The sequence below is a fragment of the Podarcis erhardii genome (assembly GCF_964252035.2).
Source record: "Podarcis erhardii genome assembly, chromosome: 6".
Taxonomy (NCBI): Eukaryota; Metazoa; Chordata; class Lepidosauria; order Squamata; family Lacertidae; genus Podarcis; species Podarcis erhardii.
The window spans coordinates 69493335-69565423 of NC_138510.1; the positions used below are offsets into that span (position 1 = coordinate 69493335).

The 72089-nt window shown below is 42.1% G+C and overlaps 1 long non-coding RNA gene across 2 annotated transcripts; it reads right to left on the minus strand.

Annotated features, from left to right (window-relative positions):
• Positions 1-22198: 22198 nt before the first annotated feature.
• On the minus strand, positions 22199-43205 carry LOC309343964. 2 transcript variants are annotated; one of them, XR_014157447.1, is made up of 6 exons: positions 42888-43205; positions 41959-42097; positions 40891-41013; positions 38183-38323; positions 23596-23660; positions 22199-22330 (listed from the first exon to the last, which is right to left on the minus strand). It is a non-coding gene; the product is annotated as an uncharacterized lncRNA (long non-coding RNA). The 2 variants fall into 2 exon arrangements; XR_014157448.1 differs by lacking the exons at positions 38183-38323; positions 40891-41013; positions 41959-42097; positions 42888-43205 and adding an exon at positions 34814-34887.
• Positions 43206-72089: the final 28884 nt, after the last annotated feature.

Here is a 72089-nt window from a genome sequence, read left to right on the forward strand (position 1 = left end):
TGGGATATAGTTGCTGTTTAGTGATCCCAATGCAGGATCAGTTGTCCTGCCTGCTGTAGTAAATGCTTACTTGCATCCTCTGTGCTCTGCTTGTATATATGTAAATAGAAGAGGTATTACAAAAAAAAAACCCTACTAGACCCTAGCCCTCTCTATTTTTTCTCATTTAAAGGAACTGAACCCTATTGCTCAGGCTTCCTCAAACTCGGCCCTCCAGATGTTTTTGGCCTACAACTCCCATGATCCCTAACTAAGTGGTCAGGGATGATGGGGATTGCAGTCCCAAAACATCAGGAGGGCCGAGTTTGCCTATGCCTGCTATATCTGCTAGGCTACACTTTTCACTGTTCAAGGAAGTGGAAAGCTGTTGCATTTGTACACGAAAGTCATGTTTTCTAGCCCTCTTTAAAAATAAAAAATCATCATTCAATCAACCCCCCTCTATTAGTTCTTTGCCTTTTGGGACTGGTCACATGTCATCAGCTTTTAGATAAAGAGCTCATAATTATAGATTTATCTCCAAGACAAAAAATAATAATAATAGCACTATCTGTTGTTTTTTTTACTCACAGATTCTTCAAGCAGTTTCACTTTATAGCCTGACTCAACGCAGACTGGAGCGGGGAGGTTTTGGGGAATAAGCTGAACGCTGTGTCTGAATGCTTTTGTTAAGTGAAAAGACTTCAGCACAAAGTGGACTATTCACCAATAGCCACTTAAAATAGCGGGAGGAAAGATAAAATTATGCATCTTGTAATTAATATTTTAATTTGGCGAGGAAGGAGCTACATAGTGATTAAGCCTGTCTCTCCCTCTCTGATAATAATGAAGCCAGACAATCTCAAGAGAAGCTCTGTGGCGGAGAATGTAATGCCATTGATTAAGACCATGTTTCCAGGGTGGGTACTTCTTTTAAAACGAAAACCAAGCCAATTTGCTTGTGCTTTGGGATGGAAGGGGTGGCATGCTTTCCCCCAAAACTGTGAAAGCACTGAAGCGTCATTAAAGGCAATTAGATTAATCAAGCCTTTTTTTGTGTGGTCCAGCTTTGCTTCACACCCACAATAGCTGCTAATTGCTGCTTTATCAGCCGAAAGTTGTTGTTGTGCTTTTCAACAAAATACACAATTTTTTGGTCAATGTTGGGGAAGTAGTTAGAAGGATTCTACAGTTCTACGAACAGTTGCTTTTCAGCAGAGGCATCCTTGAGTTCAGTGTAACTTGGGGCATTATCTATACATGCTCAGAAACAGCCATGCACAATGGCTGGTCTGGTACCAAGCTAAATCAAATGAAATCTACCCTTTCCTGTCTTTTTGTAAGCAAGTGTGTGCACTCACTCACTCACTCTCACAGACAATACCCTCCAACATTTCTCCAATGCAAATAGGGACGTCCTATTCCATAATACCCCACCCACCTGAATGGGTTGACCCAGCCACTCTGGGAAGCTACCAACATATATAAAAACATAATAAAACATTAAACATTTTTTTAAAAAAACTTCCCTATACAGGGCTGCCTCCTGATGTCTCCTAAAGTTACTTATCTCCTTGGCTCAGGGGTCACATAACTCCATACCCTCCAACATTTCTCCAATGAAAATAGGGATGACCTAAGGGAAAGCAGGATATCCCGTGATCAAATCAGAAACCGGGACGGCTTCTGTAAATCCAGAACTGTCCCTGGAAAACAGAGACACTTGGAGGGTCTGCACACACAGTCCAAGGTCTTAAACTGCTTGCCAAGCCTGGTGCCCAAGAGAGTTGAGTGAATGTAAGATACCACTGAATTAAGTCAAAGCCCATTTAATCTAGCATTCTGTTCCCACAATGGTCAAAACAAAATAAAAAAATTCCTTCCAGTAGCACCTTAAAGACCAACTGAGTTAGTTCTAGGTATGAGCTTTCGTGTGCATGCACACTTCTTCAGATACAAGAAGTATCTGCATGCACACGAAAGCTCATACCTAGAACTAACTCAGTTGGTCTTTAAGGTGCTACTGGAAGGATTTTTTTTATTTTGTTTTGACCATGGCAGACCAACACGGCTACCTATCTGTAACTGTTCCCACAATGGTTGATCATATGCCTATGGGAAGCCCATAAAAAGAACCCAAGTCCAATTATCATTAAGTGCAATGGTTCAAAGACATTAAATAGAGCAGAGGACAAAATGGATGCTCTACAGCCCAAAAACCATGGAGGCAAGCAACAGTCTCCTAGTACTACCGTTTGGTAGTGATCCTGCAAGTAGGAGATCTCCATGTCATCTCCTTTCTGGCCTCAGGGTAGGAGAGGCAGATACGCTCCCCCTTAACTGCAGGGACTGGCAGTGATCTAAAAGGGGAAAATCTATACTCCCGAGATATGAAAATCCACATAGCCCCAGAAATTAATTTCAACATATTTTTTACTCTTCCCTCTTTTGATATAACTCCACAAGTATTCAACTTATATGGATTCCCTTTCCAATTACAGCTTCTGAAATTCTCTAGCTATGCAGTATAAAGCTCTCCTCCTAGCTTTGCCCTTCAACAGCAAGGAGGAAAAGATAAAGTTGAAAACAGGTAAAGAAGGGGAACTGTTGAAAAGAGTGATAAGAAATATTTTGCCATTATTCAGCAGAGTGTTTCTGCTGAGTAGAACAAATGCCTGGAAATGCTAAGAGGAACATAAGAGCCCCTAATGATAATTCATTGGGGGATAGAATATCGGAGATATAAACAGCTATTTCCACAGTGGTAGCACAATGGCACGTGGATTAGTCATGCTGGTCACTCGTGCACTGGTGTCAGAAAATCTATTACTTTAGAAACAAAGCAAGAAAGATAGGAAATTAACAAACTCATTGAAATAGGTTGTATTTAAGGTCTTTTCCTCCTTCATGAGTTGGCTTAATAAACTGGTGTGTTTTTTTCTTGTCAGTACCCTATAAACTGCAGGAGTTGTCTTCAGAGGTCACTGTGACTAGAGATTCTTTTGGGCAGAGGTGCTAAACTCCAACTTTAAGGTCTAAGTAGCTCCGCCAGGCCTCCCTGCTTGTACTGAGCAGTCATTTTAAGGTAAAGGTAAAGGGACCCCTGACCATTAGGTCCAGTCGTGACTGACTCTGGAGTTGCGGCACTCATTGGCTGAGGGAGCCGGTGTACAGCTTCCAGGTCATGTGGCCAGCATGATTTAGCCACTTCTGGCAAACCAGAGCAGCGCACGGAAATGCCGTTTACCTTCCCGCCAGAGCGGTACCTATTTATCTACTTGCACTTTGATGTGCTTTTGAACTGCTAGGTTGGCAGAAGCTAGGACCGGAAAACAGAAGCTCACCCCATCGCGGGGATTCGAACCGCCGACCTTCTGATTGGCAAGTCCTAGGCTCTGTGGTTTAACCCACAGCGCCACCAAGTGCTAATCACATAGGGAGAGCCTGTTGGATCAAGCCAGTGGCTCATCATCCTGTTCTCAGAGTGAGATAACCATGGGAATACATGAATGACATGAATTCAAAATTCATAAGTTCAAAAACTTACCGTATGTCATAGTGTGGTTTAATTTCTAAATAAGAAGCATGGAGCCAATCTTTTCTGAAAATGGTACTTGGTTCCGCTTACACAGAAGCTCTTCCCCTTTCCATAGTTGTGCGATTTTTTTGTGTGAGAAGACAATGGCGCTCTGCACATGTGTAATGACACACTTCCTTAAATAAGTGCTGCACAAGTCCTATTGTGATGAAAACAGCCAGCTTGAACGTTCTTTTGTAATTCAAGAAAATCTTTAATACAAATTGTTGTTGTTGTTGTTTTTTAGAAAATGCAGTCCTCCCAAGTCAAAATGTTACCAGCCACTGCTGATCAGTAGTGTGATGGGGTCTGAATTAACCAACCTTTTTCCAGCGTGCATTTGTTTTTAAATTGCCAAATACAATTCTGAATCAAAACTGGGGGAGGATATGGCATAAACCCATCAGTATTCACAATGGAACTGAACATTCTGGCCCAGCCAAGTTTGTACACCAAACCAGGTAATTTACAGATCATTGCAACATCACTTCTGCACGTTGCTGTTCTCAGCTGCCAATGAAAATTCACAGAGGATCAACTGAATTTGAAAGTATTGTTCATTGGAATCAATGGGACGTCTAAGCAGACGTGTTCAGTATCAGAGTGGAGAAATTAAGTAGCTTCGCTTGTTGTTCTTATTGTTTGGCAAAGCTCAGCCCAAGTTATGGCAGGCAGCTGCTCCTGTGTGGTTTTCACATTCTTCCAATGAAAGCTAGGAAGTGATGACTGATGTCTCATTTGGCTTTTATCTTTTGGAAGGAGATGATCAAAAGCTCTGCAGATTGGAATGATTTGATTTGAGGTGATAATATTTACTGCCCTTGCTACCATCTAGCATTTGTTTCTCTTTCTCTGCAGTCAATGTGAATTTGCAATGACTCAATCTGAGTTCGTACAGCGCAATGCCAGGCATATTTTACGGGCCTGCTGACATGCACCATGCTGGGTGCTCACCAATTTTTCCCCCCTGATCCAAACTTGGCAACAGAAGATACCGTTGACAGATTTCAGGTTAGCTATTCCAGAGTGGGAGTCATACATAGTTACTATTGCCAACAAGAAAACAGATAAAATGCAATAAGACCCAACTGCAAATTCAGCAGTTGAATAGTCTTATTAATGTGTGTATATATAGAACTGCTTCTTCATTTAGAAAATATAGGTAAATTGGCTGGATCCAGACTTGCCATTCAGCGAACAGAAAGGCTCCTTTTTAGAACAGAAGAGACAGAGATCTAACAGAGGCTCCTGTTGAAGGAAGAGTGGAGGTGATTTTTCTTTTCTTTTTAAATTTCCACTTTCTCCTACAGACCCCAGTGCCATTGCTCGCTGTGTTCCAGATGGTCTTTCAACTCTTCTTACAAGTAGCCTCTGTCCACTGAGCTATCCAAGCTAGAAGCAATCAAAGCAGAACAACAAGGTTGAAGCCAGTCATCCATTAACAAGTGCAGAGAACAACATTATCTTCATGGGCACCACAACATTCATAAAGTATGTGCCAGTTGAGCATCTCTTGAGCAGTCGCAAAGCTGCTACCACAAAGGTTCCCTTTCCAGTTCTTACCTGGTTCGCCTTTGAATATGGTAGTACCTGCAGCACAGATTCTGATTACAGTCCCAAGGGAGTGGGCAGGTTCATATGGGAGCTGGTAGTTCTTCAGATCAAAATAGGGTTGGTCATTTGTCTTAACAATTAAGCAGTATAGTGAAAAGTGGGCAAGCATAATGTAAAATAGCAGAAGTACTGGTTGAGTACTATGACCTTGGCTTGTTAGTGCCAATAAATTCACAAGATTCTGCTTGCAGTGGATTAACATCAGCTTACTTGCCAGATCTCAGTGGGTGGTAGCACATGGCATAGAGCAATTAACTTGCTATCCAAGTATTTTTGTTTAGTTTCCAAACTGAGGATAACATTCAGAAGCTTTAAGTGTTTGGCCCACTTGATTTAAAGTTACTCACTCTTCATAAGAAGACACCATCTTACTCCACACTGTGTTCCCAAGGGGTTCCAATTGAGATGTCATAGAAGTTCCTGAGACCCAAGGCAAGTGTTTTGATGCTTGGGACTCCTGAACCAGAGAAGAGTCACCCCACTTGACTTTTCCTTTCCATTTCCTCTTACATGGCGGAGGCAAATGTAGTGCTACAGAGGGAGAGGTATGTTAGGTCTCTCCTGCTACTTCTAACACCTGACTTGCTGTCAGCTCTGCCACTGCCAAGCCCTCATCACAGCTATTGCAGATAGATAATGGGAGGAAGAGTAAAACAGCTGCATCTGCCTCCACCACTGTCACTGGAACTAAAGCCATTTGCCAAATAAGGAGGCTGCACTCAGAACTGCATGGAGGGATAGCTGCTCATAAGGTTCGGAAGAGGGATTTGGACCTGACTCTGTGTCCAATGATTCTTTTTTTATTTGACTTATATACCGCCCTTCATCCTAAGATCTCAGGGTGGTTCACAAGATAAAATACAAGGTAAAAGCACAAATAGTTAAATTAAAAACAACAAAACAGTAACACCTCCCATCCCACAAACACATTTCAAAGGCTGTAAAATATTAACTAGCCAAAGTCCTGCTTGAAGAGGAAAGTTTTCACCAGGCTCCTAAAGATATATAGTGAAGACACCAGACAAACCTTCCTGGGGAGAACATTCCACAAATGGGGAGCTGCTACGGAGAAGGTCCATTCTCGTGTTGCCACCCTCTGGACCTCTTGTGGAAGAGACACATGAAGAAAGGTCTCAGATTATATATGATCACAGAGGTGGTCCTTGAGGTATTGTGGCCCTGAGCCAATGATATCGTTATGAGTGATGGAAACGGCTTGGAAATACCAAAACATTTGCCAATGTTTTCATAAAGATAGTTCAGAGGTGCACTTAGATGACTCTGGATTAATGGTCTTCACAGTGGTGTCTCCTTAGATGGCTAATGTGTATTATTTCCCTTCAAATGATCTTAGAGGGTCCCCTCTCTTCTAGATGTAGGGTAGGTGGGCAAAATAGCCTTAAGGGCCAAATTGGGAGATCTGGTGGGTGAAATGAGGCTCACAAGGTCCCGTATCTCTGCTTTGCTTGCTTCAACATGTGGGTGACCTAGGCCTGCTGCTCTGGGTGACCTTCAGAGTGGCTCAGAGTGGGACCCTGGAAGTCTGTCCCCAAAGTCCTTCCCAAATGGCACCACTCAGTTAAACCCCAAATTGTGTATGTTTGTGTGCCCATTTATGACCATGTGGATTCATCTGAGAAACTCATATCAGATGCCTGCATAAGGTTAATTACCATGACTAATAGCTGTTGATAAATTTCTTTTTGTTCCATATGCTTGCCACGGAATACCCCAGCACTCTGGGACCCTACTGAGATTTAGGATCCCACAGTTACCTATTTTGGAGTCTTTCGGTCAATGCTGCCATCTGCTTTACAAGACCAAGAAGTGATTTTGAAAAGAAAATCCTACAAATGGGATTTGGTTGTGTGTTTTCACATATGTCCTGGAATCACACTTAATATGTCCAGACTTCATAAATCTCCTCATTAACAACTGATTAAATGACAGACTTGTCCTGTGCTAAATAATTTCATTTCACAAGACTCTTGTAAATCTCTACCCCCACAGGACCTGAATGAATGAATGTTCAGATACATATCTTATCTTGCCAGCAGATGCGTTCATTCATAGTTCTGTTCACTTTTCAAAAACCTTTCTGTCAATGGGCCTCTTGAAAGATCTGTGGAGTCACGTATATTGCCAAGGAACAGAGCTTGCAAAAAATTCTCATTTTCTCTTTTCTGGTGGTCTGAGTCGCTTCGGCGATAACAACATTTCTACTTCTTATTGTCTTCCAGTTCATTGTTCGCATCTCTCATAAGTGCTACCATGTACCCTAAATACAAATAATACTAGCGATGGGAATCCGTTTTAAACACTTCTTATGCTGCTCTCTGGTTATCTATTTTATGGATTTCTCCAAGGAGCTAGAAAAAGTCATCACTGCAATTGGATTTATCTCAAATATAATGTTTTGAAAAAGTCCTGTCCAAGACCTCTGCTACTGTAATGGGGATGGAGAACAGGTAGCCTTTCAGATGTTACCAAACTCAAACTCCTGTTAGCCCCAGCCAGCATGGCCAATGGTTAGAGATGAGAGGAGCAACATATCAAGGACCACAGGTTCTCCATTCCCAAAGTATTCAGACATTAAATTAGCTCTTTAAAAAGAAGAAGAAGTAATGTAATGTATTGAACTGGACCATGGCAGAACATATTACATGAGTTTAACTGAAATGTGGACCACTTAAAAAATTTTACCCTTTCGATGGGAATGTGGACTAATATTTTTGGCATGTTATATAACTTGGCTGTGTGGTATGGGGTGAAAGGTATCCAGAAGGATACAGGGGCAGTAAAATGTCTTTTAATGCTAGTGATGGAGTGAAAGGAAAAGATATGAGAATAATTTTGGAGACCTTTGCACATAGAGTAAATTCACATTGAAAAAAGAAGATCATGGGACGCCCTTTCATGTAGAGTGAAGTAGGGGACACAATGCCAAGAATCCCCTGGAATTGCTTTGTTCTCTGAGGGCATGGGGCCCCATGGACAGTATCTTGCCTAAGGGCCCACCAAAGCCAAGAGCTGACGCTGTTCCACAGGCAGTGTACATAGACTAGAAACCTTGTTTACAGGCATAGGATACAGGGGTAGATTGTAAAGGATACAGAATCTGTGGAATCTGTTAAACTAAGTTGACAGAAAGGGCTGACAATCTGGTCCACAGATTGCTCAAGAATGATGCCCCTGGGTTATAGAATGGTGGAAAAAATGCAAGATCTTTCATATCGAGCAGGTTGTATTGCTGTTCAGCCGGGCTGCTTTAAATGTCTGAGAGGCTGCTTGCTGAAGCCAGGCAAGATTTTCTCATTTTGAATAATATCTGTTTCATTTCCTGCTTCTTTTGTACTTCTTCCAGCATCCCATGGCTCTTGTCTGTCGTCTTTTCACCTGATCCTTTGACCCTTTCTTAAGAGTTCCCCTACAGTTGCTCTGCGTCTAGCTAATGTCTTCCTGACACGTCGGATGGCTTCTCTAGCCATACATGGGGACTCTCTGACCTCAGCTCTCCTAGGCTTTGTGTGATGCATTGCTCCCCGAAGCCATCTCTAGCGCTTCTCATTTTCAACATTTCTCAGGCAGCTTCTTCTTGACATCTGCTCCAGCATATCTCCAAAGGGGTCTTACGCAGTTGAGCTGTAAATAGCTGACTTTTGTGTAGAAGACGGAGTGCCTCTGTAGCTTTATAAATAACACGCCGTGCATCCCAAAACTACCCCACTGCGGTCAATCCAAACAAGCCAGAAAGGGCATCTGTTTAGATCATCAGCTTTTCCTTAGTTGACTGACGAAGGAATGGATTTGGCACCCCTTTTTCAAATGGCAATTCCATCACCTGTAAAGCAGTAACGTCTCAGATCTGGACTGTTCCTATGAATTTGATTCCATAAGTATTCTCAGTAATGGAAGGACAGTGGATCCTTCGCTGTTCTTTTATTTATACAGACTGAAGGTGTTTGCTTACTGGCAAGAATACAGTGCATAAAAGGGTAAGGTAATACAGGAAGCTTGGCACATGCTTCCTGAGCCCAGATGGATGCTGAGATAAACAAATATGTACTGCATTTGTTTCCCCAATCTTTTCTTTCCTAACTACTTCTTCATTTTTCAAAATTATATCTCCCAACTTTACAAATGTACAAAACACAGACCAAACACTGGCCCAATGGCCTCTAGCTGCCAATTCATTTCTGGGCTCAATTCAAAGTTCTTTGTTTTGACTTATAAAGCCTTATGCGGCTCAGAACCCCAGTATCTCAAGGGCTACCTCTCCCCACACAAACTGACCATGGAGCCTGTCGTTGTCATCTGAGGCCCTTCTCCATGTTCCCTCCTCTGTTGGAGGTTCAGAGGTTGGCAACACAAGAAAGGGACTTTATAGTGGTGGCTCCCTGCTTATGGGATGCTCTTTCCCCAGGGAGGCTTGCCTGCCACCATCTTTATCCATTTTTAGGTACCAGGCAAAAACTTTTTCATCAGAGCCCCTTTTCTGCATGCCTCTTCAGGGGTCAGCGACACAAGATTGTGGCCCATTTCAGTGTCCCACCCTCACCCTGCTTGTGGAATGGCCTCTCTGGGGAAACGTGGTTAGACATTGTCACTGTCAGTTTAAGCACCAGGCTAAGACATTTTTATTTACCCATGCCTTTATTACTTAAGCCTACCTCTGCAAGGGTAGAATAAGCTCAGTTTCTATACTTAAAGCAAACCACTCAAACCATATTAAAACACCTTCTTATTTGGGACTAGAACCTCTTCTTCACCTTTGTCTTTCGGCAGGTAACACTTCACCTCATCCTTGTAAATAGCCTTAAAATACTCATTTTTGTGTGTGCCTGTTAGTTACGGTACTAAGGAAGATGCGTAAATGATTCACCACTGTATATGGGATAAGAACTACTTATTCCTGTGGAGAAGCCATCATTGATAAAGGATGTAAGCAAGGAGCAAAGCACGCTTTGTGTTCGTTTGGGTTTCTGTTTTATTAGGATTCAAGCTCAGTTTATTGGCCTTCGTCCAGCCTACCACTGTGCCTGGGCTCCAGTCCAGTTCCTGCACAGCTACAACTGGTTCAGATGTTATGGAGAAACAGAATCGGGCGTCACCAGCATATTGATGACATCATGTTCCAAATCCCCAAATGACTGCCCCCAGCAACTTCATATGAGGTTAAATAGCATTGGCAGCAGGATCATCCCTGCGTAACTCCAAAGCATAACTGAAGAGAGATCCCTCAAGGCTACTTTCTATGGAATGGATGTTCCTGATACCTATTTTACAGAGCTGGTCCAGGTGGATTCCATGGTTGATGGCATCAAAAGGCACAGTGAGATCTAGGAGGAAAAGCACACTCCTCAATACAGTGGTACCTCGGGTTAAGTACTTAATTTGTTCCGGAGTTCTGTTCTTAACCTGAAACTGTTCTTAACCTGAAGCACCACTTTGGCTAATGGGGCCTCCTGCTGCCACCGTGCCACTGGAGCACGATTTCTGTTCTCATCCTGAAGCAAAGTTCTTAACCTGAAGCACTATTTCTGGGTTAGTGGAGTCTGTAACCTGAAGCGTATGTAACCTGAAGCGTATGTAACCTGAGGTACCACTGTAAAGGCAATCCCACAGGGCCACCAAGGCTGATTTGATCCTGCAATTTCCCTGACACCACCCTCTCAGTCACTTTCCTTGAAACTAGGATATTTACAGCTGTCACAAACTATTTAACTCAGGGTGGGTTCCTTTAGCAATGTCCATGCCACAGTTATCATTACTTGTCATTTTCCTGCTGCTGGTGGTGGTCCAAACAAGGGCATGATAGGAGATATTGGGGGCAGGATCTTAAGTCTCCATGTTCCACTAATAATGTCCAAACAACAACCTTCAACTACACCAGGCCAGGAACTGGCAAAGTAAATGGCATCCCATGGACCTTCTAGAAATAATGGAATGAAAAGGTAGGAAAATTGTGTTTCTCTTCCCTTTCCCCCCATTTCCTGCTTTGCAAATCAGTTGGAGGTTAGAAGGTGGTGGTGGCTCCAACACAGAATTCCCCCCCCCCCATCTCTCTAAAGCACTCTTGTTTTTGATAAGATGTCAGTTTAACCAGTGATAACAAATCCCAAACCTTATTCGCCTAGCCTCATTTGATTCCAGCTGCAAACAGTCAATACATAATTGGCACATAGATAGTTGGGAGGTTTATAATAAGTTTAACAAACTTTAACAGGCAAAGTTTTGGTACTGATGTTCATTTGATTTTAGACGTGTCCTTTATTATACCTGTAGCCATTTCTCAAAGTTTCTTGATTGTTTTACATAACCACTGGGTGTGAATAAAATCCCCCCTTGTTTTCAGACTTAGGACTCTACACTAAAAGGGTTTGCCTTGTTGATTTATCTTGCCCCTTTATTATACCAACAAAGTGCTATAGAGAGAGTCCTGCCAATGAACTCTAACAGCATTAGAATTACCAACACTCGCCTTTGTGAGCTCCCAATCACATGGGGCACTGGAGCTAGTGACACGTTGGTGCTTGTTAACTCGAAATCTTCTTTGTTTTACATTTTTTTGTGTGATACATTTTCCAGAAAACTCCCATAGGAGCAATGGGTCAGTTGCTTCCGTATTGCATTTTAGGAGACTCACATTATTAGCGTTCCAGTCTATATATTATGAAATTAAGTAGATACCCTGGAGGTTAATTTCTTATTGTAAATGTAATGAAAGGAAACACTTTCCTGCCCTTGATATAAAATCTATAGCTCTTAAATTCTACAAGTCTTCATGATTCTTGAGCAGGAGGAGTATTCTTGGAGGGTATACATTTCTACAGTGTCCAGAATCAGTAGAATTCTTTTTATTTTAAAAAAGGAGAAATTACAAGTGCCAGCTTCTCAAAAACATTGTGGAGTTCCGACACGACATCCTGGTGTCACAGGCAGGGCTTCACATGACTTTATGTGGAGTCATGGGGCAGAGTTGAACACAGTGGCAGCACGGCCCTAGCGGCCAGTGGACCCCATCCTCCTCTCCCCCTGCCACACATTGGAAAGTTGGGGGAAACCGCCTCCAGCCAGTGGCAGCAGCAACAACAGGACCCACTGAGCCACACTCTGCATTTGTCCTCTGAACAATGGGGGTCCTGACCCCCTAAGAAAACATTGGGGGGAGGCCAAAGTGCCTCAGCCCCTAGGAGTTGGCACCTATGCTTACAAGTCAGAGTTAACCAGAACTGTACTCCTTGGCTTCTTGAAATTCTCTATTTGTGAGCAGAGAAACTAGGGAACCATTTCACAAAATTTATCTGCGCTGAGGAGAAATTCTCTAATGGTTTCACAGGGATGTGATTCACCATGAGCAGAGTCAGGAGCACAGCTTTTTTTCTCTTTTCCCTCTTAAGGTTTTTTTTGTTGTTGTTGTTGTTGTTTTGGTGCACTGCTGCTGCCTGACAACCTGTTGCCAGCCTGGCCACCATTTTGCCTCCTCCACTGTGCCCCGGATCTAGGCTCATTCTGCATGGGGGAAAGGGTGGCAGCCAAAATAAATGGTGGATAATGTGATAATTGGAGAAAACTCTGCAAAGCAACCTCTTTTAACAGGATGGGGAGAATGGGGGGGGGTCCACCTCAGGAATTTTCTCAACAAATGTTTTCTGAGAAATTTCAGCTCAGCTCTACAGTTATCCAATGACGTTCACTCAGATCCTCCTCCTCCTGACCATGGGGTGCTTTTAAGTAGTTGGACGTATATCTTGTTACAGGCCACCCCAATCTCTGCCGAGTGGTAGCAAGGGTCCAGGGGGCATGACACTTAACCATGTCCTTTGGACTGAGGCACAGCAGAAACGAGTGCCTTTGAGGAATATGGTTTATTTTACACATATTTTCAACCTGCGTTTTGATGGAGGGAATGCAGAACGTTACACCCCAAGAGTGTTTCTTGCTGCTCCTCTCGTAGCTTCATCAAGCAGCAGCCACTCATGCTTCCCCCAATCTTTTGGTGCAGCCTCTCCTAGCTAGCTGACCTTTCCTTTTATCCTTCCCCCAAACCCTCGATCAAAAACCTCAGTTTGAAAGGACACAGTTATTTTTGTGGCGGCATCGCACCCCCTGTTACCCTGGCAACCTCCCCCTCCCAACTCTGCTCTTGTCTTTTGCTAATTCACACACACATACACACACAGCTGAGGGAGGAACCTTCTTGTCTGACGCCAAATGTCTCACCTTTTGTCAGGGTAATGACTCTGCCATCACCTGCCTTTGTTCTTTGGCACCACCACTCCAAGACAAGCTCTTGAGGAAGCTGGCTTGACTTACTTTTCTTCTTCTTCTTTAAGGCTTTGCTAAACCCCTTGATCAAACCCCACATTTACTAATTTGAGAAACTACAAGGAGAACCAATCACCCAGGAATTTTCAGAGGATCCTTTCCCGCCCTCAGACCCATAGCACTATGGACACGCCTGGATGTAGCCCCAAAGTGTCTGGGATTGCTCACTTGGGAGATGTACAGCTTCCATCTGTTGCATGCTGACTGACACCAGGTCTCCAGGATTCAAAATGGGGAACATTTCCAGCTGTGTCCAGACATGCTGGTGATTAATCTGGAGAGCTTTTTATATATATAAAGCAGGTCCCATGTAACCCTTCCCCCTCCTTTTTAAGGAGCCATGGTTGCATGTCACCTTAACTCCACATCAATCAGACATTTTTCTAGGGTAGTTGCATTAGAAATATGCTGAAGGGTCCCTGTAGGTGTGGCCCCTCCTGCAGGAGGTACCCACGTGTGCTCCCACAACTCTGATCCTCCTCTTCTGCCTCATGTTAAGTGGCAACATCTTCACTGATGGGGAGGCCAGGTGAACGGCACTGTCCATCCCTACCAGTCGTTACTGGCATTGCAAAATCAGCACTATGAAATTCTACACAGTGCGGTGAGATTTTGGGGGCTGTAGTCTAGGATTGGGTGCGTACCTTGAAAAAGGAGTGGTATACAACCTGCGAAGGTGGGTGTGGGTGGGAGAGCTTTCAGCATCAAATTTTAACATTTGACATTGTGTTTTGTATTGTTATCATCCCTGACATTTGCTGCTTTGTGAAGAGATTCTCCTGAAAAGTAGGACAAGAAACGACAGCTATTAAATGAATTATACAATAAAATATAGCCAGCGAGAAAATATACTTTAATGCATCTATCCATTTTCAGTAAACAATTTCCCCTCCCAGTGTAAAGTTTTCTGTTTGCTTCAACTAACTTTTAGCTCTAAGGGCGGGGGGGACTTCGTTTATATAAAAGGATAGAATCCATTTAAAACTCACTATTTGATATGAGAATCCTTTAGCTGCTGTTGTTCCTAGTAGCACCTCAGATGACTTCAATAGAGCAAGTTGAGAAAACAAAACAAGACTTTTCTCTATTTTCAGGGTCTTTACTATGTGTCTCTGACAGCATTTTATATCTACTCGGTTTCAACAATCCTTCTGTAATAGGCAGTTTCCTTCTTCTGCCATAACAAGTGGCGGGGGGGGGGGGGAGGAGAAGCATTTCTATACAGGGAAGGTTAGGGAAAATGTAACCGTGAAGGCAATAAGACCACAATTCTCCATACTTATCCCAATGATAATCACAGCTGCTACTCTAGAGCAAGTTGCGCGAAAGTTACAATGTTAGGCCATGACCTGCCATTTTGGGATTAGCCTTGGAAGAGTTCATTTGACTTTAGAGGGGTTCAGATGGGAATATTTGGAAGCAAGCCAGGAGAGCTTTACTGTCTAAATATGTCAGTGAGGCTCATAGGTATAAGTGGCCCAGACCTAAGGCTTAGTGACTCAGTAAGCAAATGGTTGATTAAAATAGGTCTTCTAATTGCCTCAGAAACATGTTACAGAAACGTTGCAGAGATACGATGACAGTTTCGTGCATCCTGACATGCTGATGCCAGAAATTTGGATCAAGGGACCAAATTATTGAAATCACTTTTGGCAAGCATATGCTCACTCATTTGGCAAGTATCGTATGCTTACACTACTGACAGTCCAAAAAAAGCAATAGGAAGTAAAAGAGGGCATCAAAATGGAGGCAACCAGAAAGTGAAATCTCAGTATATGTTATGAAACAGTTTATTGAAGAAATACTCTAGAGACAACTGAAGCACAATTGGTTTTGAGTTTTATTACTCTCCTTTTCAGATGATGATTATTATTATTTTTTGTAGAACTGCAGTTGATTTCTGAATAGAAGTGACACTACCCAAAATACACTGAATATCAGGCCCCAATTTGCACTACACAATCAAAGCTGCCTCATACTGTTTTATCATGGTCCCCCCCCCAAAAAAATCCTGGGAACCGCAGTATCTTAAAGGGGTTGAGACTTGTTAGGAGACCTCTATTCCCTTCACATAACTACAATTCCCAGAGTCCTCTAGGAAGAAGGATTAATTGTTAAACTACTCAAGAGAATTGCCGCTTTTATCAATACATAATCAGTACTGCTGTAAGGGAGTACTTTTCATGGCATGTGAATGTTTGTGGAATTGCCCTAACCCTTTTGATTCAAATCTACATGGCACTACTGAATATCTCTGTAAAAGATAATGAGTATCAAGATTATTGTATAAAACATAAATTTAAATGGTTGAACCCCATGGATCCACAGGCCCTTCTTCTTTCTCATTGCAAAGGCTTGTCTCTTTTTTTCAGTGCCTGTGTGTGCAAATAAATGAATCGGGAATCCTGCGGAAGTGAGAGGTTGAAATAAGCATCAAACACACACAAGGCTCTGGGTCCTGGAGAAGTATTTCATTTAAATTTAGAGGCATTAGCCTGGTAAAGCCGGGACAGTTTTGTATGAACCAACTTTGTGATTCTACAAAACAACTGATAATCTTGTTTAATTTCATTGGTTGTGTAGGCAAACAAACCAAAAATATGAATGAGATTGGTTACTGAACAGAATTGCTTTAAGTGACATTTGAAACATAAAGTAAAGGTAAAGGGACCCCTGACCATTAGGGGTTGCGGCACTCATCTCGCTTTATTGGCCGAGGGAGCCGGCATACAGCTTCCGGGTGTCATGTGGCCAGCATGACTAAGACGCTTCTAGTGAACCAGAGCAGCGCACAGAAATGCCGTTTACCTTCCCGCCGGAGCGGTACCTATTTATCTACTTGCACTTTGCCGTGCTTTCAAACTGCTAGGTGGGCAGGAGCAGGGAGCGAGCAACGGGAGCTCACCCCGTCGGGGGGATTCAAACCATCGACCTTCTGATCGGCAAGTCCTAGGCTCGGTGGTTTAACCCACAGCACCACTCGCGTCCCTATTTGAAACATAGTGCCACTTTATTTCTCTCCTGGAGACGCCACGTTACATGACTAAACCAAGGTATTAACAAGAAAGCAAGTGAGTCACAGAGTTCTAATGATTAGTTGTGCTTACTGTTTAGTCAGTGTCCAGGCCCTGTAACTTTGTTTACATATATGATGGAAAAGGTTTCATTTATCACAGCTGCTTATAAGTTGCCCCAAATCAAATTGGGATTAGATGACGACTGATGAGCTCTGGAACTAGAAAATTAGAGCAAAAAATTGGAAATCATTGAACAATAAAATGGCAAGCAGCACTTTGCTTTCCACCATTTTCACTGTGACTTTTGCTAATCAATGTGTAGTACAGTGGTACCTCGGGTTACAGATACTTCAGGTTACAGACGCTTCAGGTTACAGACTCCACTAACCCAGAAATAGTACCTCAGGTGCTTCAGGATGAGAACAGAAATCACGTGGCAGCGGGATACCCCATTGGCTAAAGTGGTACCTCAGGTTAAGAACAGTTTCAGGTTAAGAGCAGACCTCCAGAACGAATTAAGTTCTTAACCTGAGGTACCACTGTAGAACAATCATGTTATTGATGGAAATGGAAATGCACTGTGGACAGATCCCCACAAGGGCTTTAGCTGTAGCAATATCCTGTAGAAGACAAGAGGGGGCCACTATTTAAAAAGGAGGGGAGAGTATTTAAGAGAAAAAAGTGGCATTACACAGCAGGACAAGAAACCCGGAAAGATGAATTCAGGATAAAAATTAACTGTGTTGTAGTATTTGTCCTATGTAAGCATTGAGAGTCATTGTGATCTAGTGGCTAGAGGGGTTAGTGGATAGATGGGCAGGAGTGGGTTTGGTCAGTTCAAACACAACACACAAATGCACACAGACCCCCTCCTCAACTTATCCCTACTGATCATCTGAGAAGGGAGTTGCCACTCCCTGCCCACTAATGCAATGTTCAAGAGGATGAGGAGGGGCAATTTGCACCCCTGTCAGGATGCTCCACAGGTGTTTTTTCCTGGGAGGCAAATACACACCAGGGGAAAAGGATTAACTGATGCCCCAAAGGACCCCGTTGCAGGGATTCCAAAGAAAGATGCACAAAATGCCAGAACGATCAGTTCTGGTGCTTGATTACAGAGATCTATCAAGATACTTCCATAAAGCAATGTCATGTGGGATTCCTTGCTGCCACACCTCAGGATGGATGCTGAAATGACAAGCACCATGGTTTTTCCCATTAGGGGCTAATATGTTAGCCATTACTTATACAAACGGCAAGCTATGTAAGTTGGCAACAATGGTCCAATAACCCCTGGCTTGGAGGCTCCTTCCAGGGAGCTCTTTAGGATTGTGTTTGTGTGAGAGTGACCTGCAGACCCCTGGATCAGCAGAAGAAGCAGATACCTGGTCTGACTGGACTTTGGACCTGTTAGCTTATGAGCTAGCATTTGCGTGGAATCGTGTACACCAGTGGGACTTGCAGACAGATGTGGTTCAGGACAGGTGATGACCTTAGGCTTCTTGTAGATATTAATATTGTGCCTCTTGAAGTGACTGGATGCACTTCAGTTATTTTGATGAAACAAAAGTTGTTTTTTAATATAAAAAAACCAAGCATCACTTGAACTTTAAATGAAAAATTAGCTGAAACACTGCATCCCCACCACCCCCTCATTTGAAGCTTGAAGTTAGATGCCCAAACTGAAGGCATGGGCATTAACTTTCCAAATTATATGCATGGAGTAAAGAAAAAGAAATGGAAAAAGCAAAATCTAAGGGTGAAATATATTTGCTATAATGATTATTTTGTTTTTGTTTTTTAAAAACCTCTGAATAATAATAGGATAATAAATTTATGTAATTATCAATACTGTGTTTTTAATGAACAGCAAGCGGGAAGGAGAAGTTCAAAGTAAAGGCCAATGCTTGAGTGTTCATGGAGAGGGCAGGCATTATGGCATTTATCATGTTTCCTGTGTAAGGTTCAGGAGCTAATAACCACAAGCCGACATTTGCTTGATAGTGGGGACGTAAGACACCAAATAAAACATTCTGCTTCAATTAAACCATCATTGACTTCCTCCCCCCAAGTAAATATACAGCCTTGCTCTGCAGTTTTCTTATGAACCTTCATTTGTTGTTCCAACAATTTGTAAAGTTTTAAGAGTTGTAAAGTTGTAAAATTGTAAAGACCTTGCAATTGAGCAATGGAACTTACTTCTGGGTAGTCAGGCATAGAATTGCAGCCTAAAAATCCCATTGTCACTTTGATTCCGAAACCATTTACCATTATTCAAAATTGTCCACTATGTATGGATGTATAATGAGTGTATGTTTAATGAAAATTAATAAAAAATTATTGTAAAAAAACAAAACAAAAACAAAATTGTCCACTATGTATCCCAATGACTTAGGGGGTTAGGGTGCCAGTACTGTGCAAGACATGGCTTGAAAAGGAGCTTTGTTTGGTAATGGATTACAGACCAAATTTAAAATAAAATGCCCACAACACAAAAACCTAAACTTATGTGAAGCTGCAAAGAATGTCATCTTAATGTTCAGTACCAGAACTATCATATCTAACAGCCTCATTCTAAAAATATTTACTTGGAAGTAAGTAGGGTGCCAGATGGTTCATTTCCTTCATCAGAGTGGGTGAGATGGGGATTGTTTTCATGGTACAGACAAAACTCTCTAATAGCATGCATGTTTATTTTGAGATCAAGAACATAAGAAGAGCCCTGCTGGTGCAAGGCCTATGTGGGACAGCAGCATGCTCCACAGTGGCCGGCCAGATGTAACTGAAAAGCCCACAAGCACTCTCCTACTGCTTGTTCCACAGTAACTGGTATTCAGAGAATACTGTCTCTGATTCTGGGGGGAGTAAACAGTGATCCTGTCGAGTGGCTGTCCTGCAGCAGCAAATTACATAGTTTAACTATGCCTTGAGCGAAGATGTACTTTTTTCTGGTCTGCCCTGATGCTACTGCCACGGAGCTTCATTAGATGACCTCCAAGTTCAAATATTATGAGAGAGGCCATTACCATATATGATTATGGCTGCGAGACTTTTATATACACAGTGATGGAAGGACCCATTATTACCAACCATGAAGAATGGCTGTTAAAACCAACACTTAGCCAAGATGGTGAAATTGGCATGTTTAATCAGAGAAAAGTGCTTGTTAATAATTTATTAAAGATTGGAAACCTCTCATGTCGACTTTTTATGTGAAAAAGAAAATGAAACAATGATACTTGGATTTGAATACTGAACATAATGTTTGTTTATAGAAAGTGGCTTTGTTGGGTATTATACTGGAGTGGATGAAGTAAATATTGTTTATATATGGTGGACAGATGAAGAATCAAGTCCCTTATCTCCTGAATTTTATTCCCCCCCCCCTCTCTTTTAACCTCTTTTCTATTTATTTTTCTTAATTTTTCTCTTTCTTTTTCTTTATTCCTTTCTCTTCCCTTCTCTTTATGTTTTCAATGTATTTAGATCAAAGTTTTCATTTGGGCAAAAAAGAGGAAAATATATTTGATATTAAGTTGTGTATTTTTCTCTATAAACCCTAATAAAATCTATTCCACCCCAAACAAATATTATGAGAGAGGCTGAAAAACATCTACTTATCCAATTTTTCCACATCACATTTTTTTGTACGTGTCTACCATCCAGGTACCCCCCTACCCATCCTTTCCCCCTACACTAAAACCTATCCTTATAGTGAAGGGTCCTTCACATTAAGTAATCAAGGCAGGGGTGGGATCACCCCTTTATGATAGAGCTTTTGCAGAAGGACACAAATTCCAGCCCCATCATCTCCAGTTAAAATGGCCTTCACCAACAGAGCTGACAGAGGCCTTTGCCTGAAGCCTTGGAGAACATCTGCTAGCTGAAGTGGGCAATACTTGACTAATGGACCACTTACCTGACTCAGGCAGCTTTGTGTAAGTTTAATGTAGGCTTTGATTCTGTTCATACTTTTAAAAAACATGCATAAGCATATCACCGTACGCCCTAAATGGCAGAAAATAGAACTTTAATGCTAATGGATGGACTCCAGGGCAGCAAAACAAAGCACTCTTACTAAGGGGGTAATAAGCTTCACTGAGCACAGTGAGACTTGCTTCTGAGTAGACATGTATACAGATGCAGAGTCAATCTCTGAAGGTCAGTGGGACTTGTTGCCTGTGTCCTATTGAAGTGGCCTACTGCAATGTGCTGGCTTAGTGCCTGGTACATTCATATTATGTCATGGTTAATCGCCGCTGTGCAACTGCCTCAGAAATGTTCTGGGGGGGAAATTGCAGGAAATTATTGCCACATGAGAAGTGGCCTCGGGTTGCTATGGGAACTGTCCTTGTAGAATTAGTATCAGAATGAGGTTAACCGCCCACAGGGTTGCATCAATGAGTCTTGATAGTTAAGTTTTCAAATTAACAAAGGGTTGGAGAAAGTTTTTCCCCTACTGTTTGGCACGCAGCATCAGGGTCCTAAACAAATAAATTCATTGCTGTTTAATTTCTGTCCAATTATGGACCCAGTCACTTTTTTCATTCCATAAATCTCAGGTTCATTGCAAAAACACACTAAGAAAAAACCCCTCTTTGGACTTTTAATGACCATGAGACTGATTTGGTGCCATTTTTATGATTTTATTTTATTCCCTGCATGCATTATCTTCCTTCCATGACTGCCATTTCAAAACATTCGCAGATTTGAAAAATACAAGATCATCAAGCTACTTTATTGAATGCAAATTTCACTTGCCGTCCTCTTGGTCTTCTGCACATTTCTATGACTATCCTTTTAAAAAAAAATCCTACAGTAAATACTGGCAGCCATGAACAATATGTTCCTTCTTTTCTCTCTTCCTCTCTGTGTGTGGCTGCCTTTATAATCAAATCCAATGTGGTCCAGGTGTATGCATTTGGAGGATGAGGTTTTGAGACAACCTGCATATGAAAATAACCCCAAACTTCTAAACAAATATTAAGACTTATGCATCTGTTAATTGCCCCACTGTTGAAATATGAGACACTGACATTGTTAGACTTTTTAAATCCTTATCTTTCTGTGGGCAAACAAATTTATATTTAACCAAGATGGGGTATAGAACAAAGTACAACACCAACTAAGATTATTTATATGCATTTACTAAAACAGTTGTGGTAGGAAATCTGAAAGAACCAATGACAGAAGGGAACTATAATCTCAACTTCAAAGTAAGCAGAAAGATGGGGCACAAGACAAGCAATGTGGTCTCCTGAGCTTTATCTGACATACATAGGAAGAATCCTATAACACTCTTTCTCTCTTTTAAAAATGCCTCTATGAAAAGGGGCTTTGGAAGCAATCGTTTCCACTAAACGACCTTGTTAGAAAACCTTGCTTTGTGCCCAAAATCATTAATGAAACTTCAAGGTCCCTATATGTGCTTAAACATACAAGGTGACAACATTCAGCAGGGAATGGGTGCGTTAAATTCACCTATACTTAGTCCTTCTTAGTCTTAATCCTATGCAGGTTGAAATATGAAAACGGTTGGGGGAAAGATTACAACAGCTCAAAAATAATTTTGTTAACCTAAAATATTTTATTAAAACTCTAAAGATTATACAGAAGTGAAGTTGAAATGATCTTGGCAGACTTTTTCTACCTTTCTCTCTTGTCTCTGAAAACTTGTTAATGTATCATGGGAAACATGTTGCAAAAATTCTCCCTGCCATATGGAAGGGCTCAGTAGAAGGTTGGATCCTCTCTTGGTTGTATAGACATTGTGACAAGTTATTATAGTCAGCAAGGTGGCCCGTTAATGTGGTCTCTATGAAAGACAGACAAACAGGTATGTAGACAGAGACTTCAGGTAGCAATATAGGGTCACCAACATTATCATCACCATCCATCCCATTGTTATCCTGCCCTTCTTCTTAGGAGCTTGGGATAGCATACACGGTTTCATCATAGCAACCTTGTGAGGCAGATTAAGAAAGAGATTGTGGTTGGCTTAACATCGCCCAGTACAGTGTGTGGCAGACAGAGAATTTCAACCTGCATCTACCTGTCCTAGCCCAATATTTTGACCATGAGGCCACGCTGTACTAAGTCCATTCAGAAATCTTCATCTGAGGGCCAAAGTAGACACAATACCAAACATCTTATTAGCAGCCATGTTCTCTCTCTGTTCCCACTACCGCTCTCAATTTTTAAAATCCCACATAATTTTAATGGATCTTGTCAATTAAAAATTAAGAACAGGTTCATTGGATGATGTCCCCCGGGACCATGCTGAGGGGAGGAAATAATTAAACCTCCCCTCTCTGCATGCTGTGGTCTGAGAAGGGCTGTGGCTTTGCATTTATTTGCATGCAGAAGGTCTCAGGTCCAATCGCTGGCCTCTTCAGGTAGGGCTGGGTGAGATTCTCTGTCTGAAATTCAGGACAGCTGCTGCCAGCTAGGGTGAGAAAGCACTGAGCAAATGGGACTCCATTTAAGTGTCCTGATGGAGTTCAGCCTATACTCGAGTAGGATCCTGGCAGAGACACATGCCTGACTGGCATGTTCCCTCCCTCCTGGTCGATCGTTCGGAAGCTTCATAAGCTTTTTTCAGTCCGAACATCACAGTGACCAATGCCAACCAACACCTGCACGCTTAGGGATCCACAGAGTTTGCGCAGTTTGCGTAACAGACCCAGCAACTCAGCATTTTGGCTAATCTACTTTATTTACATATAAACACACACAGAACACTACAACATGGCTCCCCCCCTCTCTCTCTCTCTCTCTTTTTTTTAAAATAATTTTTATTCAATTTTTAAAACACATAATTAAAAGACAAACACATCACAAAACACAAACAAACATCCCTCTCTCTCTAGTATCAGACAGCAAAGAGAAAAAGAACAAAGGACAATAGTCCCACTTCACAGAACACAGTAACACAAACATCCTGTCTTCGTCACTTCCCACTCTGTGGAGTCAAAACATTTACCGTCGTGTGATAGACAACAGTCCCATGACTGCAATCATGGAGCAGGAATTCTAACACTGACTCCATTTAAGGCAGCTTCCTAAATCACTCTCACATACCTGCTGTTATTACCATTATCATGATTCACTTCAAAGTGGTTGGAAGCATCAAATCTAGCATGGCCCTGAATGAAGATAAGAAATGTATTAGTATTTCCTGCAGTCTTATATGCCTCACATTGCCACAAAATCGCACATGCTCACTTTTGGATTACATATGAAAATCACAGAAATACATTTCCTGAAAACAGTGAACCTAGAGAGCAATGATCAGCAAAAGTTTTTTGATTTATTATCATGTTATTGTGCAAGAAACATCAGCCTCCCATGTTGACCAGCTAATCGCTGGATTAAAACAAGCTGAAAAGCATATTCCCCATAGTCCTAATTAGCAGCTGTTTCTCCCATGAAAAGATCCCAGTTTACCAACCAGAAGTTTAGCCTCCTATATTCAATTGTAACCTCTCTTAACAAACTGCGGCTCCAACTTTGATTATAAGAGATAATAATAGGCTTTGGGTATGGACATAGATTTAGCTTCTAACATCACACAAGCCTTTCCATGAAACAAAACTTGAAACTGCAGTCATTGGTTCAGAATTGCATTTACATAAAGTGGAAGTAATTTATCTGTGTGGTGCAGAAATAAGTTGAAGTGGCCGCCTCAGGCAGCAAGATTCACAGGGGCAGCAGATCGAGACTCCAAGGAATGTGACAGTAATGGCTGCGGTGTACTTCTTAGAGGCCAGATCTGCAACCTGATCAACAGCCCCTCAAATGCTGCCTCTATAGTGGCCTCTTTGTGAATAGAAGGTGTATCTGGTCTTCTCCCACCTTTGTTCTCAATGTTAATCTTCACTCAACCCTTCTTCCCTGGCCGGTGTGTGTGTGCCATTCTGTGGCTTGCCTCAGGTGCCAAAATGTCTTGGGCTGGCCCTGGTCCCAAGCTATGATTTCTGATGAAGTGCCTCTAACTCCAAGAGGATTTGGCCATTATCCCTAACATATATTTTCCCTCAACAGTTCTCTCTGAGATTTCACCGACACACACAGAGTTAATGCCTTGCTTTACTGCAAAGTTTTAGCAATTAAATACGGAGCAAAAACAACAATAATAAGCAGATTGTGTAGGTGGGAGCTGAAAAGGATGAGGGCATGATTGAAGGCTTGGAAGGCCATTTACCTTATAACACTTTTAAAATTCAAAAGATTAGTGTTAATCACATGGATTCTGCTGGCACTTGGTAAGTCAATTAAAATCAGAAAGATGCTTTAAGATACAGGGTGTCAAAGTTTCTTCCCAGGGAAAAGATATCATCCATGTGTCTGCTGTGAACAGCTTTAGAGACATTTTGAATAATGCTTTCCCCCCGGAATAATGAACTTTCCCCCCCACATTGCAACATGGCAGTGCCTTTTCAGGGATGAATAATTTATCGCACTTAGAATTGTGTTGTTGTGGCAATCATAAATTGTCTAGGAGTTTCTGTTGGGGGCTCTGTTATTCTTTTTACTGCCCCTACTGTTTAAAATATTGTAAATGGTTTTTAACCTGTTGGTTTTTTAAAATTTTGGGGGTTTTTGTTTTGTTTTCAAATCACGGGGCATAGGATGTGCCTGGGAAGAGAGAAGCTGGTGAGAGCATGCAGAGCAATTGCAGTACAGTGGTACCTCGGGTTAAGTACTTAATTCGTTCTGGAGGTCCGTTCTTAACCTGAAACTGTTCTTAACCTGAAGACCACTTTAGTTAATGGGGTCTCCTGCTGCCGCTGCGCCGCCGGAGCACAATTTCTGTTCTCATCCTGAAGCAAAGTTCTTAACGCGAGGTACTATTTCTGGGTTAGCCGAGTCTGTAACCTGAAGCGTATGTAACCTGAAGCGTATGTAACCCAAGGTACCATTGTAGTTCCGGGTAGGGAAGGTATGGGGGGCAAAGGTTAAGGGGACACAGCACAGACTGTTAGTGACTCTCCCTTAACTTGCATATAATGAGAAGGTCAAAAACAGAGAGTTTTTTTATGTGAGTTAAAAGCAGGATGTAATAGCAGCAGGTTGGAAAAGCAAAAGGAGAGAGGCATGCTGGATCTTTGCTTGCAACCAAGGCTGTAGCTATGTGAGAAAAAAAGTCTTTTTGGGGGTGTTGATGCTGTGAACCTCTCCGTTGTAGGTTGTATATATGTGTAAGTAAGCCATATATCATAAAGACACCACAGTCTCCACAAACCTTGGGTAAGTGCCTGGAATCCCTGGAATCTCGCACCGCTCAGAGACTGGGGGGGGGGTGCAACAATATTTATGGGGCCAAACTCTAGGCCTATTAAGATGTTAGTAAACTATATTCATGGTGGAAGCAAAGGGCTGCCTGTGCCACCCACTCTCTCTTTCCTTCTCTTATTGAGCAGGATGGTCCGAAGGAGGATTGTAAGCATGTTCAGCTGGACACTCTCATGGTCATCTCTGTGGGTGGGAGCCTTGATCGACCAAGGTTCCTGATTATGGGGAAGACTGTAATTGCGTTCGGCTGAACATGCTTAAAATCCTGTCCTTAGACCTTCTGACTCAAGGAACAGTTTGGGGGTCAATGCATATGGTGCCTTACTCCCTCAACAGATGCAGTTTAAGAATGACTGAGCAGGACTTGCATCTCTCCGAAAGTCCTCATCCAGTGGCCATGAGTACTTGTGTACCACTGGAAAAGCTCAGGGCAACAATGAGCAATCACTACATTCTGGTACAAAATAGTAAGCAGGTTCATTCAAAAGGAGCAGTCTTGCAAATAATTCCCTGGTCTCGTCATTGCAGCACCAGCACCTTATGATAAACAGTATCAAAGGCCACATAGGGAAGAATCGATAAGGAACAATTAACAGAATTAACATAATCAATAAGGTACAATTAGCCTTATTGATCTCCAGGCAGAGATTGTTGACCAAGACCACGAGTGCAGACTGAGGCCCATGTCAACACCAAAAGCCAGACGGGCAAAACTCCACAAAAAAAGAAAGGGGGGGGGGGATAGTTTTCAGATGTACCTGAAGCTGCAGTGTAACTGCTCATCCAATAACCTTCCTGGCAACAAGAAAGTGATGGTGATGGGGAACCAGATGGAGAATCCATATGAAGGGTTCAATTTTTCAGCATGTCCTGAACAACTACCTAACTGAAGATATCGAGCACTTGAACTGCCTGAGAGACTCTCAAATTATCTAGTCAACAAAAGATTCAGCCTCTTTGGACTGGCTTTCAGCAGTCCAGATAGATGTGTGTCTGCTTCCCACATGTCTCTAAACCAACTTCTCAACATGGGTGCCAGCTCCACAAATCAATTCAAATAATCAGGAATCTTCTAGTAGCATTTTATTTCACAGTTTTATGGGTTAAAAAAGTGCTTGGTGGAAGACTTTTTGAGAGTTGGAACTGTGTGTGTGTGTGTGTGCATGCATGCTATCTTCTTAAATGCGGCAAGCAAATAAATAATATGTCAAAGTATGAGTAATAATCTTGCTTGCCAAACTCAACACAGCGAGTATAGGATTTCTTTATTTTGGCTCAGATTCAGAAGGCTACTCACATCCTAGAAGTGCCCTGCATACAGCAGACCTCAACAGAACAAAGGTATGTCCCCACTTCAACCCACTATAATGTGGACACTGTGGGTGGTGGAAAACCTCCAGACCTCTCTGCCTGGCTCTCTGAACTCTCCTCAGGCCTCCCTCCTCATTGGCTCTGCTCTCCACCTTTGCTGTTGTTGCTTGCCTGGGATATGTCATTGAATTGTGGGCTTGCCTCTTGGTCATCTGAATAAAGAAGGGGTGTGTTTGTGTGCAGAGACTAGCCTACTGTACAAAGGTAACATTTCCATGAACCCCATTTACCTCTGACTCTACCCACCACTTCCACGGGTCCCTCAGAAAAAGGTTTCTCAGATGGGTATGTGGACCTTGGGCTGAGAAAGCTTTCCCGCTCTTGTAATCTTCACTCTTCCTTCAGTTGATTTAAGTCCTCCTTAAATCAGGGAAGCAGGAAATATGTTTTGTTAGTCACGGGGCCATTGGCAGAGCAACCAGGAAAAGTTAATGCAAAATGGGTTTCATCACTACATCGCCCTGCTTACACTTGTGCATATCTACATAAGCAGAATGCTGGTTTGGGTAATGTACACTGACTAAACCATATATACTGGTATCATTTTTATGGACTTTGCGCTTTCGGGGATTTCTTCACCACTGAGCTATTCTCCTTCCAACTATAGTGTTTAATATTTCAACAGCTTGGTCCTAAGGGAGCATCCCAGAAAGCAGAAACTGGGGGCGGGGGGACGGCTTCCATCCTTAAATGTTGCCTGGATAACATATTAGGTTTTGCCCCCTGGATTTCTCCCAAAGTAAATAAACTGGGAAGGGAGAGGGAACACTGCTAGGTTTGGATAATGCCTGTCTGAGGAAAATGTACAGCTCTTGAGTACTATATCTGCTGCCTTCCCAGCTGAAAGAGATTTGTGGCTAGCTCATCCATAGGCATTGATGGGGCATTGGGGAAGATAGGGAGCAACAATGAGGAACACATTCCCCCTTGTCATAATATTACGGACTAAAATGTCTCAAGACAGAAAATCTATTTCACATTCTGCAGTATTTATTTTCTCTCAGATGTTTCTCAACTAGGTCAGGAATGTTCAAACTGGAACCAGAGTGAGGTGAATGATAAAATTGCTAAAGTGTTTTTAGGCTGCATTAATAGCACCATAGCATCCAAGTCATGGGAAGGAAGAGTTTTCCACTGTTTTCTGGCTCCAGTTAGAACCTAATTGGCATCTGGTTCTGGATACTGCATTTTTTTAAAAAGAGGCAGATAAATTAGAGCAGTTATAGACAAGGAGACTGCAGGGTTATAGAAAGCATGTCCTCTGGAGAAAGGTTCAAAGGTTTAGCTTGCAAAAGATCAGGTCAGTGGCCCAACTAGTCCAGCATGTTGTTCTCACAGTGGCTAACCAGATGACCATTTGAAACCTGATTGCAACAGCACTCTCCATCTGCAACTCCCAGCAGCAAGAATACAAAGGCGTACTGCCTGTGACAGTGGAGGTCAAGCATACCTGAAGGCCTGTAAGATAGAAAAGGACATAGACTCATTCCCTGATACCACTAGATCTAAAGGGATCAAGTTATAGGAGCACTAGGTCTGGATTTCACGAGTTGAGCAGGGGGTGGCCTAGATGCCAGACCCCCTCCAACATTATGATGGAAATACTTTCCTAAATTCTACACAGAAACACAGAGCAAAGTTGTTGTTGTTGTTGTTGTTGTTGTTGTGTGTGTATCTCAATCAACAAGGAATCATGGCAAATTCTTTGTGGAGGTGGCTGCTGTTGTTGTTGTTTTTAAATAGTGTTTCTTGGTGTGTCACGTGCTCTGTCCTGCAACCCCTAAGCTGGATTGCTGTCCTCGGCGCAACGAAGAACTCTGCTCCATCCCCAGTTCTGAAGTAAGATCCAACAACCAGTCTGGTCACTTTTTTGGGTGCCAAATGGGGAACGCACCATCCTGTCTTTCGCCTCAGGCAGCAAAATTCCTTGGGCCGCTCTTGTGTTAGGTTGCCATTTGAGGAATAAATCTGAGTGTGCTAAGATGATGGCTAACGTGTAAAAGAAAAAAGAAAAAGAAGTGAATCTCGTTCAGAACACCAAGTTCCAGGTGTCCATTTTTTTTATTCTTTATTGATTAAAAAATTACATATCTATATCCGGGTGTCCATTATTGGATGATTGCCAACAGCAACCAACCTACCCTCCCTCCTGCAAAACCAACAATAAGACTACTTGAAGCTTAGGTACTTATTAGAGTGTTTTCCTTTTGTTTTGCACTGATCTTTTCTCTCTTCCTAGGGAACAGAGATCCAGTAGTTGGAATCACATCCATAACGAACTGAGTGTCGATAGAGCAGGTTGCATCATTACAGAGCACGGGAGCCCTTTCTTATTCCCCTAGAAATATGGAGCAATGGTTATACAGCCTTAGGAGTGATGAGCTCCAGAGCTTCACATGGAGCAGGGTGGATCTGCATGTGCCAGAGCATAATTGACACAATCTGGGCCTTGGCGAATCTACATGCATTGCCAGTTATACATTATTCAGGGTTTCCTCCAACACACTCCCTTCAAAAGAGCCCCTGGGTTTGCATTATAGGTTCTTTTCAATCAGTAGCACAAACTTGGGAGGCAGGAGGCTTAAGGTGTGCCCCGCAGTAAGCGTGCTTTTCGTCAGATCTTCTGCCCATGCCATACCGGAATCAAACAGCAGCTTACAAGCAACACCAGAGCAGAAGCAGCTGTGTGTTTGGCTCATGCAGCAATACATTGACTTTTGATGCTCGTGTCCTTTTCCATATTGCATGGTATGTTTCTCCTTTTGCACAGACCAGTATTTCAATGTATTACAACACGAACAGGGAAACTTGCTCCTTCCAGAAGGGTTTACGTTTGTGCTGTGTGCATATTATTTCCTTGACACAGCAACCATTGCTTTTGCACCTAGGTTTGGTGGGCAGATAGCTGCAGTTGATTTCTGCTTCTTTCTCGCTACTCTTTAAAGCAAGGGTGGAAGAACTTTTCTTCAGGCCATGGGCTGCAGGGTTGCCACCTTCGTTCTGAAAAAAGGCAGGGCAGGGCGGGGAGGTTGGTGGACAATTTTTCTTCTTCATCTAGCGCTGAAGTGATAATGATGATGATGTTTTATTTCTACCCCACCCATCTGGATGGGTTTCCCCAGCCACTCTGGGTGGCTTTCAACCAAAGATTAAAAATACATTAAAACATCAGTCATTTAAAACTTCCCTAAACAGGGCTGCCTTCAGATTTCTTCTAAATGTCATATACAGTACAGTGGTACCTTGAGTTACAAACACCTCAGGTTGCAAACGCTTCAGGTTACAAACTCTGCTAACCTGGAAGAGTTACCTTGAGTTGAGAACTTTGCCCCAGGAAATTGTGTGCCGGTGGTACAGCGGCAGCAAGAGGCCCCATTAGTGAAAGCACGCCTCTAGTTTCAGGTTAAGAACGGACCTCTGGAATGAATTAAGTTCATAACTAGAGGTACCACTGTAGTTGTTTATTTCTTTGACATCTGATGGAGAGGCATTCCACAGGGCGGGCGCCATTACCGAGAAGGCACTATGCCTGGTTGACTTCAAAGCAACCTGCTACAATCTATTGCAGCCTAACAGGAAGTCTCCTCTCGAATTTGCCACACATGTACACATGAACTTATAAATCTGGCTGTGATTGGCTACTCAGAGCTTAAATACACGAGCTTTCCCACACCCTTTCAAACACATGCATTTGGAGAGGATCCTTAACTTGGGGTTGGGGGGGAGAGAAGACCTGAAATACAGGACGAAACTGTATCCATACAGGATGTAGCATTTTATACAGTGGTGCCCCACAAGACGAATGTCTCGCAAGACGAAAAACCCGCTAGACGAAAGGGTTTTCCGTTTTTCGAGGCGCTTCGCAAGACGAATTTCCCTATGGGCTTGCTTCGCAAGACGAAAAAACCGCTAGACGAAGAGACTTGCGGAACGGATTATTTTCATCTTGCGAGGCACCACTGTATTGAAATTCAGGACGATCCAGTACAGTGGTTCCTTGGGTTAAGTACTTAATTCGTTCCAGAGGTCCGTTCTTAACCTGAAACTGTTCTTAACCTGAAGCACCACTTTAGGTAATGGGGCCTCCTGCTGCCACTGTGCCACTGGAGCACGATTTCTGTTCTCATCCTGAAGCAAAGTTCTTAACCCGAGGTACTATTTCTGGGTTAGGGGAGTCTGTAACCTGAAGTGTATGTAACCCGAGGTACCACTGTATTATGCAAGACACGTGGCGACCCTAATAGGCTAGGGGGCAGCACACATGCCAGTGGTGGGCAGAGAAGGACTAGATCCAAAAGTGAACAGAGCAACAAATGTAAACTTTAAAGAGAATGACACACACACAGAGGAGGGCATCCCATAGACAGCATGGTGCTGCTGACAACCTCACTGGTTGTCACCTGCTTTACCTCTAACATGGATGGAGTGGAGAGACGAGCCTTGCCAGATGATCTCAAAGTATGAATGCTCTGCCAGGTACTGTTTGATCTTGAAAGTATTTGGAAGAACTCAGAAGCTTTTTGCAGGCACTCAGAGCCTCCCACAATTGGAATTGTATGAGGGGAGAGGTGGAGAAGTGCTAGATGGGTTTGTGTCTCCGTTGCATCCCCATCTCTTGGCCTTACATCCCTCCATGCAGCGAAGAGCCTGCCAAACTCATGCAGGCTCCTTGCAAGATTCACAACCCTGCACTCCCCCTCATTGCAAAATGGCCAGAACAAGTGAAGAAGGCTCCAGGTTCATTCTAAGCAAGGCATAAAGGTGAAAGGTTTGGAATTGGACTCCCCTGCTTGGGTGCTAGCTTGCTTCCCTCTCTCGCCTAGAAATTGATGTGGTTGCTTTCAAAGTGGCTGAATGCCAAAGCTATACATAGTGCCAAAAAATCAGAATTAATGTGTGGACGTTGCAATCTTATTTTAAACATTTCCAGCATTGTACTTCTGTTTCTCAGAACTGTGAATAAGCATAACTTTTTTTCTTTCTTTTTTTAATAATGCCGGTGAGCGGGTGGGGAATAGAAAATGTGATCAGATTTATAAACACACTTTCCCAACCAGAAAATGCACTTCAGAGCTGAGATCCAAAGAATAATTGCCAGCTTGGAACTTCATGCCCAAGAAGGGTGCAGAGTCCTCTCTTTCCATAGCAACCTAGTTGATAACTTAGGGAGTCTTCAGAGAACGACCTTTATGTCACTAAATAGCTCAGTTGGTTAGAGCGTGGTGCTGATAATGCCAAAGTCGCAGGTTCGATTCCCATGTGGGGCAGCTGCATATTCCTGCATTGCAGGGGGTTGGACTAAATGACCACCAAGGTCCCTTCCAACTCTATGATTTTATTGTAGCACAATTAGCAAGTATTAGAGACCTGGGTCACATCTACAGCATACCTTCAAAGCCCATTTAAAAGCACAGGAAACCCCCTCCCACACACACACAAAAATTCCTGGGAACTCTAGTTTAGAATTCAACAAGCTACAATTCCCAGCACCTTTAGCAAACTACAGTTCCCAAGATTCTTTGGAGAAAGACTTTGCTTCATTTGTATGGTATGGATGTGACCTCAGAAAGCAGAGATGCCGGTCTTTAGAGTGTACATCTAAAACAGCTCTTGGCATCCTGGCCCAGGTGTTTTGAAAACGGCAGCCACCTCCTTTGTAAGTCAAAGCTTCAAATCAAGACTGCTGCCTCCATCCAATACCAGACTTAATTGGAAGCATGTGCTTACACGACATATGGGTTGGTGTTTTTTGGTGTGTTTTTTTGTCAATGGAACAGAAGGGTACGTGTCAAGTTGAGTGCAGAGTTAGGAGAATTTGTACCGCTTGGCAAGCTCTGGTGTTTAAAAAACACATAACCCTGGTTCTATGTGTTGCGCTCAATATTTGCAACCTCCTTAGTAAAAGAAAAATCTCCTCTCTCTGCCTGTTTCTATCACGTTTGTGACAGATAAGAAGAGCAACAGCCAAAGTGTACTAATATTTCAGGAGTGGTATATATTCATTGAAGGGAAAAAAAGAAGCTGTTTTTTATTTGCGGTCCATATGGTTTTGATTTTTTCACTGTGTCTTGATCTGCCTTTCCTTATGAATAATGTCTTTACATTCAAAAGCCCCATATTTCTTCCAGCTTGCAGGAACATTTGTCTGCTTATTTCTACTATATTCACTGCTGGAGATCGTACTCTGCACCAGGAACTGGGCCATGACATAGCAGCATGTTTGCTAGACAGAAGAGAAAAACCCCACATTTCCCCCCAAAACTTCCAAACCCAAACGTAAAACCCCAGTGCAGTTTTATAGGAAGGGATCAATAGCTGAGCTCCAAATCTGCACATGGAGGTGCTCTGCTTATGCAGAGTTGCTTTTAAACTGCATCCTTGTGTAACCTTCTGCAAAATACTTTTAAGGTAAAGGTAAAGGGGACCCCTGACCATTAGGTCCAGTCGTGACCAACTCTGGGGTTGCAGCGCTCATCTCGCTTTATTGGCCGAGGGAGCCAGTATCTGTCCGCAGACAGCTTCCGGGTCATGTGGCCAGCATGACTAAGCCGCTTCTGGCGAACCAGAGCAGCACACGGAAACACTGTTTACCTTCCCGCCAGAGCGGTACCTATTTATCTAATTGCACTTTGTGCTTTCGAACTGCTAGGTTGGCAGTAGCTGGGAGCAAACAACGGGAGCTCACCCCGTCGCGGGGATTCAAACCACCAGCCTTCTGATTGGCGAGTCCTAGGCTCTGTGGTTTAACCCACAGCGCCACCTGCATCCCTTCAAAATACTTTTACTATGCTCTTATTCAATCAGTGTTCCTATTCAGGGTCTCTGGAGGGACTCACAAAAAAAAAGACATGCAGAGCAAAAGTTGTGTAACACATCAAACAATAACCTGTCATAATCATATGCAAACATGCACAGTATGCATTGCACATGAATGCTGTAATAGAACATTGGAGTACTGTGCTTCTAACATTCTTTCTTTCGACTGTTACCACAGAATCTCCTTACTTGGTTTTCTCTCGGTACCAAGAGTTTTCCTTTGAAGGCTTGGTTTGATGGCCACCAATCGGGGAAACTGTATCTCTTAGGCAGCCTTCTTAAAATGGCTGCAAGTGCTAATAGTTCCCCTAAGAAATAGAACTCTCCAGGCCCTCTTCCTAGAGGTTTTCAGGAAAGAGGTAACCAGGGTCCCATCTTGTGTAACCACCAGCTCTTCACTGCACTGGGGACTGGGGAGGATGATATAGCTGTATACTCACTGCACATAATGGTGTCTGTTTCATGCTTCAATTCCCTTCTGTGTGCAGAATTATCAGAGGAACATACCCAAGTGGGTTACACTTGAACTGGCAGTCCTTTTTGCTCCAGAAAAGTCATCTCCCAGAGCTTGAAAGTTGCCTCCCATGAAAGATTGCTGCTTAGAGTAAGGGTTGCGGCTCAATGGCAGGACCTCTGCTTTGAATTCAGAAGGAATTAGGTTCAACATCCACGATGGACTGAGAAGGACTTGTGGCTGAAACACGAGAGATGCTGTCACTCAGTATTGACCATACTGAGCTAGGTGGGCCCAAATGGTCTGACTTTGTATAAGACACCTCCCTCGCATGTTTGAAGGTGGTTTTCTATACGGACATACCTTGGATCCCAAACGCCTTGGTACTCAGACGTTTTGGCTCCCGAATGCCGCAAATCCAGAGGTGAGTGTTCTGGTTTGCGAACGTTTTTTGGAACCTGTATGTCCAACAGGGCTTCCACGGCTTCCAATTGGCTGCAGGAGCTTACTGCAGCCAATCAAAAGCCACACATCAGTTTCTGAATGTTTTGGAAATCGAACAGTTCTCGAATGGATTCCGTTTGACCATCAAGGTACGACTATACTATGTTTCTATGCTTAAAGTACATTTGGACTCTTTTCCTACCATGTGTGACCAGAAGCACTTTGCAGATGTGTGTCAGAATGGTGGTGGGTCACTTGACAGCAGCAGAATTCCACTTCTCCTGCATTCCCATTGAGGTCCTGAAGTTGCGAGCTGTGGCATTCACTTCAGTGCAACTGGGCATCCCAGAGTCCTCCATCTGGAGCAGATTGCTGAACTAACATGACAGACTGGCTCTGTGGGCGGAATCTCAGCCAATGTGTTTTTCTCCTGCTCTCACTCCCCTCCCCAGTCACTTCATGTGGGCAAAGTGTGTGTGTGTGTGTGTGTGTGTGTGTGTGTGTTTCAAGAAAGGGCATCTATAAGTGTTCTGTTTACAGTTCCTATGCGAAAGTTCTTCCTCTCTAAATATGTTTTCTGCACACAAACCCAAAGTACAACGTTCCATTGTGAAACAGTTGCTCTCTAAAATGGATATCAGCCTGTTTCAAATCATCAGTCATTGTTTTGTCAAAACATTCTGGCATTGTGAGATTATGCCAAGTATGTGTAAAATTGGAGCACTGTGAAATTGAAAACCTATGTGCGAAAGAATGCCGCATTTGTTTATATAAATGTATATATTTTAAACCATAGAGGCTAGATAATTCTGAATGCTAGTTGTGCGATGCAAACAGTGAGCTCCTCTGCTTTAGGCCATAAAACTTGGTTCCCAGTGCAAAAGTTTTCATAGGCTGCTAGCTATGTGAGCCTGGGAGACAACACTGGGTAATTTTAAAATGGCTCAAATATGGTTTACTTTGCAGTAAAAGCAAGGGGGCTTCTGGAGGTCTGCCTGATCAATATTGGCCAAAAGCAAACCAAGAAATAATGGGTCGAAAACAACAGGGAAACTGAAAATGGCACAAAAGTCAACTAAAAATCAGGTGAAATTTTATTTTAAAGAGGGCAGCAGCAACAGTAAAACACTGCATTGCAATGCCTGAGCAAATAACACCATTTTTAACTGGCACTGAATAGTTAAGAACCGTGTGCACATAAGGTAAGGACATAGGGACAAGACTCCACAGTCTTGAGTGTCCAATTCCCTGATCACCAACTTCATGACGTCATCGGATAGTGAAACTTATAGAAAGACCTCACTCAAAGGCCTCAAGTCACAGACAGGATTACGTGGGAGAAAATGGTCCTTCAGTTTCAGATGCCCCTACCACATTTTAATCCTTACAGACCACCTTTTGATTTATTTCTTTTTATTATGCACACTTCAAAGCATGACAATCACAGCTAGGGAGAAACTAACGTGTCTGGAGGCAAATTCTGGAGAAGTCCTTTCTCAAGGCCAAATCTGGGGTGATACTTGCCTGTAGGGACTCAGCTATACAGCTGCAAATAAAAGGTTTTAAGTGTGTTTTAAGTGCAATATACAATGTGACACTAGATGGCAATTATGGAAAATTCAATGCATTTTTAAAAACATTTTTATAAAAGCATTTTGAGAATGTCTTTTATATGTGTGTATATTCCACCTAGGTGTTTAGATATTTGTTATTGTACAGTATAATGTTTAATGAATTATAAAATTTGCCTTGGCCCCTTCAAGTTGACAGGGCTTTTAATGAATATTAAAAATTCATATATATACACACACATAAATATAAATATATACTTTGCCTTGAGAACAGTTATTTTCAGCTTCTATCCAAATTTCTTTGCAGACTCATCACAGCATGCAGTTGCCAACCTTGGCGTCTCAAATTTCATTGGTGCCATGTGCAACACCAAAATCTGTTGTGTTCCCCCCCTTGCCTTCATAGTTATGGCACCTGCTGCAGCACCCCATAAGTTCTAGAGGAGCTGGGAGCTGGGGGCACTGATATGCAGTGGTTCTCCTTCCTTCTGGTCCATGTCCAGAAAGTAGTGTTGGGGGATGAGTGCTTGGACCCCTGGGCTCCCACTTGTGGGGTGCTTCAGGGCTCCATCCTTAAAAAGCACCTTAAAAAGATGCTTTTTAACATCTACATGAAGCCACTGGGAGAGATCATCTGGAGGTTTGGGCTGGGTGTCCACCAGTATGCAGATGATACCCAGCTCTACCTCTCCTTCAAATCAGGACCAGTGAGGGCAGTGAAGGTCCTATGGGGCTACCTTTGAAGGTTACTCAGAAACTACAACTAATCGAGAATGGGGCAGCTAGAATGGTGATTGGGAGTGGCCACTGGAACCAAAATACACTAGTCCTAAAGGATCTTCAATGGCTCCCAGTACATTTCGGAGCACAATTCAAAATGTTGGTGTTGACCTTTAAAGCCCTAAATGGCCTCGTCTCCACCCTCATCTCTCAACCCAGAGCATGAGGTCCTCCTCCGAGGGTCTTCTGGTGGATTCCTCATTGCAAGTTACAAGGAACCAGGCAGAGGGCCTTCTCAGTAGTGGCACCCTCCCTGAGGAACACCCTGCTTTCGGATGTCAAGGAAATAACCAAGTATCTGACTTTTAGAAGACATCTGAAGGCAGCACTGTTGAGGGAAATTTTTAAAGGATTGGTGTTATTATTATGTTTTTTGATATGTTGTAAGCTGTACAGAGTGGCTGGAGAAATCCAGCCAAATGGGCGGGGTATAAATAAAATCATCATCATCATCATCATCATCATCATCATCATCATCATCATCATTCTGTTTCTTTGTTTTAAGATCACAGCTTGCTGAAAGGCTACAGAATTGCTTTGAACATAAGGGATCGATTTTCTGATTGTTACATTGTTTCAGCTCTAGAACAACATGCTTCTCTATTATGTGAAATTGTGACACCAGTCATGTCAGTTTTGTTCTCATAACCTTGGAATTCAAATTGTGATGATTTAAGTGTATTAGCTCATTTCTGATCAACATTAAAATATTTTTCCAAGACTGCATGGTGAATGACAATAGCTCATAAATACTTTTCTTCTTTTCTGAGTAGAATAACAATGTTTATTCTTTGAGTAAAGAATTATTTTATTTCTCAAACAAGTAATCAGGGAAATAAAAGTTTGCATAGTGAGGAGAACACAGACAATGAAGCACAAAGAGCAAACACAATGTTTGGTGCCTTCTACAGGTTATGAATGACTCATAACAGCCTACCTTCCCTGCTGTTACTTTCTCTCCCTTTTCCGATATAACAAACGGAAACATTGGGAACACCCGTTTCAGACCACACCATAGCTTTTTAAGACTTTTCTGAGAATTTGTTACGATGATTCTAGCTAGGCAGTTCTGAAAAATCTGTGGATAATCAAATTATGAGAAGTCTCAAGGACAGCACCTATATATACATGAAATTATTGTGCATGGTAATTATAGTAATGGTAACTTTACAAGTGTAGTGGCAGAGCCGGCCCCTACCATTTGACAGAGTGAGATATCCACCTAAGGTGGCAGATACTGAGGGGTGTGGAGCAGACAGAACTGTGTGTTCTGCAGGATCTGCCCTGGACCCCCTAAACAAGCCTGATGGCTTCAGGTGGAGCAGAACATGCTTTCCTATGGCCAGTGTTGAAATGAGACTCAAATGCCAGAATGGTTGGCTTCTGTTTGTGACAGAGGATGGGGAGAGCCACCTTGTCCTTTGCCTCAGGCAGCAAAATGTCTTGGGCCAGCCCTGTATAGTAGACATTTGATGGACAGGGGGATGGCACTATTTGCAGATTACCATAGTATTTTATTCTTTATTACCATCTCTTTCTGTTAACTGCTTGGAGTCTATTGTTGAAAGGAAACTACAAAGCTACGAATGATGATGAAAGAGAAAACGGTGCTTGAGTCGTGAGAGAAAAAGCGGGGGAAGGAAGGAATGAGATTCACAACACCCATTCCAAACTCTTTACAAAAGTTAACACTCCCTGCTTTAAAAAATGGCAGCTAATGTTGCAATCTTAGGCATGACTACACAGAAGCAAGTCCCATTGAGTTTGATGGAACTTACTTGCAGGATTGCAGGATTGCAGCCTAAGGGAGTACATCACGAAAGGTAAGGAGGCTGAACTCCCCCCCCCCCCCGCAAGTCAAGTACTGTATAAATATTTGTTTATTACATTTCCACATCAGGGCGGTTACAACATAAAATCACAAAATAAAAACACAAAATACATAATAAAAACAAAAACAACCCAATACGCTCCCCCAATTTAAAGGGCACTCAGCCAAAAGCCTGGTTAAAGAGGAATGTTTTTGTTTGGCACTTAAAGGTGTATAATGAAGGCACCAGGCAAACCTCCCTGGGGAGAGCATTCCACAGATGGGGAGCCACTGCAGAAAAGGCCCATTCTCGTGTTGCCACCCTTCGGACCTCTCATGGAAGAGGCACACAAAGAAGGACTTCAGAAGATGATCTCAGGGTCTGGGTAGGTTCATATGGAAAGAGGTGATCCTTGAAGTATTGAGGTCCTTGAGCCAATAAATACGTTGGACTAGGTGTACTATAGACACATGTTGAATATTTTCTACAGGTGTGCACACAAAGTGCAGTCATTTCTTAGATACAGAAGCAGCTGGCAAAAGTAATACTGGTAACTGTACAAGATACATTCTTAGGAATCATACTTTTTGGTGGCCAAGTCTATGAAGCTCTGAACCCAGGGAATTAATATGTTTTAGTCTATATACTTAGATCAGATCGCTAAGCCATCCTCATCTAACTAAGGTGGTAGAACCGAATTCCTGCCTTATAGTATATAACATAAATCACCATTATGAAACAATGAGAATTTTGCAAAAAGAGAGAGAGAGAGAGAGAGAGAGAGAGAAAGAAAGAGAAAGAGAGAGAGATTCCATCTGAGTTTCTACTATTGGATTCATAACTCAACAAGCAAATTATGATGTATGGTAGAGCCAGTTTTCTCATCACTATTCAAAACACGGAAGCTAAAACTTCAAAATTGTGCTTCAGTTCCTCAAGAGATCTGTCCCCAGTCAAGAATAGTCTAGAAATCACAAGCCACTACTTCCATTTTCTTGCATCTATATGGACAATACCATGCCTGCACGTAGATATAACGGGTAGGATGCAATTTAGTTGCATTCAAGTTATGAGCCTTCTTTGTGAATTGTAGACCCCCATTAATGATTATTATTTCGACAAGAATAAAAAGAAATTAATATTTTAAATGACCATTTAACCATTCCACCCTACTGTTACGAATCTCTTTGAAATGAAATTGGCAAATGGATTCTTAATGACCATATTTATATGGAAATAACAGGGATTGGCGCTTCATTTCTTTTAATTATTTGAAATGGCACCATGTGGTCTAAGGGGGCAAAGCTTAGAGTGCAGATGATCAAACATTTTCAGTCCCTTTTTCCAAATTAATGAGATCCGTTTAACAAGGAAAAATTGCTGAAGTATTCTAAACCATATTATCACCCCCTTCACCCACCACAAACTGCAAAACTATTGGTTTCCTGTAGTCATAAACTCACACAACAGCACTATAACTGAGAAAAAAGGACATTGCCTATAAAATAGCCAAAGAAATAAAGGAAAGGGAATATGTCAGCATTAATATCCAACAAGTTGGTGATTAGTCATAGGCTTGATAATTAAAATATGTATATGCTTGCCTCAGAGATGGTAAAGAAATGTAGTTAAAAGACTGCAAGCAGGGTTCACAGTAGGAGGTTTTTTAAATATTATTAATTGATGGATGAGTTAAGCTGCATTGGCTGAAGAAAATGTAAGGATGTGAAGGAATGGAAACAAGACAGGAGTTGCTGGTTCAGGTAGGCTATGTACCAAACTCCCATGAGCTTCACAGAAATCTCTTCTATTAGCAAGCATATGCAAAACACACCTGACACATTCAAGACTTTGCCCTTTGCCTTCCTCCAATCCCGACCCCCCACGGGTGTCGCCCAGTTATTTGCGGAACCTGTTCCATCCACATCATGTTCTCATCAGAGGGGAAATCAGCAACCTTTGCAAAAGAGACAAAGGTCAAGGACAGCGCACGGCACATTGCAAAGGAAACAAAAGGTGAGAGATAGGTCTTATGGTGGCGTGTCTTATGGTGCCCCCACCCTGCGGACGCAATCCCTACGGTGGTGAAGTTGCTTCAGTTTCAGGAGTCAATAAAGAAGCTGGTCTCTTTGACTGGCCCTTGTGAGTCCCCTGGACACCCCCTCTCCCTACCCTCTCTGGATGGAGCATAAAGCAAAATGGACATTCATTTCTCTGTCCACATTTCTCTGACTCCACCTACCACTGACATGACATGTGGCCCATGGAAAGTTGTCCAGAAGAGAATATGGCCCCCAGACTCACAATAGTTCTCTGTCACCGGTTTAGACTGCTCCCCTGTGATTTATGCTACAAAAACTTTGGCCCAAGAAATCTGTTCCACCTATCCAAAGAGCTCATTCTATCTTGTTGTCCAGCGCTTTCATTAATTTTGCCCATTAATGTTTCTCTTCTACCATTATTAGTCAAAATGGCCTAACCTCCGGTGGCATTCCAGCTCTGGAACTTTATCTACTTAAATTAAAACAGCAGTTCTGCTCATAAAGGAAACAATACCGGCAAGTCACATTCCTTCATTTGCTCGTCTGCTAACATTCTAAAGGCTAATATTTGATATTATTAATAATGCTAAAGTCAGGAGTTAAAGATTAAGCAAGGGATACAAGAATCCTCACAAAAGTTTAAAAATATCATTAGGTTTCTTTGTACAAGTATGCAAATCAATCTCTGAAATAAATCTCAGGAGAAAACTATATTTTAAAATATATTTGAATTCCTCTTTAGTGCTATTTAACCCTCGGTATTTTTCCTGCTAAATGTTTGCCCTCAAGCCTGCTGTGAAGAAAATAATGAGAGAAACTATTTAAATCCCCTAAAATATTGCCAGTTCTTCACTCATTACCTTTCAGCTGCCATGAGCAGCATGTAAAATCTGGTGTCTGCCCCTTTCAGTGAAAAATAGCCATCATGGATAATTTCAAAGACTGTATACAGATCCAAACCAATGGGTCTCAAACCCTTGGTCCAGTTCGGGACGTCCCCTACATTCAAAGACGGACCCCGGCTGAATGAGTGGACAAAACCAATAAGAGGTTCAATAGTGAAGAAGGCATGTGCTTTAGAGGAAAGTGAGGGGCAGGTGAGGCCTGGGAAGGTAGTGTACGAAAAACACTGGGGACTAACTTGATTAATAGAATGTCTGGCATCTGGTGGGCTGTGCTTTTGTGTTGTGCTCTGGAATCAGACCCTCCCTTTGTGTGTTCAGTTAAGTTCAGTTAGAGAGATCAACTGTCATTCTTGCCTCATGATGTCGCTCTAGTTTCTCTCAGATAAATTGTGTTACAATTTTCTTTATTATTAAAGCTTTGACATATATGTGGGCTGCTTACTTTGCTGAAAGAAAAGAAACTCTGCTGAAGGATGATGGAATATCCTAAACTGGTTGAGGGAGGGGATATTCCCAGTCTTACAGGAGGACTGATTTTTTAATCACCCCCACTCTCCTCAACAGGTAGTCCATCTAGCACAGGCATGTCCAAAGTCTGTTTTGGGGACTTAATCTGGCCCGCTGGTTGGTGTAATCCGACCCCTGTGGTAGTTAATTTTCTGGGGTAAAATCCTAAAAAACCCTCAACAGCTTAAATCCTAAAAAAAGGTCAACAACTTTGGTTGGCCCTTTGGTTGGCCCTCACGGCCCTTCACTTCATCAAATCTGGCCCTCTTTGAAAAAAGTTTGGACACGATTCTAGGAGAAGGAAAACTCTGATCCTAAACCTCCGCTGCCTTGCGGGATATGTTCAGGAGAAGAAAAGACTATGGAGTAAGCCGTACACAAATCCAAAGTGGAATCCCTAAGATAATAAGAGATGGGTCAGTACGGTGAAGCCGAGCAACCTGCTTCAGGAGGTATCATAAAGCAACAGGACCAGCGTAAGACATCTAGCTATCTCAAGTGAAGGACAAGATGGTTTTCTTCATTCCATGTACTAAAGCTGACTGGACTGTCAACTGTCAACACTGGAAACAAGGCAGCATCTTCTACTACATCTGAGGACAGCAAACTGGCTGCTGGGGCAGTCTGTGTGGTGTACCCAGTCTTTTGGTACCAGAAATGGCAACATGTTTAAATTAAATACACAGCTTTTCATCCCCTGAGAAGTCTGACCTGTAGTGAATAGGGCCTGGCAGAGGCAAACTTCTTGGTTGAAAAGCACTCCCATCCGTATGCATAATGATGAGAGTAACCCAGTACCTCACTTGACTGATTAACAATTTAAATTCTCAATTTTAGCGGTTCAAATTAGTGTTAAATCTCCTTTAGAAGCTCTAATGAATTTAATTAAACTAATTAAATTAAGATTTTTCAGCATCTTTTACAACTTTATGTTTTAGGGACAATTAGTCCAATATAGTCCTGAAGTGGTACATTTTCTAACAATGATCTTTGTATAAATTAAACAATTAAATATACCGGATTTATATCTCACCTTCTGTTTTCTCGTTGCAGTTTCCAACTCATCTCGAGTACAATTAAAGTGACAAAGAAAAAAGGTAAACACTGTCTATAGGTGTTAAAATATTCAAAACGAATTCAAAAATACTGTTCCTGGATAAAAGCTGTAATATTAGGCAGACCTTGCTTGGGGATGAGTTCCATTGAACTCAATGGGACTTAATACTCAGAGAACCTGGCTGCAAAACATCACTCTTTCTGCCATTGTGATATAGCTGCAAAATATCACTTATCTTGCTCTTTAAAGGGACAGAGACACTTCACATGTCCTTTTGTAGCTATTTATATGATTCCATTATTCAACCTCGGTTCCATATGAATCCTTTAAGGCACATCTCACATCTGAATGTATGGGTGAGCGTTTGATATAATGCTATTTGAAGTGAGGCCCAAATGCCCTTCTCCCTGTTAGAGTCAACACTTTAAAAATTGTTACTGCACCATTCATTCTCAGTGTCCTGGCTTCACTACCCCCTTGCTTACTTATTCTCTTCCTTCTCTACCTGTTCTAAGCCTGCTAGTCTAAGCACATTTACCTGGGGGTAAATTGCATTGAATTCAATAGGACTTACTTTGGAATAGACAAACAGAGGGTTACACTACATATCCCACCTCCAACTCTCTCACACATATTTTCTTACCCCTCAAACCATCTCAACTTCCTCTTTTGATATTTCTCTGCTGTTCTACCTGCCATTGCTTCATACTTATCCTCCTTTTGCAACCTTTGAAACCATGGGAACGTGTTTGATTCACTACAGCATCCTTCCCACCCCCCACCCCCAAAAAGCTATCTTTTATCTCAGTTTTCCACTCTTGAGTTCAGTTCGTCACAATTCCACAATTTATTTATTTATTGAGGAAAAGTTGTCACAAAATTTTGCTAACAACAGGGTGCGTTTTCCCTACTATATACATTTTGAGTGCAGTATTCCTCAATACAGTCATACCTCGGGGTGAATACGCTTCATGTTGAGCATGTTCGAGTTGTGCTCCATGGCAACCCAGAAGTAACAGAGTGCGTTACTTCCGGGTTTCGCCACTCGCGCATGTGCAGAAGCTCAAAAGCGGCGAAAAGCGACACACGCGTGTGCAGACGCGCGGTCGCTGGTTACGTTTGCTTCTGGATGTGAACGGGGCTCCGGAACGGATCCTGTTCGTATCCAGAGCTACCACTGTATAGCAAAAACTGTAATATACCTGGATCAGGCCAATGCCTCATCTTGTCCAGCCTTGTGTCTTCACAGTGGCCAACTAGATGCCTGTGGGAAACTGGCTAGCAGGACATGAGAATGGGAGAAATCTCCGCTCCCGTAAAGCCTCTCCTCCTCCCAGAGGGGAGGTATTGTGAGTGGGAGCAGTTCCTGCGTTGACAGTGGGGCGTGTTCAGCCCTCTGCATCATCACCCTGCTGTCGCGCCACCCTCCGGCTGGCCAGCCAATAGGGTTGGCCCGGGGGCAGGGCTTAGCCGCATTCAAGTGGCCGCGGCAGCCTCCATGCCTCATTCAGCTGCTTGGAGGATGTCGGATTGGGTGGTGGTTAGGCATTGGAATATGTGTTGTGTGTTGGTGTGCGAGGTGTGGCCATCACGTACCCCACCCCCTCCGTTAAAGGAATCCGGCGGTCGTGGATCCTGTCTGATGCCCTGCTGGTGGCTAGGGCCATGGCACGACCGCCGGTGACATCAGGGGAAGCTTCCAGTTGTATTTGCATCAAGAAGCTCCTCCCACTGGTTGTTAACCTTCATTGGACAACCCGCTACGTGGTTGCGGACATGTTTAGGTTGTTTCATCCAATGCCTAAGCCAGTACCACTCACATGCTGTAATCAATAAAAGTTGTGGCCTTTCTCAGCCCATTAACCTAAATACTTGTGTCCTTGTCTCTTATTCACCTCGACTCACAACTCCAGCAACTGGCATACTGAAGTATTATTGCCTCCAATGATGAAGGTGGAGCATAGTTTTCCTGGCTGGTAGTAACTGACAGCCTTCTCCGTGAATTTGTCCGATCCTCTCTTAAAACCATCCAAGTCTGTGGTCATCATTGCCTCCTGAGGAAGTGAGTTCCATAATTTAACTGTGCTCTGCAAAAAAAAGAAGAAAAGAATCTGTGACTATGAACATTTTTGCAAGCTGTTTTCCATAAAGCAATTCATTTGTGTGTCTTATTTTTTACTAAAATATCTCACAGGGTTCTTGTGAGGATAGGATGGAGAGGGGGAGAGTCAGGTACGGCACTTTAAGTGCCTTGGAGAAAAGGTGGAATATTAGTGTAACAATAAAAAAATAAGTATTTTCAGTAGAAAGTGAGGAGCCTATATATAAAGATCTACACAACTATTGAGATCAAATGACCTGACACCACTAGAACAACATGCATGTTTTAGTAATGCTGGGCCATGAAGTCAATGCGACTTCTGAGAGTAGCCTTAGGGCATAACTGTACTGAGTATTGCCCAAGGCAGATGATCACTAAGTGACATATATAATGTAGCTAATTCTTTGATCTGAATGAAAAACCCTGCCTAAGAATGTGAAATCTTTTCCACACATTTCAAACAAATTTCAAAAACTTAGTGTCTGTCCAAAACTCTGGTGGTTGTAGTGTTGTTGTTGCTGCTGCTGTTATTTCAATTTATATGCCACCCTTTGTCAAAAGATCTCATTAGAAACACAGTACAAACTATCAGTGATAAAAACATAATAAATACATACTAAAAGGCACACTAAACGGCCTCGGTCCAGTATACCTGAAGGAGCGTCTCCACCCCCATCATTCTGCCCGGACGCTGAGGTCCAGCGCCGAGGGCCTTCTGGCGGTTCCCTCATTGCGAGAAGCAAAGCTACAGGGAACCAGGCAGAGGGCCTTCTCGGTAGTGGCGCCCGCCCTGTGGAACGCCCTTCCAGCAGATGTCAAAGCGATAAACAACTACCTGACATTCAGAAGACATCTTAAGGCAGCCCTGTTCAGGGAAGTTTTTAACGTGTGATATTTTACTGTATTTTTGCTTTCTATGGAAGCTGCCCAGAGTGGCTGGGGAGGCCCAGCCAGATGGGCGGGGTATAAATAAATTATTATTATTATTATTATTATTATTATTATTATTATTATTACTGACAGGCAGCCTAATAGTAAAATAATCATCATCATGACAGTCCTCTCCCCACACTTTTACAGGCCATAGATTATTTAGTAGCCATAGGCCTGGGTAAAGACGAATGTTTTTGCCATGTAATGACAGTGCCAGGCGGGGCTCTCTGGGGAGAGCATTCCACATTTGGGGAGCCACCATTAAAAAGGTCTGTTTTCTTGTTGCCACCCTCTGAACCTTTTGGGGTGTGAGGACAAAGAGAAGGGCCTCAGATGCCAAGTGCGGGGTCTGGGTTGGTTAGTATGGTGAGAGGTGGTCCTTTAGGTCCTGAGGTCCTGTAAGGCTTTATAGGTCAACACCAGCACTCTGAACTGGTGAGTGAGTTTTCATGATTCAAGTGTCTCCAAATCCCTTTTTCACTTGCTGTGGGTGGTGCAAAAAATGCATTAAGAGGTAACCTTAGCATTAGGTCAAGGCATTGACTGTTCCACAGTCTTTTGTAGAGCGAAGAAGTAGGAAATCCAAAAATCTTGAATGGTTTCCATAAAGGTACTGCTTTGTGAAGAAGAGAGGCGAAGGGAGGGAGAGAGAAGAGGAGAAATAGAAGATGTCACATATGAAATTCATTTTCTTTCTAATGCATCTTTGAAAACTAGAAATAAGATTTCAAATATGTATTAATACTGGGGATTTCAGATAATGGAATAAGTATTCCAACATATTCCTTTAAATAATCTTTTTTTAAAAAAAGGCCACTCTCTTTTGTCAGGCCTAGTTTGGGCTACCTTAAAGCTGCCTTCAATCAAAGTACAGCTTCTCATTAAGGGGAAAATTATTATTTAACATCCTCATTTTGCTTCCTCTCATGAATTATTTGCATTCCAAAATGTGCACAGCATTAGTTTCAGGGTAAATGCAAATATGACAGCGGGATTCCTCACCGAGCTTCTTTTTATTATTAGCTCTTTTTATGCTCTCCATTTATTATTCCCTCATCATTTTTCACATTGTATTAAAACGTTACCATTGCCTAAAATAATAATATTTTCTTTCATTCGATAATTGCCCCAGCCTGGTTGACTGTAGTCTCTGTTGCAGACACTACCATCTGTAATTTGCAACAGTTTATAATAATTGTTCATCTTTGCATAGAGGAAGCTCTGGAAATAGCCATCATGGTGCCTGAAAGCTTTCTTTCCTAGTGGGCATGTCATGATTCCAGGTGAAGGCCACATAGATGGTGGAGAGGCCAGACGTTCTGGTTGAACTTAGACTGTGGCAGAGATACACCCTGCAGCCTGAAGATAAATTAATGATTTTCTTTTTTAAAGAATCCTCCGTTTGCTTTAATGTTACACCTGCCATGTAGGGTTCTAAAAGGACAAATTTCTCCCTTGGAATTCATTCTCCAGAATTCAGAATAAAACCCCCTGATGACAACTATCCTTTATATTCTGATTCCAACATATGAAATATGAATTATTGCAGAGAAGGCAGTTTAAAAACAATAACAACAGAATGCTTAATTTGGATGAAAGCAAGTTATCAATGGCATGGTTTCTGCCAGGGCCTTATTTGATAAACTAGTTACAATTACTTTCTTTTTTTTCCCTGCCTCCCCCCCTCTTCCTGGTCATATTAAAAAAAAAATGGTAATAGATCTGACTAATTAAAGTAAACTAATAAAATCATTTGATCATCCTGATTCATGGCACTTCATTGTGCCAAGCTTCCCTGTTGACTCTCAAATTGTTATTGTGAAACCCTTCTGCATATATTACACAGGGGGACAGCTTGTATGTCGCTTCCTATCCTTTCATTGCTGTCCATCATTGAAAAATCCCTCAACACAATGGCAAATAACAGGAACGCGATGCCACTTAAACAATTGCCCAGCCATGTCCTTTTCCAAGAATGCAGCCAGCGGTTAATAATCTGAGAGGGTTTATTCCCTTTTCTGTGTTGATACTGGCAGTTTTGGATCAAATGTGGATTTGGATGCGTGACTACAAAGAATCTGAAATAGATCAATCACATGGAGGAATAAGACTTGACATTCACAGACCCACAGAGCAGCGTGTAATTTTGTATCAAAACATCTTCTGATCATAACTGAATAGAAAAGGAGACTGTTTTAACTTCCATACAAAGCAGGCAAGGGTTGAGGAACAAATTGACCAAAGGCAACGTTTTCTTTAAAAAACCCCACAAAAAACCCGAAAGCAGAAATAAATTAAGGCTTATTCCATTGCTTTGGAGAGTGGCTTTTTTTTTCTTCCCAAACTTCCAAAATGGACACGACTATTTAAGGAGAATATGGCATTCTTTTTAAGCTGCAAACTTTGCCTACCACCCTGAGATGATGAATGCTTTGACTTTTATGTCTCCATATGCTTTTGGAGGAATGGTAACATAATTATTATACCTTCAGTAGGTCTATTTATGCAGGTTGCAGGATGGATGTGATGTAAAAGAAATATATGCATATGAATATGTGTCCATTCCCTTTGCTGGTTTTCTCAAGGGGTCTTGGGCTCTATTCCTTAACTCCATGGCTGATTATTACAATTTATTGATATTGAGGGGCAGGGGAATTGAGGCTGAAATACAGAGACATCCCAACTTCTTGGCTGAGTCAATATCTTCTTGAGCTCTTTTTCCAGATTGCAAGAAATGCGGTATTCAAGTGTCTTAAAACATTAGATATTTTATTGACTTAGCGGTCAGTCCTGCCATTCTTCGTTTGTCTTTTCAACAAGTATTTTTTTTCCCTGAGCAACACTCCTGCTTTCAAGGATGTTTGGTCTATAAAGGACATTCTTGATATTTATCTAGCAGAAAATCATGATATCCTTGGCCAATAACCTGAGAGGACCATTAATCCTGGTTCTGTTTCCGACTGCTTTGCAACTTTACTTTTCCTCCGCCCATTGCTAGTCTTTAGTATTATCAACTATGTCTCTGGCAGTAGAGGCTACTCTGTAAGGCCCCACCAACCTCAGTCCGCCCCCACTTGCTTACCTTGTTGCTTACAGCCAATCCAGAGGCCAGCACTGCCTGCCTGTTTCCTCCTCCTTAGTCTGAGTGTTGCCATTGTAGAACTCACCAGAGAGGATGGGGATAAAGCTCTTCAGTAGTTGGGTCTGCCTGTCATTGACTCTAGCTCCACCTGCTGTTGGTCTTCCAGCCTTCTCCCCTTCCAGTCCAAATGGGCATCACCTACCATGACTGATCCTTGGAGGTGGGTTTATCTGCCACATTGTCCTGGTAAACTGTTCCTGTCTGAGCAAAAGGAGGCATGGGAGGCCTAACTAAACCATATCTTATCTACTCTTGTTAATTCAAACTAATCAGTTCATTATTTCAGATATGTAAGTCAGCTTATCCAGAGCTGCTTTATGCAGGCAAGCACCTTAACTGAGATTATTTATATATATAATTTGTTGGCATTCCTCTGTCTTGGAAGACAATAGAAGCATGCAAGTATAATAGAACACTAAAAGAGGTGGGGGTTTTTTTAAAGACAAAAACTAAATAAATTCACTTAACATAGACAACAAAGGCTGCCTGAATTGTTAAAAAGGTCTATATTGCCTTCATTGCTGCCTCATTATTAGTAAAGCTCAGAATTAGTGAAGTTGAACAGAATTCAAAAATTGGGCAGCAATCTCAGTGAACCCTTGTTCATGTGTGGATGATGGTGCCTTGAACAGAGCACTTGAAGTTGGGTCAGTAGTTTACTGCACAGTCTCATTTTCAAATATTCCCTGGATCCAAGGCTTTCAAGGGTTCAGTGGCATCCAGGAACTATCTAAAGCACTCACATTAGAATAAACACCACATCCACACCAGGCATTCAAACTACATCTAATCATATTTAAAGCACATGGGTTGTCCCAAAGAACCTGAGAACTGCATTTGTTAAGTGGGCTGGGAACAGTAGGTTTCGGAGCAGTAAACTACAGCTTCCAGGATATTTTTTTAAATTATTTTTTGTGTGTGTGTGGGGGGGGGGAGTTGATGTGTATTAAATGTGCTTTAAAACTGGTTTGGATGTGACCAAAATTGCAGTCTCTCTCTCTCTCCCCGCCCCCCTGCATCTGATTTATAAAACTTTTCACAAGTTCAGGCAAGAGAAGAAGCCCTTTTATTGAGCTTCGCTGCTGGAAGCGTAATCAGAAAGTCTGCAGAGATGAGAAATGTAGAGTAGTGGTCATTAATTCCCCCCTCCACCCCCAGTATGATGTTTACCTCCCTCACTATGTTAGAGAGTTTCGTTCCAGACTTGTAGCCTATGGCAGTAGGCTAGGGAGAATGCACTTCGGTGAGATATAGCTCATAAAAAAGTGTGACAAATTGCAATGCCAGGGTTGTCTTGGTTGTTTGTGATGTATTGAAATTAAATCCCAGACCAGACAATAAGGGCAGTGACAGAACTTTGCTGTTTCTTATAGGTCCCCTTTACAAAGCCCATAATGAGAGAGACTCCGAAAAACTCAACACATCCTGAAGCAGAGATGACAAAAGCATCTATTCCAAGAAGGAAAAGCTGTCAGGAGTAAGACAGAGAGTGAGGGAAAACACACATGGTGAGTGTGGTCCCAAGAGCTTCTCTGCTTTACTTAGGAGTGTCCTTCTGTTAAGAAGAGCAGTAACTCAGGTGAGCACTTTATGCATTACAGTGGTGCTGGCAGAAAAATAGGTTCTTTGATTTATTCCTTGCCTAATTGAAAACGTGCTGTGGATGGTTTTCAGGAAATGAGTTACACCAGAGTGCGGCTTGAGCCTTATAAAGGCTGAGTGCCCATAAGTCTGAGAGGTCAAGAAAGTTTGGGCTTTCCATTTTGTCTGGTTTGTAGTTTCCAAACAAAAGCTTTCAGGAAGGAGTCTTGCCAGCCTTTAAAAATGTGATGGCTTGCTGATTCTTCTATCTTAGAGTAGCTTAGATTTTGGAGTGAGAGGAAGCAAGGGGAATCTATGAATATAATAAAAGCCCTGCTGGATCAGAAGGCAAGGCCTACTTTTTGTTCAGCATCATGTTTTCACAGTGGCCACTAGATACCTACGGGAAACCCACAAGGAGGACATGAGTGTAACAGCTCTCTCCCCACTTATTCCTCAAACTATCAGAAAGTAAGCAGGCTGACTTCATTATGTGGGTGCTTACTAACAAATCACCTTTGGTTACAGTCTCTATAGATGCACTAGAAATGAGGCATCAACTCTCAAATTTCTGTTTGAGCTTACAGTGAAACTCCTATCCTTGAACGTTCAGCTAGAGAAGAAAACTACTCATAAAGTTTGCCCAGAGCCTTCTTTAAATAGGGCTATTATTTACAGCTTTCATATTAGTGTCTTTATCAGTAGCAACTTTTACTTAGGAGTATTCAATATTAATTTCTGAAGCTAGCACAGTGGCTTGGCTTTCTAGGGGGCTATCTTCTGCTTTCTTTCCTTTTAAAAAATGGGAGCAATTATTTGTGCTTATGAGAGCAGTGGGAAATGCAGCAAGCTAAAAAAAAAAAAACCAAGGGAAAAAAACCCATCAGATTAGCCACAGGCAAATTACAGAACAGACACAACCCCAATGCACATTTGCTCTAACTATCCTGCTGCTGACCTCCTTTTTAAACTGGCCATTTGATTTATTTGAATGGATGAATCACCTTGGCAGAGCTTTTCTCCAGACCATGTTCTGAGTGTGTCCTATTAAAAAATACTAGTCAATATCTTTGTAATATCTCTCTCTCTCTCTCTCTCTCTCTCTCTCTCTCTCTCTCTCTCTCTCTCTCTCTCACACACACACAAATAGTTTTAACCGATGATACTTCTTAGTAACACTGGAAAGCCCCAATATTATTCAAAAACTGCACCTGAGTTCCTCTCTGAGATCAGATACTCATATTAGGGCTTAGAGCAGACTGAGATCAAAGTAAGGGCACAGGTGTGTTGATGAGGGATTGGGAGAAATTCAGTTCAGTTTGTACCCCAGTATGCTTCAGTGATGTGAGTGACCAGAGGTCAGGTGAGTGCTACTGCCTGAACCCACCATCTACTATTGCCTTCTGTGAAGTCCTCAGACGAGATTCCCTCAGGTCTAGATCAGATTGGCTCCTGATAGTCCCTTGCACACACTGAAGCTGTTGGTTTGTGTTCTGTTTCAGTTTCTTCCCTGTTTGGACTCTTTGCCCATTTCTGAACACAAAAATACAGTGACCCACTATGTAGCAGACAGAGCCCAGTCAAATGTTTGAAAGTTTAAAGTGTTTTATCAAATTATGGCATTTCGAGGAAAGGGAAACTTCAGGCAAAATTTCTGAAAGGCTTAACATTTCCTCCCTCAAATCAAGTGATGTATACTCTACAATTTCTAACAGTTCTTTGTCAGGGCAAACTATTATTGAAAATTATTTTGAAAATGCAATAGTCTTTCTGTCCCCTTTCCCCCAAGGATTAAAAAAAATGATCCTGAAACTGCAAAAGTGGTTTCAGTATGGTTTTCACAAATTACTAAATCTGTCATATTAATCTGGCCAGAGTAGCAGCTGACTTGATCCTCATCCCTCCATTTGAAACAACTGCAGGACAGAAAAACGTACAGGATAGCAGGGAAGCAGAGTCTTGTCAACAGCATTCATGACGTCCAATATATTTTATTTCCTGAGGCAGAGAAGCAAGGAGCATATCTCACTCAACAAGGTGCAAAGTACCCATGACTAGGGATTGATGGAACTGACAATTTTGGACCTCTCAATTTCTCATTTTTTTCAGTCTGAAATTCACTCCAGTGAATTCAGTGAATTTTCAGTTCAGACTCAAAAAGTATGAATCCAGTAGTTTCTCATTAAAATGCAAACAAAATCAATGTTGTCACCCAACCCTACAAGGGGCCAAACCACATCTTATTCTATGCCTATAAGCTTGTTTTGGCAGAAAAGTCCTACAAATTTCTCCCCGCTCTGATTTCCTGGCAGTAAAAATACAACAACAATACATTAAATAACAATTGATGTTCTGCCCTTTCATGGGACCCAAATTTAGCTGCCTGAATCAGCCACCTCATTGTGCCCAAATGCTCAGGCCAGCTCTGACAGCAGTACCTTTGCCACTGTTGCAAAGACCTTTCTCTCTGTTAGTGATAGGACTTGATTCCGAGTGAATTCACAAGGCATTCATCTTTGGTAATAAGCAAAACGAACTGCATTTCTGGGTAGAAAACCCTTCCTCAAGGAGTGAAGAGCTGAGTGGCTCATTTGTTCCTATGGCTTACTGAAACCTTCTAAATCAAAAATTTCAGTTACCATCCTTAATTGCTGCATCAAGCCCTTTGTATTCTGACTCATGAAAACATGTTTAAAATTCTTGAGTTAGCCTGATGACGAATGACTTTTCCAGCTCTGAGCATCTCCATCACATTGCTGACAACAGGCGGCTCAGAGCACTTTGACCCTCGGCTGATTATCTGTGGCTTGACAGTAGTGTCGACAAAAAAAAGACAGAAAATTAGCACTTCTGAATGCCTATTTTGCATTCTTCAAGTACATTATTAGAAAGCTTTTGTCAAAAGTGGCAGATGACATGATTGTAGTGATAATAAATGCTCTTTGATTCAAACAGCTTTGTGTTTGCAATACACCCCAAACGAAGATCTCATTTGTTCTGCTAGCAACAACTAATCTTTCCAAGTTGTTTTCATTTTATTTTTGTGGGTTTTTCTTTCTTTCTTTTTTTAAAAAAGGGGGGAGCAGCTTTTCAATGCCCAAAGAGTTGTGTATAAGCTTCAAATTCATTTTTCTTTTAGGTGCCATGGTAATGAAAGGATTTTAATCATTGACATCGCTATGTGAATTATTATTACAGAAACCCCTGCTGTTGAGTTAGACAAAATTAACCCAGTGTATGGGGCATTAAAAAGAAGGGGAAAAAACTCAGCTAATTAGTGAGCGAATAAGAACAAAGAAAATGGGAAAACAAAGATGTGGAGAGGAAAGATGCTTAGGTAAGAGGCTCTGCCTGCCTTTCCAAACATTGATCTTTCTGTATGGAAATCTTTTCACTCACTGATTCATTCCATTAGAGTTGAGTTGTTTTGTGCGTGTGTGTTTTGTTGTGTTTTTTTTTGAAAAAAAAAATTGTAATTAGTTTTCTGAAGCCACAGTCTCTCTCCCTCCTCTTTCAAACTGTTGAAATCCAAAGGCTCATAATAGAAAATGGAAGATATTCTAAAATGCTTTTAAAATTATTTCCCAGGCGATCAATATTGGAGGCGTATGGTAATTCTCTGAATTATTCTAGGAAATTATATGTGTCTCCTCCTTTTGCTCACATGACAGGATCATCTAACTAATATAGCTCGGCTTCGTTGGAGGAAACCATTTATCTGGATGAAATGACACCGTGGTCCAGGTTGCAGGTCCCATATGGAACGCAGAGAGCAAGTCATAGGTTTAAATCACTGCATGGCTTGCATTTTTTCTGCAGCTAGTCATGCTGGTTTCCAATGGGCAATGCATCATGCTGCTGATGTAAGAGCCGAAATGAAGACAATCAACCCTGAGAATCCACCAGAGAAGTATTCATGCTGGGCGCCATTTGTTCCTAATTGCTCTTTGTAAGTTATAGTTTGAGATAAAGCTCCCAAAATGGAATAAACACAAGATAATAATTAAGTCTGTTTCTCTTTTTGAGCCTGACAAAGGCTTTTTATTTTTTTTATTTTTGTGTGTGTGGTGAGATTCTGCTTGCTCTCTCTCCCCCCCCCCCAGTGTCCTGCTTCCTGCCCTGCTCCTCTCCCCCATCGCCACCAATTGTGGCTTTTCTTTTGTGCATATCAGGCTGAGATCTATCTCATAAATAACATTGGAAAATATTTGCTGGGTTTTCCTTTCTAATCCATCATTTTGTTTGCATTGCAAATGTAGAAAAACAATCATCTAGTCATTTTGTGAGCTTGTAATTTAGTATTTCAATAATCTTGGATTGTTGAAAGGCTTGTGGAACAAAGCGACATTTTGTGCCTCTTCTTTTTCTTCAGGAGGAAACTGTCCCCAAGAATTACATACGAGCACAGGCTTTTTAATTGTGTGGTTTTGAGAATCTCCAGGTGATGGGACACTGCAGGAAAGAAGGTACACAACACAGTTTGGTGGAAATAATATGTAAGCTATCATCAGCCGTCAGTGGAGTGAGGCAGCAGCACTTATCTGACATCACCGTGGCTTACTGGAAATGGTGAGGTAGTGGCAAGGTTGGTGTGGTGCTAAGCCTGTGTTGAAACAATCTGCCACACCCTGAATTCCACTTTCAGCACAGCTTGTTGTTGTTGTTGTTTAGTCGGTCAGTCGTGTCTGACTCTTCGTGATCCCATGGACCAGAGCACGTCAGGCACTCCTGTCTTCCACTGCCTCCCGCAGTTTGGTCAAACTCATGCTGGTAGCTTCGAGAACACTATCCAACCATCTTGTCCTCTGTCGTCCCCTTCTCCTTGTGCCCTCCATCTTTCCCAGCATCAGGGTCTTTTCCAGGGAGTCTTCTCTTCTCATGAGGTGGCCAAAGTATTGGAGCCTCAGCTTCAGGATCTGTCCTTCCAGTGAGCACTCAGGGCTGATTTCCTTATGAATGGAGAGGTTTGATCTTCTTGTAGTCCATGGGACTCTCAAGAGTCTCCTCCAGCACCATAATTCAAAAGCATCAATTCTTCGGTGATCAGCCTTCTTTATGGTCCAGCTCTCACTTCCATACATCACTACTGGGAAAACCATAGCTTTAACTATATGGACCTTTGTTGGCACAGCTAGGAATGAACAAATATGTCAATTTCAGTTCTCTAAGGTTCTCATTTTTCCAATCCTAAATTGAGTTTTCCACATTTCTGCAGCAATTTGCTTTAAAAAAAAATCATGAAAATGTTTCACCATTTTAATGCAAATTTCTCCTAATAAACACCTTTTGTATCCAGATTTGCTTGCAGAAAATTGTAAGTGTGCATAATTTATTGAGGTGGTAGTTGCCACTATCTCCACTATTGAAGGAGATTGTCACCAGGGCCGTCTTTACCCAGGGGTGCAAGGGGTGCGGGGCACCAGGGTGCCAAATTCTGGGTGGCTCCAGGCGCCCGCCGCTGAAGCCATTTCAGCTCTTAACTATCTAAAAAGTAAAGGTAAAGGACCCCAACAGTTAAGTCCAGTCGCGAACGACTCTGGGGATGCGGCACTCATTTCGCTTTACTGGCTGAGGGAGCCGATGTTTGTCCGCAGACAGTTTTTCCGGGTCATGTGGCCAGCATGACTGAGCCACTTCTGGTGAAACCAGAGCAGAGCACGGAAACACCGTTTACCTTCCAGCCAGAGCGGAACCTATTTATCTACTTGCACTTTGACCTGCTTTTGAACTGTTAGGTTGGCAGGCGCAGGGACTGAGCAACAGGAGCTCACCCCGTTGCGGAGATTCAAACCGCCGACCTTCTGATCGGCAAGTGCTAGGCCACCCACGTCCTTCTTAACTATCTACCTGTTATGAAATAATAATTTTGATCAAGCTAGAAAAACAAAATATTAATATACCTAGGTATTACCAAACTGTATACCTACTGTTTCACTAAAGGACTTTCAACTTTGTGCACTCATTTACCAAAGATGTGCCACGCTAGTGGCGGTGCTTGTGATTCACAACGGCGGCGCTTGTCAGACGAGTCAACAGTGGCACTTGTCACTCTCCACTGCGCCGTGCACACGAAATTAACTCCTCCAAAATATTATGTTACGTATTGTATTGATCTGCTATGTGGCAGCGGGGTCAGCGGCATCTTTGACACGACTGCTCTCGTACCGCCTGCCTGCCGGCAGCATGCAAACCACGTGAGATCAGTCATGTCAAAGGTGCCACTGACCCTGAGTGAAACATTGCAAATTGTGTTTTAATTTCATCACTTACAGTTAAATTCGTTTAGAGAAATCTTTAAAAAAAGGCATGGTGTCTGACATAAGCATAATATAAGTTAATTTGGGGCTAAACTAAATTTGGGGGCACTGGATGGATCTTTGCACCCTGGTAGTGCATATGCTAAAGACGGCCCTGACTGTCACATACAACATGGGGCCCCTATCCACAAGAACTGTGATAGCTTTTTCACACCACAAAGCCATTGCATTAGTTCCCTTGTGATCACATGGTTATGTGCAATGCATCCCCCCCCCCGAGGTTCTCAAGGGTATGCAGTACTGGCACCTCTTTTTTCTTGAAGAAAAGCACTAGATATGTGACTTATTCTGGCATAATTGCAAATAGAGTGGATGGATCTGTCCATTTTGGTTCTCTTCATTTCTCATATTTTCAGTCTTAAAATTCAGTGCTCCATCTTTCTGCAACAATTTGCAATGCGAAGAGGGGGAAAAACCCCCAAGAGAATTTATCAGCGTTTTAGCATCAGTTTCTCCTAATGAGCACAAATTTTAATTCAATTTTGACCAATGTACACGTTTTTGTAAAGCTAATTTCCCTAATATAATGCATTTTTGTATACTGTTTTCACTATTATGTGTATTCTTTATGCACACGTTACCTTAGTATGTACATTTCTGTGCACGTTACTTGACTGGAGAACTGTGTTGCAAAATTCAGAGAAGTTCAAATTATGAAGGATGGCTCTTTTTTTGGTTTGCATATTGCTTTGGTAAATGCTAATTTGGTAGGTTTGCCTTTAAATGTGAAGTTAATTGAATTCCTCCCCCCTCCATTCTTAATTGCAAATCTGATAATGACATCGTGACCCCTGAGGCACCCTCTAAGAGCTGGTGTGCTGCAGTAACTAAGAGTGTGGGCTGGGAAGTCTCTGGTCTAAATCTTGCTTAGGCAAGCCACTGTTTTGTTGATCTCTGACCAACAGCCCATCCGCAATATGGGTGCAATAATACAGACCCACATTTCAGGCTGTCGCAAATATTACAGAGACAGTATGCCTAAAGCACCATATAAATCCCTGGCTGCTGCTCTCATATAGTATGAAGAAAGAACATGTGACATGCAGCTGTTTCCTACATCATATTTTGATAGCAAGCATTTAAAAGAAGGATGGGGAAAAGTCATACCAGCAGCCCTCTGTAGTTGAATTGGCAACTATTTAATAATAATAATAATAATAATAATAATAATAATAATAATAATAATACAGCTGCCAGGGGAAAGATCATGCATGCACCCACCCACCACCCTCTTACACAGCAGCATCCAAATTTAGGGCTAATCCACTACCACATTTCTTAAACTACCAGGAAGAGCACAAGGCAGCATTAATCCTCTCATGCTGTTACTCTCTGCAGTGTAGTACCCCATGACTTATTCCATCATGACTGCCACTTCTTTTAATAGACTGCTTGGGAATGTCCCACGAGACCCACTTATGGTGGAAGGCTTAAGCTCTCCATTCACAGTCTTAAGGAAAGACATTTTAGTCTTAGGGTAGATTAAACCCCCGGGCTAAAAATAATAATATGCAGCTGTGGATTAAACCCCTTGATTAACCATACATAATGTCACAATCTTCCCTTCTAGTTTTCAGTTGTGGGGCCACGGGCCATTGCATCTAGCCCCTGGTGAATTTAGCACAGGGGAAGGGGAAAGTGTGGGTCTTCGGCGCTGCACAATTTATTAATATGGTGCTAATTGATGCTAGTTTGCAACGCTTGGCATCCAAACTCAATGATTCCATAAGACAAATCTTTGTAAGAAGAGATGTGTGTTTCTTTGCAGTGGATGTCTATAAGCTGAATGCTGCCCCCCCCCCGAAAAAAACCAGACCAGGAGATTTGAGTGGTGAAGCGAATATTCAGAATTTAGATAAAGCTTATGCACTATTTACGACGGCCTGCACTGGCGTAGAGTTTTATGTGGGAGACATGGTGAATTTGAATAAGGAGTGGTGGATGACTCAAGCTTGTATCATTCATGTTTGCCTTCATTAACTGTGTGATAAAACTGAATCTACACTATGAATAATGTTTTTCTCCCTCAACCTGTGAGTATGTTTTATTTCATATTCTGCACTTGTTTCCCCTTCACTAATATTGATGGAAGTTCCTACAGGCTATGAATTCATTATATGCATAGATATTTGCTGAGTGAATATGTGTGAATAAGTTTAGAGCTCATGATTATTGTCTCCCTAAAATAAAACGCACAAACACACACCCAACAGGAGGTTGGTGGGGGTTTTTTTGGATGTGAGGAAGAAGGCGACACCTTCTCACATCCGGCTAGATAAATTAGTTCACTGACATCCAGCCACTAACACCTGAATAGTTACATTGAGCAGATACTATTCTGAAGAGAAGAACAAATAATTCATGCAACTCTCAAACCAGGATTACACACGGCTTGGTGATGGATTATCTGTGATTTCTGGTACATAGTAAAACAGTTGTGGGATTGCTTTGTCATACAAACAGCCTCCAGTTCTTTTTCCAAAAAAAAAAAAAAAGCACACAAACTTTACTTCACCACTAATGATCCATGAAACAATGCCTGTTAACATTGAAAAGCTAGGGTACCTGTCATGCAGCTAACTGGCCATTTGCACTGTGCACATCTGAGCATGCTTTGAAGCACCCTAAGCCCATTGATTTCTAAGTTCCAATTAAACCAGTTGAAAGCTTACCTCTTGGTAAATGTGCAACTATCCCAAAAGTATGTGCGACTATCCAAAAAGGAGAAAACAATGTATTACAGTTGGGATCCAAAGAACAGAAAAATTGGTCATGCATTGTCGAGAGCAGGGGTGTCAACTTGAATAAAATATTGTGGGGGCCCGGGTAAGCCCCGCCCCACATAACTGATCCCATGACACAGTGCAAACACACCATTTGAATGGGAATGTCCATCAAGTTTCTGGGGGCCCGGTCCCCTCAAATATTTTATTGTGGGGGTTGAAGCCTCCACGGCCCCTAGGAGTTGGCTCCTATGGTCAAGGGTTTAAAAGGGAGTTCCCATGCGCCTCGCCACTTTGGAAACTGAATGATTTTCTCAAAAGCACCTTATCTGGGGCACAGACAGTTGATGATTTTCAGTGTGAGAGGAAAACCCAAAATTCCACTGGGCAAGTCCTGGCTCATGCTAATGTATATATATATTTCTGATCTTAGTATGAATTGAATTATCAGTGCTTATCTCAGAAAGTATCCAAACCCAGGCAATACTTACATTGTTGTCTTTCTCTAACTCCCCCCGCCACAAACCCAATTATCTAAATGGAAATCCACCTTGAAATTTTCATCTTTGCTCAGCTGCACAGCATAGCAACTACCATTTGCTATTATGAGCCCCATGGAAAAACAAAAAAAACCCAAAATACTTCTTGGCTGACAAATTAGTATTGTTTGGTGCTAATATCAGCAATTCAGCATTTGGAAGAGTTACTCTCTGGGGGGAAATAACATGTTGTATAAGCCACTGGAGAAACAAGGGAGGCTGTTAATGGGTGTTGGCTGCACCACACACATATTGTGCTCAATACTGTTCACACTGCCGCTGACTCACTGCCAATAGATGCGGAAGTAATTGTCAACAAGATTTATTGTTTCTTTCATGTTTAGCCAGTTAGAGACGAAAGGTTGAAAGAGTTCTGTGGAGTTCACTGCAGACTTCTACTGAACCATAGCAACACATACTGATTATCACTAATGCATGCTCTAGAAAGATCGCCGCATCTTTGGAGGCCTTAAAGTCATCCTTCTTGTCAGAAGCAAAATCTCTCCCACTATCCTTCGTACTTTCCTCCCTCCTCTGAGATCAATATTTTGGGCTTGGCTTTAGTTCTCAGTTTGCAAATGAGCTATTTCTCCCCCCCTCCCCTTGTTCAGCAGCCAAACTGGACATAGAGATGCAGTGTGTTTGGTAGTGAGAGAACAAGACAAAGGATTAGAATGATTAAAACCATGACAGCTGCCTTGAAAAGGCCTCATTTACAGTGTAGGCACTCCAGAGAGAGAGAGAGAGAGAGAGAGAGAATATTCAGAGCTAGGAAAAGGCCATAACTTCCTCAGATGGATGGCAGGAAGCACTGACTCCACAGGTGGAGGATAGGAAGGTGGGGCAAGACAAGATGGTGGGTAGGTCAGTGTGGTGCAACCACAACAGTAGAGTCAATCTGTGGTGCTTCTGCCAGTGCAACTGTACTGTTCCAACTTCTCTGCCACATCACCCCTTCGTCTCTGGGAAGCTAGCATAGCTGCTCCACCCTACCCAGTGAGCTGCTTCTGGTCAGCCCTCCTCACTCATCTCTCTTCATTTTTCTGTCCAGCAGCAGTCTCTATCCAAGTGCTCCAAATATATTCCATGACGTTGGGAAGTAGTCCACTAAACTGATCTACTGGGGCAAGGATTTTTGACTACACAAAGGAACTTTCCTTTCCTCTCCTTCATATGCTTCCTGTTCCCCTTTTAAATCTGTTCTGGGGTTTCCCCCAATCCTACAAAAGAGTAGCTGTGTCAATTTCTTACAGAAAAAGCAACCAAATAAAAGCATTCATTTATTATGGCATAAGCTTCCATTTCATCTGATGTATGAAGCATTATCCTAGGTTGCAAGTATTGTTATTATTATATTTTTATTCCATTTTTCCTCAAAGGACATCAAGGTGGTGTACATTCTCTTCCTCCTCTTCCTCCTCCTCCCCATTTTCTCCCCCAACAACCCTGTGAGGCTGAGAGAGATTTGAACCCTGGTCTCCTACTTCCCAGTCTAGCACTCTAGCCACTCCACTCCACTGGTTCATGAATGAGGATGGGGGAGACTTGTAAACAGTGTGGTCAGAGGGACAGCAAATGCAGCAAAGTACATATGGTGATAATTGTTGCCATAGTGACCATGACCATTCACAAAAAAGACAGAAGGTTTTTGTGAATGATGAAGTGGACTGTAGTCTGCAGAAGCTTATGCCACAATGAGTATGTTGGTATTTAAGGTTCCTGAAGACTCTTTGTTCTTAGTGTTTTAGATTTACAGAGTGCCTCTTGAGCTGTAAAGCATAACACAGTGAATACAGTCTAGTTACTCTACTACTGATTTCCATGGTCTCAGCCAAATTAGTGCCAAAATATATAATTTTCGGCTTAACTCCACTTTAAATGTATCCTTGTGCTTGTGGTTTGTGAACAGATCTCCTCTGCATTCTTCCCCATCCATATACTTTAGACCCAAGTAGAAAAGTGTTCACAGAACTACTCTCTCTGGTTAAATTAGTGGGAAAGCCCATGAGGGCCTGAGAAATTCATCTCTCTGAACCTGCAGCGGATTGTCAGAGAGGAAGCATTGCCTGTTCTGATGACTCATCTCACCTTTGACATTGCCAGAGGAGATGCACCATGGAACTGTTATTGTTTTGCATGCAGACAGGTGCCTCAGAATATCAGTCTACAGCCCTCATGTCAAAATTCTGCACAGTAAACCTAATAACTGTCTGACTTGTTTATCTGAAAAGGGAAGCCTTTTAAAGGAATTTGCTATAAGCATTACCAAACTAAAATAAATAAATGAATGCATCCTTCCCAACAGATAACCTTCCTTGAAATTCTTTTGGCATTTCCAGGCATTGGTGCACCTGTTTTCAGAAATTATCTGTGTAACGGAAGACATCTGGGTAAAGGACAAAAGAAGTGTGTCAGGAATCGAAATACTGGATGGCTGATGGTAGTCAGGATTGACTGGGATAGCAACTGCTGTGAGCTATCCTAACAACTGGGAGGAAGTAAGTGGGTTGGACAAGGAATCCGTTTATCTCAGCGTTGTTGACACAGCAAGTCAAAGCATGTGGTCTTATTCTCTTCCTATGCACAACGAGCAACAGTGTAGGAAATCTGAACCCGCACATTTGTAATGATCAGTATTCATTTCCCTTCATGATGTTGATCATTTTCAGCTGTCCCTACAAGGAACTGATAGGTGAACAACAGACCAAGTGTTTTAGGCAGGTCTCTCTCTGTGTGTGCATGTGCATATATAAACAATCAAAATATTGAAGTTGTATGCACAACACACATTCAAAGCACATGACTTGCCTGGAAGAATCCTAGGAAATGTACTTTACCCCCACATAGCTGCCATTCCCAGCACCCTAAGGAAGCTACAGCTCCCAGAATTCTTTGGGGAAAGTTATATGCTTTAAACACATGGCATGTATGCAGCCTGAGTTGAATAAGCAGAAATTCCTTGTCAAGAATGGGTAATCTATGACACATATGAATTTTGCAAATTAACACACATTTTTCATTTTCATGGGGCAAAGGCACATATGTGGCACTGAGGTTCCAGCAGGGCCACCAGAAATTGTCCATGCATATTAGACTCAAAGGTGACAAAAAAAAGCTTTCAAAATCCTCCACCGAATACCACATCTGAATTTTGTCCCTGAACTTATTAATATGTCTAACTCAGGATGTAACATGGTAAACGGTTAAGAGCAATGCTGTGTGGACAACCCCCACTCAGTGTTTGTATCAGAGACAATGAGGTGCCCAGGGTTCATGACTATTGGAAACTTGCCCAGTATTTTTTTCTGACACTCAATCAGGAATGCTAAAAAGCAGCACTAAGTGTGTATTAATATCATGCATTATGTCATAACTACTAACTGCATTGCACAATGCAGGCCATAGCAATATCATTAGAGATAACTACCACAACCCTCTCAAGCGCCTATACCTGAATGACCTTCCAAGCTCAGAAAGATAGTGGTAATTTCCCACTTTTACAGAAGCAAGAGGCTTTGTAGACTGGCTAATCTGAAGCCTAATATTTTACTTAAGATTGGGAGAGGGGAAAAAAATATCAGCTTTAATTATTCTTCTGAGTGTTGGCAAAACAGTTTTATAGATATAGTTGAGAATATTGTCAGCACATATCTCTGTGCCGGATAGCAATTGTCTTTGTTGTTATATGTAATTGCTGATTAGAGCAGCACTAATATCTGTAGATATTTTCCATGGGTATTTCCAAAATAAATAATTGTTTATAACTAATCTTGCCTTATCTATCTGCCTGAATTTATTCAAGGGCCCCATGGTAATATTTAACTGCTGATTATTGCTCCTTGTGTTCCCTTTTGTGTACGCGCGAGCACACACACCGATCTGTGGAAAGGTTAATAAAGACAATGAATTTTAAGTGAATACAGGAGAAAGCAAATATTGAACTCATAAATACGAGTATAGTGACTAGAGATTTGATCTGAAGAGGTGTTGTTTGGAGAATGCTACTAATGTGACCAGTTTCTCCAATCAAATTCTTCTAGCATTCTCATGAATACATATCGACTGAGATTTGATTTATGATAATCTTTGCTCTAGGGAACAGTCAGATTGACTCCTACAAACTCTTACAAAAGTTGAGGAGCAGCCCACAGCACCAGAAGACTCCAGGCTATATGACTAACTTCAAGCAGGGAATCTGCTGGTGGGAACTAATAGCGATCTAGGCTTCCCTATCACCATTGGCATGCTTTACCTTGCTATATATGTGACATGCCTGATATTTTTCTGTGTATTACACGACCCCATGTATAAGATGACCCCTAATTTGGGGAGCCCAAAATTAAGAAATCAGTATTTTAAAGTTGTTCAGCTTTTTTTTTTTGGAAAATCACCCCAAAAAGTTGTTGAGCCTTGCTTCCACCAGTGATAACTGATGCCTTGCCTCTCCAGCAAGCTCCACAGCCCTGAGTCTGGCACTCGGTGACTCAGGAGCTGCCAGCTCACCCCAGACTTACCGTATAAACCTGTGTATAAGATGACCCCCAATTTTTTACTTTTTATTTTACTAAAAAATGGGGGTGGGACATCATCTTGTACACGGAAAAATACAGTATATATGTCACACACAAAAGCAAGTGTGCATGACAGCATTATTTTGGAGAGCTGCCATGAATGAATGAATGAAGGGTTGTTGTTTTTTTGAAGCCAAAGCTCACCAGAGCTCAGCTTTGGCACCTTCCAGGTGGGTGCCATTGCCATTCTAAGAGAAAAAGGGAGAAGTTCATGGTGAGCTCCAGCTTCTCTTTTTCTAGAAAAATAGCACTGAATGAATGGATACTTGCAAATTAAGTGAGAGGACAACCACAATTCTGCTAGTCTGACTTCTCATTTTATTTTCACTTATTTACGTCAATTAACTGGCAATAAAATCTCTAAGCAGTTTACAAAGAATATAAAGTATGCACTAAAATTGTCAATGAAAATCAGTGTTTGAAACATTTGAAAGATATATAAAAAAACAAGTATGATATTTGACTAAGTGTTGCTCACAGTAGACCTGCTGAAGTTAATTAACGTAACTTGGCCACGCTCATTAATTTCAGTGGGTATACTCTGAGTAAAACTTAGTTGAATGCCCAAATTGAATAAAACTGAAAGTTAAAATTATACATTATAAGGTAAAATTACAGATTAAAATGCACACTGGTTTTACATGTCCTGGTAGGCATCTGTCTTGTGGCAGGAGACTTCACTGAGCCTCAGAATAGCTCCACTCAACCCACAACCTGCAAGTAGCCACTTAAGAGTATCTTAGCTCCAGGCCCAGACTCTGAAACCTTGGGAAATTAAGTAAGACTGTCAGCCAATTAAATCACTGTGTGGCTTTAAGCAATTAATCGATCCTCTAAATCAATGTTTAAAACTCCATGCTAAAGACTCTCACTGCAACCCTTTTATAGATGACAGTGTTCTGGGAAGTGGGGGGGGGAGAGAATCTCTGCTTTTTCCTGAGATGAAGAGACTTTGGGGAGCTGCCGCTACATTGTAACAGAACTCAAAGCAATACTTGTCACATGCCTCTAAATTAGAAAGACTCACTTCTTCTTCCCGACTACCATGTGTGAGAACTCGAGCGCTCACAATTGGCTTTTACTTGTTGCTCGTCTTGCTGTGCTATTCCCAACCAAAATGGCCATACAGTCAGATGCTCTGCAGTTTTAAGAGTAGCAGAGAGCAACTGAAAACAAAGGAAACAGCAGAGAAGCCAGTTAGGCCTCAGATGTGGCAATTTGGAAGCCCAGGCAGCCAGTTCCAGTTATTCTGAACGTTATTTTTAGCCTGTTGAAGGAGGGGGAGGGAAGCAATTAAGTGGTTAATCACACAGGCTAATCAATTAATTCTTTCAGCCACGGTGTTAAGAAATCATCTGGTACTCAGTCCGATGTCTGAGCCAGGCACCATGACAGCTTAGACACTGCTCTCAGTAAATTGGAAGGTAATACAAGGATAAAGCTTGGCATTATCGGCAGTAATTTCAGAGAGAATCAGGCCAAAAGGGCCACACAAACGCTGAAATCAGGCCTTAAATTGCTCGCCTCATGCTTAAACAGTTCTGCATGATGCATACGAAATGAATGTAACCTGGCTACAGGCGATTATAGAAATAGACGGAGAGAGTGCATTGGTGTTAAGCTGAGCAATTTTGGTTTATTGCAGGTTGTGCCAAAGGATATCTTTGGTTCAAAATTCATCAGGCAGCGGCAATCTGAGGTTTGCATCCACACGCCTACCTCAGACACACTTAAGAACACAGAAGGGCATCTTCTGCATCACTCTGGGTACAAGGTTACCACTGCTGCTGTGCTGAAAAGGCCTGCTTGTTTATTTTGCCATTCTCCATTATAGTTTAACTCTTTTTTTTTTTTTTTAAAAAAAAAGCTACTTTCCATCAATTAATGAGAAAAGAAACTGCATTTTGAAAATGAGAAGGACCATAGGGCAGGACTGTGGAAGGGTGTGGCCTGGAGAGGGGGGTTGCAGAGGTGGTGTGGCCTGGGGGAGAGTCCTGAGGACCAGACAGAGACCTTTTGAAGACTGCATTTGGCCCCGAGGCCTAAGGTTCCTCAGCTGTGGCCTAAAAGATGGTGGCAGCATGCATCAGGTGCACAGGCAGGTGGAGAAGGGCAGGAGAGCTAGGCAGCAAAATATCTAAACCACTTCTATTGGGAAGATAAGTTGCTGATGGAAAATCAAGCATTGTTAGCCTGCTCCGTTCCCCTTGAATATTGTGCAATGTGAGCATTATTTCTTGTTGTAATGATTATGGATCAGGATGCCTGTGTGACTCCGAAGTATTAATGAAAATCCTTCCTACACACACCCCGTGCTAAAGGATAGACTTTAATAACAAGAAATCCTCTAGCCTCTTTTTCTTTGAAGAAGACACAGAGGCTGTCGCCACAAAGGGAAAAAACTAAAAGGAAGCTTTCATGTGCTAGCAGGGCAGTAACTTTTCTTAATGTGGGGCACTGTGAAACTAACTAGCTGATATCTATGATTATTAAAAAAGTTTACAATATAGAAGACTTTCTCGGTGGAGAGATTTAACTTTGGATGCAAGCTCTTTATGCTCATTTTGTGTTTATAACCTCGGCAGGAGGGAGCCTACTTCCCGCGGAGTTTATAATCATTTCAAGGGCAAATTGTGTGGCTTCGAGACACAATTGGTCAGGTGGGCTACTCGGCACTAGGAGAGGAAAGGACAGAGACTAATAAATGGGAATTAATGCATCACTGTGGGACATCTGCAAATATCCTTTTGCAGGAGATTCTGCACAGACCCATTTGCAGGGAAATACAGCATCCTAGATCAGCAAGGCAGTGAACGGTCTAAATTGCTCAGCGTCCGTCCTCCCTACACATTCATTTTATTTTTACATTTGTATACCACCTTTACTTTCCAAGGAGCTGAAGGTGGTATATATGGTTCTTCTTCCTATTTCATCCTCACAACAACCCTGTGAGGTAGGTTAGGCTAAGAGATGCTGACTGGCCCAAGGTCACCCGGTGAGCTTCATGGCTGAGTGGGAGTTCAAACCCAGGTCTCCCAATACTCTTATACTTATAGGCCAATACTCTAACCATTACACTACCCTGGCTCTCAATCCTACATGCTGTTGTAGGATTAGGAGGTTGGACAAGGGAAGGTGAATGGTGCTAGAAGCTCTGCTCCAAGTCCAATATTGTCTAGATAACTGATGATCTGTTTCTTTGCCCAGAACTATTGCCCTGTTGATGTGAAATTTCAACTACCGTATTTGCTATATCTTTGCACTTGTGCTTCGAGCCCCAAAACCCATCCCCCATGGAAATAAAGACACAATGGAGACAGAATTTAGCTTAAATGTTAATGGGCATATTTTGGCTGCAACTTTATTAAAATACACAAATGTGACTGGTATTGGCTTAGGCATTGGTATCAAACTATATCTGACTCCTGCCCCACCCTGCAGGAAGCCTGGAAGGGTAAAAAACCATCAGGGGGATCTCCGTCAGTGTATATTGACTGGTGCTCACCTCTGGGGTTCCTGGGGGTCCTGGCATGGCCCTAGCCCCTCTCCGGGCTTCGGATGAGATCCAGACCCCCAGATTCCTTTAACGGAATATCCTATTCATTGGAGGGGCAGGTGATGGCCGCACCTCCCCTCCCCACATTCCCCTAAACCAATGCCTAACCGCCAAACCTTACAAAGTCGTGACAATTGCTAAGAGGTAGGCAAAAACCAAGTGGCCACAGCCAATCTGCCACATTGGAAAAAATTCCTACCCGGCCCCCATTCCAAAATAGGCGACCAACCAAAGTCCAAAGCAAGGCCAAACATGACCTAATTAATGGGTGGGCGGGTGTTCGGCAGCGTGAAGCAAAAGGAGGTCCCTACGTCACACTGCCAAATAAATACCCCCAACCCCCAACCTTGCCACGCTGCTGATTGGCTGAAGACCATTGGCATAACTGTGGCACCACTGGCTTCGAGGGGGGCAAGCCCCGCCCACAAGCTGGTTAGGGAAGAGTTTCAGGGCCAAGCACAACATGGACACTCTATTAGGAGGATCCAACTTGTAACTTGTCTGTGGGTGGGTTTTAAAATGAAGAAAGAAAGTTGGTCAGGCCTGTTGACCAGCTCTGTTCTTGTTTTCCTTTGATTAGGGAAAGTGTGTCAGATTTTCCTTAAGTTTTCTGAATTGAGTAGGTGACATATCTTTCCCCATCCCAGATAAATATTGTGTAATATATGTGTGTAAAGGGGAACAAAGGGGGCAGACTGTAGTGGCAGTCAGAGAAAAGGCCCAGGGAGAGAACTGAGCTGAGTGTAGCAGATTGGGAGTGGAATGAGGTGCATGCTGGAGGAAGGTTAATACCAATACCAAGGCCTTTGAAAATAAATTATTTTATTATTGTGGTTGTTTGGGGCACATCACTAAAAGAATCTGGAACACCTAACAGAAAAGAAAATGGGAGAAGGCTGTAACCAGTGGCATAAAAATGTTGTTTATACTGTCCCCTCCCTCTTTTCTGAAAGGAAAATACCACAGAAAATGCTACCAAAGATCAGGGATATTTTTTTGTTATTATGCCTTTGGTAGTAGAAGAAAAAGAATGCTATCCTGAAACTGAGAATAGGATACAGTAGGGTATGTGTGGTGACTATTTGTCTTCATTTTCCTTCTCTCAAGCATGTTCAAGGCAGCAAGATGTGTGACTTTCGAGTTCAACCTCTTTATGTGCTGGTGAAAAACCAGTATAGATAAATGAAGGCACTTCAGTGTGAATCTCTTCATTTCATCATCACTTCAGTTTGCAAGATATAGGAGAGGTTACAGTTTCAGAGACACTTGGAAAGGAGATTTTATAGCCATGCATGAGTGACACAGAGAAGAGATTAAGAGGGTACATCCATTATCAGCAACCAGTTTAGTTTATAACTTCAGGATACAAGATGCTTTCAGGCTGAAATATTACATGTTGGGGATTACTATTTTTATTATTATCATTATTAGACATTCACTTTATTTTACTTAAAGTATTCATACCTCGCCCTCTGGCCAAAATGGCTCCCAAACAGAGTACAAAAATCAATAGTAAGATCAGTTCTGGATGACCCATCAACCAAAGTCCTCTGGGTGGTTGACAAAAACCAATAAAGTACAGAATACAACAGTCACCATAAACATATTAGCTATATATAAAGTTCCCCACATCCTTGCATCTTGTCCAGAGTGGTTCCACCCACAGGAAGACCATTTTGATGTTGCTCTTTCAGCAGCAACCTGTTGAAGCCAGGCAGGTCACACATTAATTTCATACATTAAATTAATAAAAGTCTAGTAATGTAGCAAACAGCTACATTTATCTTCCACGGTGTGATTAACATTTCTGGCCTGGATTCAGCGTTCTCTGACTTCCAGTGCAAGTGCTGTTGCATTAGTGTGAGGGCAAAAATAAAGGTTGCAGAACATGAAATGTCGCACAACTGTTGCGCTGGTGGGATGATGTTGCGAAGCATCGGGACTTCTGTTGCACAACCAGTCATGAGAACTCATGGGGCTTTCTGCTCCTTCTCTTGGACAAACCACTCCACTAGCACACTGCTAAGTGACTTTAAATTAGCACAATGTTGAATTCCTGCCCATGTGTAGAATGTGCTGTGTTAAACATGGAAAATATTTTTGGGGGTGTTGGTTATATGACACAGGAATTGTACTGGTCCTGTCTGGCATGTATGTGGAGAGCACTGATCTTTCGTTTGCCACTCATCATCTATTTTTTGCGTACGTAGACATTTTATTTTCAAACAGAAACACCACTCTTCTCTTTTCAGAAGGAAATGAAGCCTACAAAGGGCTCCTAACTTGTCATCACTCTGAAAAGAGAAGACCATTATAATAATCATCATCTCATAATGTAATACAGTATTTAATTTAGTTGCCTAATTATTTTGAATCATACTTTATTATTAAATCATTTATCTTTATAATCTTTAATGAAGGATGTAATGAACTCAATACATACAGTGTGCCATTTTAAAATTAGTTATAATCCCAAATTCTTAGCTCTTCGTCTTAGCATATCTGGCTTCGGGAGAAAAATATGTTCATCATCTATGCATTTGGGCAAATGTCTACAATTTGGTGAACACTGGTAATCCCAGATGAATTTTGTAAATAGAAGAAAATGCTGTGGTTCATTTTGGTGTATGCACCAGTGGATCAACACAACATTCACAAGGGGGGCTCTTTTGGATATTTGCAACATTTGCTTGGATTTGGTCAACATTTTCTTGTGAATGTTAACATTAGCAAATATTGGACATTCACTGCAATGAAAACATTTATTAGGAAGGTGCATTTCACCATGATCTTACAGGCTACAATTGGAGACCTGAAGATTTGCACAAAAAGCCATTCATGAGCTAATGATTTATTTGAGCCACTCTTCAGCCAAAGGTTGCAGAGTGGCTCATAAGAAGTTGGAAACAAAAATGAAAAATCAGTAAAAATACTGGTTTGGGCAAAGGTTCTCCTGTGGCCTTTGCTAGTGTTATCTCTTTATACTACCAGTATTTAGGAAGCCGAAGACTACTGGATCACTCCCTATAGACAGTAAATACACTTCAACAAAGCAAACA